Source organism: Polypterus senegalus, chromosome 16 (assembly GCF_016835505.1).
Source record: "Polypterus senegalus isolate Bchr_013 chromosome 16, ASM1683550v1, whole genome shotgun sequence".
In the NCBI taxonomy this organism is placed as follows: domain Eukaryota; kingdom Metazoa; phylum Chordata; class Cladistia; order Polypteriformes; family Polypteridae; genus Polypterus; species Polypterus senegalus.
Genome location: NC_053169.1, coordinates 104,319,463 through 104,378,560, shown reverse-complemented (window position 1 = coordinate 104,378,560; position 59,098 = coordinate 104,319,463). Strand labels below are relative to the sequence as shown.

Genomic DNA, 59,098 nt, shown 5'->3' with positions numbered 1-59,098 from the left:
GAGCAAAATCTTTGGGATATTTAAAATTCCGTCATTTTAGAAAATCAGAGTAAAGAAATTTAATTTGTTCTTTTATTTACTATTTAACTGTATATGGATATATTTTTATGGAGATGCAAACAGGCTGCGTTGCCAGTTTGAGTTGATTTATTCGTTTGAATATCTGAACTTGCTTGTACTATCTGCTCAAAGATATTTTGCCTACCAATAAAATCTTCTGACGGAAAATCAAGAGAACTTTGAACAACACGATAGTTCATAATATCCGAGCCACTGCACCAAGATGGTTTGTCCATGCCATTATTGCAACTGATACCAAAGAGCCGTAAAAGAGGCGTGACAGGTACAGTATATATATGTTTATATATATATATATGTATTAGGTATATGTGTGTGTGTATGGTACGCAGGTGTTATGCAGAATATATATATATATATATATATATATATATATATATATATATATATATATATATATATATATATGAGCACAAAAGAATATTTCAAATGTTTTCACTATTAAGATTTGTTTAATATATAATTGATGAACATATAGAAGAGGTCTATTAAAATTGAGCAGACGACAGATCGACACAAACTTATTGCAAAGAAGACTAAATGGGCATACTAATAACTGATACTTGTTGTAAGTCAGACCAGTAGATAATAACTTAAAAGAAGAATGTGAAGAACAAAAGCAAATGTTTAATGTATAAATGTTCAGGATACATGAATATTCATGTCTAAAAGTACAAGAAATGAATGAATCATTACAGTTAAATTGCTAGTGTTTTGTCTTTAATATTTAAAATTTTAGATATAATAAACAGTTTATTTTCAAATTATATTCTATAAAGTACGGAATGCGTTTATTGTTCATTAAAATATTGTAGATCCTCGCATTAGTGTTCCACCATGTTCAAATGTCTTTCCACTTTGATCTCAATAAAGCTATGTCGGAAGGTTTAACCGACACTGGCACCAGCGCGAAAGATTAAGAAGATCATCCGAATAATACAAGAACGAGCCAACAACCGCCGCACCGAAAAGGTGAGGTGGCTAAACGAGAGAACTGCACCATTTCACCGTCTCGTTATCTGTCAAAGGCAGATTGTTGCTATTTTGAGATATGAAGCAAGTCCTTTTGGAGAGCCCGGCATCTACATGATATGTACAAGGCGAATTGCGCTTTAAATCAGAAGACCGCATTTTTATATACCGTGCTATTTTCTAAAACGATATGACTTCACCACCAGCGTTTGTTACCATTGAAAACTTAATAGCCTCAAACACCAGAAAAGACGGAATTACCGATTTGCTCATTAAGATTGATTTGTGTAGTCCTGTGGCATGAAATGAAGCACCTTAGATTGTAGCAAACCAACAAGAGCTTCATCTTGCTTTGTTGGCTGCTAAGACTGGCAGATCACAATACTTCCAAGTTTCTTGATTATTAATAAATGGTAAAATTAGCAGATGTATTGAAAAAACTCTTCTGCAGTGATTACATGCACTCATTGTTTAGGTTATTGTACTTTCATCCCAATTTTTTTATATTCTTATGAGATTAAGTTATCATAGATTATCTGCATTCTCAACATAAAGTGACTGTTTAATTGCATTTGTTTCTGATTGATGCTGTACAGTACAACACTAATATTTGCACTTCTTTGTCACCTTTACTTGCAGCCTGGTTCTGATAGTGGGACAACAGCTGTTGTTGCAGTAATTCGTGGAAATCAGTTAATTGTTGCTAATGCTGGAGACTCGCGATGTGTGGTTTCAGAAAATGGGAAGGCAGTAGACATGTCTTATGATCACAAGCCAGAAGATGAAGTCGAGCTGGCAAGGATCAAGAATGCAGGGGGCAAAGTTACTTTGGATGGAAGAGTTAATGGGGGTCTAAATCTTTCCAGAGCTATTGGTAAGTCTATTTTCTACTAGATTCTCGAGGTCCATTGTCTTGTTTTACATTTCCTGTGTTTAGTTTACATTTTTGCATGAAATTTTATGTTGATGTATAGTTACAGTTTTAAACATATTATAAATCTTAAAGTCAAGACTGAAGAATGTTTTGGTCTCTGCAGTGTTCTGTAGGAACTGTGCCCTGTACAAGTATGCATTTGGCTCAATGTAATTAATCGGCACTACATCTGGAATTGTAATGTCGCCCATCCAGCTTCATTAATCATTACATACACTCAGACATATGTACAGAACCGCCATTTATCTCTGCTTTGTATGCTGTGATCACAAACAACTTATACTTAAATGAGCATTGTGCCTAGAGCACTACTCATTAATGTTATATATATTTAAATTTCAATGAATGGGAAAATGTCTAAAGTGCCTCAGAATATTTCAGCTTTTTGGATAAAAAGGCAACATGAACTATACATTTTGATTTATTACTGTTCTAATTTGTCACTTTTATCACAGAAATTCTTGCCCTTTGCTTCCTTTTTTTGTTTAGAAGATCAACTTGTGCTCTCATTAGGCTGACCAAAGCTGAAATAAGAGTTGTAGGACAGTTACAGAAATAAAACCCCAACAAGGGTTGTCTGCCTTGTGGATTGTGGAAAAAAATGGATATATTTGTGGCTTTTCAACGATGAGGCAGCATTAGGACACAATCACATCATCTTTGTCTATCAGTTCACGGTCATCGGTTTACATTTGGCATTTCTTGAGATCTGAGAGTTTACTTGGAATTTGATTGGAACTTTGGTCGATGAAGTAATTCAGGGATACAAAATGTCCAGCTTGTAGGGTCCACGTCTGTTCCAGACACTTGAAGTAAGGGTCCTCCTGTATCTGTTAGTAGTGTACTCCCCACTGTATTGTAGACAGGTAAGTTGTCAGTAATTATCAAATCAGAAATCAAGTAAGAAAAATCACTAGCTGCTCTAACTACAGTTTTGTTGCACGAGTGTAATATTTTTGAAAAAGTTGGTGCAAGTTTAATGTAACAACGTTAAGTAATTTATAAGTAAAATAAATATGTGGCGCAAATCCCAGATGTTGGCTGTGAGGGAATGAACTGTCAGTTCATCTGATTGTGATAAAGGTAGTAAAGCAACAGTTTCAAGTAAGGTGACCACATCTAAAATGCAATGACTGGCACATTGCTAAAGTGCACTTCTGAGCCTAAGGGGGATTCTAGCAAAAGAAAGCTGAATATCCTAAATAATTAACTATTTTTATCAGAGGCATGGTGTCCAAGAGCTGCACTTCTTATCGCTATATAGTGCCATCCACAAAATTGAATGATTTATACTGTCCCTTCAAGCATGTCATATGTGGAGCTGAGGTATTAAGCTAAGCTGCTGCCTGAAGTACAAATTTAACTGGAGCTGCAGTGAGGCTCCTTCAGCAAAAGGAAAGGAAAGACGGGATAGACCATCACAGACGTGTTTGTTTTGTTAGAGGTTAATTAACATGGAAGTTTTATCTGAATTGAGAACCAAACTACTTTTAACACACTGGCAGGGCAGCAAAAACGAATGTTGAATTGTCCAGGCTGTGACTCTGCATACATAAATAAGTTTATAAGCGGACAGTGAAGCATAGAATTAGTTACAATCACATCCTTGATATGCAGGCTATTCAGGACTAGAGCAGTGTTGGATCCAAGCAGATGCAGTAGCTTTCATGGTCTGCTTATTTAGTCCATTTCAAGCTTATGGCATTTATGAATCCAACATGCCTTTCATGAGTGTGCTTCCTACATCAACCTAAATCTTTCCTGCAAAAATTGCATTGCGCCGTGTACTCTCAGACAGTCGCCCAGCGCAAATCTCGATCCTTCAAATGACAATTTCAATTTGCTCCTTTGTAAATATGAAAATGTGTTTGTTCACTTTAAGACTGCCTTCCTCAGTTCACATTGTTATTCGAGGTCCCTTGCTTTAGTCCTTACGTTTGTACTTTCTATCTTTATGTAGGAGATCATTTTTATAAACGAAACAAGAATCTTCCTCCTGATGAGCAAATGATTTCAGCTTTGCCAGATGTGAAAGTATTAACATTAACTGACACACATGACTTTATGGTCATTGCTTGTGATGGAATCTGGTAAGTAATTGGTTTACAATTTGAAGTTTGTCTTGTACTGTTCACAATAGACCCAGTAAAGTGTCTTCAAAAGGGTGTTTTACTTGGATAATGAATGTATCATTTCTCAATTAAAATTTTATTTTATAAAAGAATGGGCAAGCTTGTTTCTGCTATACGGAGTCCAAGTTCACCGTTCAATTGTTGGGCTTGTTATTCAAGTGTTTGCAGGGCAAATTTTTAAATGAACCTTGCTTTGCAATTTATTGATTTTTTTTTTCCTAAATGAAGGCAAAACAGACTTGCTCAATAATTATTGACATGTCTTAGCTACATGATAAATCACAAATGCTTTAAATATAAATAAATATTTTTATATAAATTCAGATTAGGAATTCAGAACAGTATTTCCAGAAAAGTATGTTAATACTGGCTCTTTCTGAAAAAATTAAAAGCTGTTTGTATACCACTTTTAGGATGAATACTATTTAAGGCACATTACACGCACATTTTCACAACTGGAACACACTGAGTTATGTGACAAGGCAGAAATTCTATTTATGTAAAATTATTCCTGGAACCAGAAAGTTGAATATAATTGCATGCATATAAAATAATGAAATACATGATTAGTGCCAACCCGGGATTGGTTCCTGCCTTGTGCCCTGTTGGCTGGGATTGGCTCCAGCAGACCCCTGTGTTCAGATTCAGCGGGTTGGAAAATGGATGGATGATTAGGCCTTTTTCCACTGTGCACCAAGATGGTTGGTTGTATTGTGTTAATTGGAGTATCTTAGTCCATATAATTGGTTTAAATTAAATTTATGTACTGGAGGAACTGGAAATGATAGAATGGAGTGACTTACAGGATCCAAGCCTGCTCTATGAGCATGCAGTGTTTCAGAGGCCCAGCCTTCTGCAAGTTGTCCATGAATGTGTGTCAAGTGATGGCCTGTTGTAAATGATAGTACAACAATAATAATAATAATAATAATAATAATGCACTCATTTAATGAACCAGATTTTCAATGAACAAGCCCATCATGTGATCTTTTCTAGGAATGTTATGAGCAGTCAAGAAGTGGTGGATTTTATAAGTGAACGTCTTCTTAAAGAAAAAAAAAAAGAGACCAGTTTGTCTTCCATAGTGGAAGAGGTGAGCCCCTGTTTTCATTTTGCTTCTCAGAAGTTGTCGTCATTTTACAGATTATTTTGCTTTTCTTTAAGTTGATATTTATTCATGAAGTTTGTTTCTCTATTGAACACCCTGCTCTTGTTTTAGGTGGTTCACAGTAGGACTTGTCTGTTGCATTCAAAATGATAGGTTTGTTTAATTTTAAACAAAATTTAATAACTACTGTTATCCAGGGTGTAGTTGTGGATATTTTCTGCTATTGATCTCTCTTTCTCTCAGAGCTGTCTGCATTGAATAATTTACTGACTAAACATCCATTTGCATTTGATTTTTTCATCACAAAAGCATACGGTATGTTAATGTAGGCTGATCTGCTGTGATTTTAAAATGGTTACAGCAAAACCACCTCTCACTTCCTTTGAAAGCCAACTCTTGGTTTGTTCCCATTCCAGGAACTCTTGAAATGTATTTGTAGCGATCTGGAGTGTGAGAGGAATGGATAAGTCAAATACTTTGGCTAATACTGCATCTTCATTTTGCTAGCCTTTTTGTTTTATAGCATAAGAGTTTATAATTCAAATCTAGGCACTGATTTCCGATTTATTTCTTTTATTTTATATTTTAGATTTGAATTACAGAATAAAATGTCATTTTTTTTTCCCTCTTATATATATTTCATATCTTGATATGTATCCAGATTGTTCTATGACCTGCATTGCCTGAAAGAATGTAAATCAGCAGGACGTCACTGACATTTCATATCAGGCTTTGATTTCAGTCCCACCTTGTACGGCTTCTTCAAATCAGACTCTTGCAAATGCCTCCACTGTTTTTAATCTGCTGTGGGGAACATTTTTTTTTTGTATCAAATGTAAATACCTCTCTACATTATAGAAATTCCAAAAAGCTTTATCTGCATCCATACAATCTGTTCATTGCTCGTCAGGGTGTCCCTGTGTTCAGTAAATCCTGTTTGCATTTTTCCCAATTGCTCAGCCATTATAATAACAGACATGATAACTCCTTGAAGATGGTCAGTTTTCTGTTTCCTCTTTGTGTCTCTCAGCTAATTACTGAATGCACTGTCTCCTCTGGCTTTATTTAAAATGCAGAATATCTGACATTTCTTTGTTTCATTTTTTTAGTCAGCACACAGTTGTAAAATAAGTAAATGTGAGACTTGCATTAACACCACATACATTTAAAAGCTAAAAACTGAAGTGATTTTAGAGAGCTTATGGAAGGTTTCATTTATTACTGTTCAGACTAAATTTGATTAGCTGTCGCATTAAAATTCATTGCATTTTGTTCTTGGTTTGCTATTTTTAAAGTTGTGTTGCCAATATTTTATTGACTTCAATTTCAGAATAGTTTTTGTTTTGAAAAGTAATTTTGCTTGTGCCGCAGTTTTCATTGCTTTTCATAATTTGACTGTGCTCTCCAGATGATAATAAACTTGAAGTGCAACATATTCTGCAAGGAGACTTTCTTATCCTTTTTGTTACGCATTCTTGAGTTGCTTTATGGTCATTTCCAAAGTTTATTTTTTTCTTTATATGAACAAATGAAAATATTTTTCCTCTAAGCAGTTGCCATATCCCATAATGATTTGATGTCCTATTTGGTTTGCACTCCCCCTAACACATTGAAATCCAATCTCCACTAAACTGGTATTTGATTCAACAGTGCTAAGATGCCAGTTTGACACTTATTTACTCAAGACTTGTCTAATTTCTTCATAAGAGTTTGGTTTCTTTTGCTTTTTCTTCTTTATTGGCATTCTTTTTTGTTTTAGTGGATTTTTCTTGCAGTTCATATTAAGAAAAATCCACTGAATATCTGACAACAACGCTGCCATTCTATCCTTGTTCCTGCTTGTTTTTTAAATCTCTGGCCAGCGCTGCTGCATCGCAACACAACATTCTCAAACCCTGTAAATCTAATTCACGGATTTGGGGTCTCTCACGGTGGCACAAGGCAGAAACTAATTTGGGACTGGAGGGCCGTTCATCACAGGGTCCCATCACAATGCACATGTACAGTCATGCAGATGTGATTTCCAGTTCATCAAGCCTGCATGTCTTTTGACATGTGTGAGGAAACCCACACAGATATGAGGAGGACACGCACGCTGCCCAAAGACCACTTCTGCTACCGCCTGTTTTGGAGTAAGAAATCGAGATAGGAGTTTGATACTTTGGAGGTGACCCAGTTACTCCAATTATCAGTGAAGTAAATAAAGTCTTGGTGCCAATAATGTCTAAAGCATCCTTGCTATTTTCAGTATTTAAGTTGTTCTGCTAAGCCTTTATGTTTTGCTAGTCTATACATTTGACATTCATTTATACTTGGTAAACAATAGCATGTAAAACAGAAACATTACTTTGGTTTTCTCAATAATTAAAAAAATAAATTTGGGAAAAGGCATTGCAGCTTATAGTACCCTGTACTGGTCCTTCATGGTTAACTTTTTAATGACAGCACTTGCTTAGTCGAGATGCAGTAATGACATGCTGCTCACCTGGTAGGAGAAGATGCTGGAAATTCTTTCATGCCTGCTGCTGTTCCAGTTTATTCTTCCATCGTCTCGATTTATGATTGTCCACAAAGGCAATTATGGAGCTTTGGTCTGACTCTGATGCTCACCTGAGAACTCCAGCTACCCAAAGAATCATTTTTTCCAGGGAAAACCAAACTTCCATTGACAGGGGCCTTATTTGAGCAAAAATTAGTGCAGTAATTTAATTTGCAGAAGACACAACAATTAAAGGCCAAGCTGAGCAGGATTGTAAAAGTTGATTGAGGAAAGACAAACGAGACAAAACTTTCAAGTGCTCTAAAGTGGCCAAAATAAGCACTTGAGAAATAAGTGGGGTGTATATTGGAGAAAGTTATTGATTTTTGTTTTATATATGTTTAATATTTTGAATGCTTAAGTACTTGCTCGATTGAGCCATTATTGCACCCTGGAAACCTGAACAAGACTGCTCTTTGATTATTTGGATATGTTTCATGTGTGCCCAGCATGTGCCCATTTTAATAGAGTGAGTGGCAGCAGCTGTGCTAGGGGCTGCTCTGCTACGTTCACCAAACACTCCAGTGAACTGGGGCTTTGAGTCAGGACATCTTGTTTGGCTCCCCTTGTTCTCACAGTTATGTGCTGCAGAACTTGATTTGTGAAAGATCCTGCTAACTTGTCTTTGTTCAAGGCTTGTTGTGTTTGTTCTGAACACATTAGAGTGCAGCGCTCCATGCTGATCCTTGCGTCTTTCATACTTCTACTTTTTTTCCCCTGTATGTGCAAAGAATAACCCTTTAAGTAATGCACAATCATGAAGGCCATCTGCTCCATGACCCCTAATTAAGGTGTATCGTGAGTTTATGGACAGTCTACTAGGAATTGTCTCGTCAGGACAGGTGGTGGGCATTTCTTTAGGGACCGCAGACTTTCTGTTCTGCTAGTAATTATAGTTACTGAGAAGGCAGACAAAGGGAGCAGACATATTGTCCATTGGTACTGGAGATGAAGGCTGACTGCATAGGCTACATTGTACTCTGCTTTATTTTTATTTTTTAATTGAAGGGAATCTAGAAAACTGATACTAATGCTGGGATGAAATATGTCTTATTCTTATATGTCTAAAGATTGTTTTTATTTGCACGGCTTGGCTGTTGACAGAAAGCCCAGCGCGGCAGCTCTGTGGTCCACGTAGAACCCGCACAGATGTGCATCCTGGTCCACGTAGAACCCGCACAGATGCATTCTGGTCATGGCAACTTGTGTGAGACCGTCATTGACAGCCTGCCAAAGTGGTTAGTTGTCTGAGAAGGGCAGGCCGATGCTGCAGGGTCAAGCTCACCCTCTGCCAACCCTGGACTGCAACAGCTGAGTTTGAAAACCATAAACCTTTGCATCATCATGGAGTGTTCATTTGCAACATTAGTTTGATCTTCGAGCGCCACACTTTTCTTATTTTTGCACTGTGTCTCCTTACTTGTAAGGACCATTAACAACTGTATTTGAAAATCATTGTATTCTCTTTCCACAGCTGCTAGATCAGTGCTTGGCTCCAGACACGTCGGGTGACGGGACGGGCTGTGATAATATGACCTGCATTATTGTTAGGTTCTTGAAAAAGTCGAACTGTAGCCAAATTGACAGTAAGAGAAAATGGACAGTTGAAGAGGAGAATGGCAATGTGGACAGTAAGAAATTAAAAACGGAATAAGGTTAGAACTTTTGAATTATCCCTGCCGCTCAGTTTGAATCAAGGAGAACAAATTGTTCCTTTTTTATTTTTATGGACAAAATGTTTGTTTTTGGTACAATTATAGAAACCTCCCATGAACCTCTTGTTTGGTAGAACAATAAAAAAAAAACAATTTCTTGTATTTGCGTGTTCATTGCTCATTCTTTTTTAATTATTTTTTTCATACTTTCATTAATATTATTCAGATGTTTTTGCAGCTGCCATTTTGTAATTAAATTAACACTTTCTCTTTTTCTACCAACTGCCATAATTAAATGTACTTTTGGTTTTACTCATGAAGACCTGCTTTTAATGTAAAAACTGCTAAGTGTATTGTATTTCATTTAGTGTTACTTAATTTACTATTATGTGTTCGACCTTGCAATTTAGGATCTGGTGTTCTTATTCCAATAAATTTCAATGTGAAATAATTCTGGCCTATGATTCTGGTCAAAGCCAACAAGGCGCAGCTATTCCATCTGCCATCTGTCTGTTCATGTTTCGAATGGCAGCCGTCACCTCAGCTGAACTCGGACACTCTGACACTGCAGTGGAGACTTGGTGAGGCAGGTCATTGTGCCACACCATGGAGCACACGTTTTGTCCTTTTTTTTTTTAGTTTACATGAATAGCACAGTTTGCCTTGTGGCAGAATTCAAATGTTACTGCCCTCTGGTTCAGCTGCATGCAAGTAAGTCCTCTTGCTAATTTCTTTGCCAGGTGTTGCTCTTCTCAAAGTGGCTTCTGGCAGAATTGACTTTGGACAGGAGAGTGGAGTCTGGACAGCATAACAGACCTTAGCCAGGACCAGCATTGTAGGTGATGAGTTATTGTACAAGCAGGAGAAGAAGCAGCCAATAAAAACTGGTGTGTTATTTAAACAAGAAAAAGGTAATGCAGAGAATTAGATTCATGAAAACATAGCTGAGCCAGGAGCTTGTTTTATTGACATCATCGTTTCATCAACACCATTTCTGCTAAACTGCTGTTGAATTCATTTATGGATGTGGTAACAAGATGAAAGGGAAATTAGAGTCATGCGGCAGCAGAAAGCGAGAGAGAGAGAGAACAATTCACTTATGGAGGTATTGGACGCCATACAAATCCTTTTATTTGAACCCAGTAATATGCTGGGTGACATTGTGTGTGAATTTTGGGGCTCAGTGGTGCCCCCTTGTGGTTAAATCAGATTTACATGTGAGCCTCATTATAGGTTTGGGGCCCAGGGGCTCCCTTTCAAATAAATCGAGATTAGTAGCAAAGACTGCGTGCAGAGGCAGTTCTCTGTACCTACTTAGCTACAGTATATTATATGTGAATGACAAAGATGCATAGGAGACATAAACGGCACTACTTCTCAAACGTTGATGTAATCACTGTCGTTTTACTGTTCCCGAAAGCCCATGTAAGCTGGCAAGAGGCACCGGACATAAAAAGCTGAAGCCTTCGGGACACTTAGAACACACATATGAACTAAAAAATTGAGACCAGAATGGTAAGCAAATTGGTTTGCAACAAAAACCTATTGTCACGGAGCACCGGTGAATGAGTCGCAGACCACCACTGTGCTCATTCCAGGGCTCTACTGCAGCATCCAAAAAAACAAGCATCGGAGGGGAAACTGGCGGCTGTGAACCGGCATCCCATCCAGTGTCCGCTCTAGCTCCGCGAACTGGAATAAGAAGGGACATCTAATGGGTGGATCGAGAGGCATCTGTTACGACAATGTAGAAAGATATCAAAGAAAAGATTCAAAACACACTTTCAAAGAAGAGGGCCAAGAAACTTCACAACGAAGAAATCTCGCAACTCATCACCGGCCTTCGCCCTGACCCATCAAACACGTCAGTCGCAACAGCGACCCGGAAGTGTTCGTTTAAAGGTCACGAATGCCCGCGCCAAGCCCCCGGATGTATTACCTTTTAACAGCGAGCACGGATATTTTTTTTCCGGGGCCGAGTATGTCTGCATTGATTTTATACGGTGAAATCTTAGAAGAAAACGGGGCAGTGGCTTAACTCCATGGTTCAATGGACGGCAGTTTGAACGAGGAAAGCAGCCAGCAGGGAGATGAGATTTGGTGTCTGAAAAGGACCAGGCAAAAGACGGGATGGCTGCTTTTGCAGGACAATGCGGAGGTAAACGGCGGTAAACCTTCGTCGTGAACTAAGAGCTGACTGGAAGTCCTGAGCAGGTGTCGTTAGGGCATTTGAGCACTGGGAGCAAACCGTGCCGCTGAATTGAAATCGGCAACCGCTGTCACTTAACCGGAGTACCTCGAATGAAATTAGCCACTTGTGTGGCCGTAGCCGCGTTCACTCACTCGGGGAGATGATGAACGTGAGGCGAAGACTGCCGGTTTTGGACATTCGTAAATATCGCGCCGCCTCGTCACTGTGCCGTGGTTCGTGAAGCAAATGTAGAAATAAACTTGCAGGCAGCGACCGCGCCGCGGACTCCCGGCCCTCCGCCACTGAATGGCGGCTTCTTTTAAAACGCGGAGCTCCTGGCGACTCGCTCTGCCGCTGACATCGTGTCCCCTTTCATTAGCATCGTACGCTGATCCGCCTACTGTGACAGTGTATGACTTTGTTCGTCGCTGTCGGTCACTTTGTCAAAATCTAGACGTCGATTAAATTGTTACCTTGGCGACTAAGCGAGTTGTGTTTTATTTGTTTTGAACGGTTGAACTTTTTACTTTTATGTTGACTGTGTAACGGTGACACTAAGAACATACGTAAAACAGTCCTGCAATCTAAAGTCCTCCCTATTGGACATTTGAAGCTGCGCGTGCTCTTCAGATAAACAGGTGGTCTTCTGTAGATTGACCCTACTGCCCAGCAAAATTCCGTGGGGTGCTGATGGTCCATGGCACAGGTATGATTAATAACGATGGAGATCCACGCATTCATCACGAAGACATATTCTCCCATGTGACCTGCCACACTCTGTAGCTATGCACAACCCCACAGCTTTTTTGACAAAACTTTCACAAAACCTTCAGATGTTTCCATTCTCTGCCTCACTGATGGGGGGAAAAAGTGGCTTGGGATTAAGAGCAGAGTTTTCTGCAGCAAGTGACAGGCATCTCGCTGGCATCCCTCTGCTGCCCCACTGCCCATCTGCAGTTCAATAGAGCCCTGATTTTTTTTTTTTTTTTTGATCCAGAGGCAAGCACTTGAAGTTCAGATTAGATTATTTTAAGAGTGTGGGGTTAGACATAAACACCCACATAGAGCATACAGGACAGGAGGAATGGCATCGTTTCATCAATACATTTTACTTGGATCCTACTAGTGAGTGAACTGACCTGGAAAACCTCTCAATGGCATAAAAAAGTGGGCATGGTGAACTGACACAACCAGCTGCTTCTGCTTCACCTGAGAAAATGTTCTGTATTAGTGCTTCATTCAAATCTGTCACAGTCCAGGCTGGTCAAGTTTCAAATTAATACGTCACAGTGTTTTTTATTTTTAAGATGGAGCAAGGCTTGCTTTTAGAAATGCATTATTTTGGGAGTCAAACTAAACAAACCTTTTTAGGTGCATTGAAATACTAAAATCTGTTTTGGCTTGCGGTCTCCCAGTTTAAATGAAAGATTTCTGTATTAAAGGGTGCCTAATGATGGTTCCTGCCTTGCACTCATATTCCAGGGCCTGCGCCACCACCACCTACTCAAAGCACCATGATGCTCCAACATTGATGGACTGAAAGACAGAAGTCTACGTGACCATCAACATCAAGTCCTTCCATGAGAACCCTAAATACAAAGAGGACTGTTTGACTTATGTTAGGTAGATTGTCCAGAGGGGACTGGTCGGGCGGTCTCTTGGTCTGGAATCCCTACAGATTTTATTTTTTTCTCCAGCTGTCTGGAGTTTTTTTTTTGTTTTTTCTGTCCCACCTGGCCATTGGACCACCTTACTCTTATTCTATGTTAATTAATGTTGACTTATTTTTATTTTTTATTGTGTCTTCTATTTTTCTATTCTTCATTTTGTAAAGCACTTTGAGTTACATTTTTTTGTATGAAAATGTGCTATATAAGTAAATGTTGTTGTTGTGCATCCATAGATTGGATCAAGTGATTTTGAAAATGTTCTGTGAAGATCAATGAAAACAATGACAACCATACTGCCGACTGTCCTTTTTCTGGGAACTTCTAGGCATTCTACCAAATGCCAACAGGCTGTAAAACCATTTGGTCGTGACAGGAATTGGCTGTGCTCGTGTGGTCAATTGGATATGGAGTTGTGGTGGGACACACAAAGTGCTCGGCTTCACTACACTTGACCTTTGTTCAGGACACCTGAGAATTCTAACTGTGGTCCAACTGAAGAGCTGTTAAGGCTAATGACTGACATCAGTAGTTCTTCCAAATCACTAAAATGAATTTTGTCACAGTAAAAATTATTAACAAACAAAGGAAGTGTTCCATAATTCAAGAACTTTAGTTTGGTATGAGTGGTCTTATAAACCATTTCATTTGAGGCAATGCCTACGTGTCCAGTGCCCACCTTATCCCATTGAGTTTCTTAATTTGCAGGCATATTGATTGTTTTTTTCTATTTGTGTTCTGTAGGTGTCACTTGGTCGAGGACTTGATGTCACACACCGGCTAGTATCCCTCACCTGTCCATTCATGATTTCAAGAAATCACTGTATTCTCAAGCAGAATGAAGAAGGCCAGTGGACTGTGACCGACAAAAAGGTAAGCAAAACTCTCCAAACAGAAGCCTGTTATATTGATTTTGACACTTTTGCCCTAGTAGGAGCCACTGGCAAACACTACATGGTGGTGATCTTATAACTGCGCCTGGTAAAGGGTGGCACCATTGGTGGACCTAAAAACTGGGCAGAAGTGTAATCAAGAATTTCAGTAGAATATGACAAAAACAAGGGCCAGTTTAGTGTCCTTAGGTTTTCCAAAGGCTTTCTATTTATCTGAAATTAGTATTTGGCATTCATTCATAAAATATTTTCAACATGCTCATCCACATTTGTCTATGTACATTTCTTGTCCGGTTGTAGTCCTTAAGTGTACTTTCTAGAACGCAGTTAATTCACATCTCTAAAATTTGCACAGTGATATTTTCTGTGTGTTTGATTTGCACCTGGGGGAACACCTGATGTCACCTGACTCCACGTTTTCTAGGATATGTTAAAAAATGTAAAGTAGACAATAAAATGTCATTATTACAATTTCATATCCACTAAATGAAAGCATGGCAGTCTGGTCTTTCCAGAGGTGGCCCATTCTGCACATGTCTGTGTGAGATTTTTCACTGGGCACTCCACTTTTCTACCGTTTGCGCCCTCAATTTAATTTCACATATGTAGTCATTTTTGTTAGATCTTTTATTCAGGTTAGCTGTCTAAATCTAAGGGCCCCTTAGGATGGCTGTGGTGTCTTTTGATTTTTGTTTGGTTGCCAGATCATCTCACTCTTATTTTAACTTGCAGAGTCTTAATGGCGTCTGGCTGAACAGAAAGCGAATTGAGTCTGACGCTGCATGTATCCTTAAAGAAGGAGACATTGTTCAACTTGGAGTCCCCATTGACAACAGGGGTGCTGAATTTGAATACATTTTCACAAGGGAGAAGCTGCAGAATGTTTTGCCATTTTTGTTGAAAGTTTCAAAAGATGTGGTGGACCAGAGGATTCAGAGCAGCAAGAGAAAGTTCCACTCGTTAGATGAGGAACAAGTCAGATCAGTTTATTCAAAAGCCAAGATATCAAAATCCTCTACTGATGGCATGTATGAAAAGCAGCACAGTTTCTCTACAGTTTTGGCAACATCTAGTCTTGCATGTGACTCTGAGGTAGCCGCCGGACCCAGTGGACGTTGTGATGGAGTTGCTGGTCTTTCAGATGAACAAAGTACCGAGTTAAGCACTCAATGTCACGTAAACTTTGCAAAAGAGCCCCAGTGCACAGGGCAAAGTGCGGAGGAAAGGCTGCTTACGGAGCAGCAACAAGCTGAAAAACTGAAGACTCCAAGGGATGTAGAAAAGCAAAAGGTAAGTTTAGGTTGGCGGAATGTAAAAGTTGGTATTTCTTACAGTTGGAGTTTATTTTATTGTAAGGATGCCCCATTTGTACTGGCTGGAGGGCTAGTATGACTTGTTCAGTTTGATAAACTGGCACACTGTTTAGGGCAAATGCTGCTCCGCTGTAATCTGTCTCGGTGTGAGGATTCCACGTGTTCTCTCTGTGTCCCCTTTCACTGTGTAAACGATTTTTGTGGATTTTGATTAATGAAGCTACTAGTGTCACCATTGGCTCTGGATATGTGGGTTAGAAAGTAAAAGGATGAGCACTCCATTTGCTTGTTTGTTGTATTCTTCTGCATTTTTCCCTTTTTTCTCTTCACAAAATCAAAACATCCATGAAAAATCTCAAATTAGATATCTTGCCCTGATAAGTCACTGCTTTAACAACCAAGGTTTTGACATTAGTTTTAATCATAACTCCCTCAGTCATAAGGAGAGGTAACAGATATTTTTGAATAATCTTTAAAGATTATATTGGAATTATTATTACTATTTTTTTTATTTTTAGCAACATTGTGGAATGAGAAATGAAAGTAAGCACTTATACAAAGATGTTGATGAGATTATTCAGGCCAAGGAAAAAGAACTTCAAAAAACAAAGGTATGTATCAAAATATACAATAGGATGGCTGATCTTGCTCATCTGGTGTTACTGAGGGTGGACTTTCTTTCAGGCCCCCTTGGCCAGCCAAGCGTGAGAGGGGCAAGGTGACATTTCCATGTTTTCTGAAGTCCAGTCAAGTATCTTGTGTTCATTTTATATATTGCATCATAAGCTAATTTGTGACATATTCATTGAGGAGGGAACTGCAGGTGGGTCAGTTTCTGCTGAAAAGTGATTTGGAAAATGAGAGATGCTCCGTACAATTACATACAATGTTTGTAGTGATGGCTGAGGATGACTTTTATTGTCATGTTTTCAATGAAATTGTAGCCGAATACAATCAAAACATTCATGAAAAATCTCAAATTACTTGTGTGGCATCATTCAGATATCCAGTTGTATGCTCACAATGTCCCAAACGTATTTTCACTAAAATATTGTTAAATAATCCGTTTCGAGAAAATATTCTTATGAGCTGCTTTGTTTTAGAAAACTGAATGAGATTTTGTTGAATACCTATTATGTCATTGACCAGGAGACCTGCTCACTCACTGGAGATTGTGGGATCTAATGCCACTTCAACATTGTAGAGAGATGTGGACAGTTAGCGATTAAAAGGTAAAGAATACTTGTGACAGCGAGATCAGGTGGGCAGTCAGCTTTGTGTTTATGCAAATTGTGCAAATAAAGAACAGAAAGACAGTTCACTACGCAGTTTCACAAAACACATGATGGTGGGGAGAATGAAGTTCTAGTTTAACAACCAACAAATGAGGAGAAATGTTGTCTAGATGATGGTTTTGAATTAAATGTCCTTCTCTTTTGTGCACAAAAACATTTTCTGGAAGTCCTACTTTCGTGTGTATATATATATATATATATATATATATATATATATATACTGCAAAAAATTAAAGGAACACTTTTTAATCAGAGTATAGCATAAAGTCAATGAAACTTATGGGATATTAATCTGGTCAGTTAAGTAGCAGAGGGGTTGTTAATCAGTTTCAGCTGCTGTGGTGTTAATGAAATTAACAACAGATGCACTAGAGGGCAACAATGAGATGACCCCCAAAACAGGAATGGTTTAACAGGTGGAGGCCACTGACATTTTCCCTCCTCATCTTTTCTGACTGTTTCTTCACTAGTTTTGCATTTGGCTACAGTCAGTGTCACTACTGGTAGCATGAGGCGATACCTGGACCCTACAGAGGTTGCACAGGTAGTCCAACTTCTCCAGGATGGCACATCAATACGTGTCATTGCCAGAAGGTTTGCTGTGTCTCCCTGCACAGTCTCAAGGGCATGGAGGAGATTCTAGGAGACAAGCAGTTACTGTAGGAGAGCTGGAGAGGGCCATAGAAGGTCCATAACCCATCAGCAGGACCAGTATCTGCTCCTTTGGGCAAGGAGGAACAGGATGAGCACTGCCAGAGCCCTACAAAATGACCTCCAGCAGGCCACTGGTGTGAATGTCTCTGACCAAACAACCAGAAAGACTTCATGACCTCTAATGGGCCCTGAGCTCACTGCCCAGCAGCATGCAGCTCGATTGGCATTCGCCATAAAATACCAGAATTGGCAGATGCACCACTGGTGCCCTGTGCTTTTTACAGATTAGAGCAGGTTCACCCTGAGCACGTGACAGAAGTGAAAGGGTCTGGAGAAGCCATGGAGAACATTATGCTGCCTGTAACATCATTCAGCATGAGCAGTTTGGTGGTGGGTTAATGATTGTCTGGGGAGGCATATCCATGGAGGGTCACACAGACCGCTACAGGCTTGACAAAGGCACCTTGGCTGCCATTAGGTATCAGGATGAAATCCTTGGACCCATTGTCAGACCCTATGCTGGTACAGTGGCTCCTGGTGCACGACAATTCCTGGCCTCATGTGGTGAGAGTATGCAGGCAGTTCCTGGAGGATGAAGGAATTGATACCATTGACTGGCCACCACACTCTCCTGACCTAAATCCAATAGATAACCTCTGGGACATTATGTTTTGGTCCATCCAATGCCACCAGGTTGCACCTCAGACTGTCCAGGAGCTCAGTGATGCCCTGGTCCAGATCTGGGAGGAGATCCCCCACAACACCATCTGTCATCTCATTAGAAGCATGCACCGATGTTGTCAGGCATGTATACAAGAACACAGGGGCCATACAAAGTGCTGCGTACAATTTGGAGTTGCTGCAATTACATTTTGGCAAAATGGACTAGCCTGCCACATAATTTTTTCACTCTGATTTTTGGGGCGTCTTTGAATTCAGGGCTCTGTAGGTTGATCATTTTCATTTCCATCAAACGATGTGGCATCCTTTCGTTCCTAACACATTACCCAGTCTATATCAGTATAGATATCCAGGAAGATTTCTTTTTCCCATTGAGATCTGATGTGTTTTGAAAATGTTCCTTTAATTTTTTTGAGCAGTATATATATATATATATATATATATATATATATATATATATATATATATATATATAATTATAATTGCAGCTGGAGATCCACAAAGGGAGAAAATGAATTACGTATCATAAAGTGGTTTTTATTCCTGAGCTTTCAGCCCCTGCCAGGGGCCTTCATCAGAGGATAATGTTTAGACTTACAGAATCAAAGGCAATTTATTGAAACAATTATGTTTAAGTCAGTGTGAAGGGGGTAGGGCTTATTGGTTGTAAAGTTTTATTTATTATGAACATGTTGTTCTTAAGTTTGTATATGCTGGATTTATGTCCAAATGCCTGTTGATGGCGTTCTCATTTGATAGCCAAGATTCGGCCAGCTCTCTGGCACTTTTAGTACTGGCCTTATGTCTGTCTTGTACATTTTCCCAGTTAAATGTATGTCCTGTTGATTTAGTATGCGTATGGATTAGTGATCGTGAGTCCTTTCTTCTGATGGCGTTGCAATGGTCCTGTATACGTGTTGTGATTCTTTTTGATGTTTGTCCTATGTATACCGCTGGGCAAGAATCTGATCACACTGACTTGAATGTAATTTTTTGCTATATATTGCCTTTGATTCCTGTAAGTCTAAGCATTATCCTCTGATGAAGGCCCCTGGCAGGGGTTGAAAGCTCAGGAATAAAAACTGCTTTATTATACGTAATTCATTTTCTCCCTTTGTGGATTACTAATTCTCCAACTTCCCGTGTAGGTAGAAGGCTGAAATTTGGCAGGCTCGTTCCTTACAGCTTACTTACAAAAGTTGGTCAGGTTTCATTTCGAAATTCTACGCATAATGGTCATAACTGGAACCTATTGTTTTGTCCATATACTGTAATAGACTGCAGCTCGATGGCCGTGGGAGGCGGAGTTGTCTCGCATCATCACGCCTCCCACGTAATTGAGTGCCTGCCCGCCCATATAAGGTAAATATTTGCGGGTGAAGGACTGTGCTTAGCATATTCATAGGTAAAAATATCTGAATCACAAACTGATGTTAATTATATTTTGTCCATGAATACTTATTAAATAATTCCAAATAGTCTGTTCGCCTCTTTTCATAGCTTTTCCGATGGTTGTGCTGCTTCCAGGCATGTATTTTCATATTAAAGCATTTAACCAATCACATTTCAGCCATCATTTGTTTCCAGGCAGAGAGGGCTTCACAATTCATTGTGCAGGCACTCTAACACAAAATAAATGTCAATTAACCTGTTGCTTCAACCAATCAGATTTTGAGTTGGTGTCAGTGCGGCCCTCTAGCAGGCGTACGGCGACATCACCGTATTCAGACCCATTGATTGGATAGAAGCCGCAGGTTCGCCTTTCAGCATTAGCTTCGATGGCGATAGAAAGGGACTTTTTGATGGAACTGAGGCGCACGGATAATCCGTACGACATAGTGATTGAACTATTTTTGCGGAAAAAGTGGAGGGTGGATTTTGTTTACAAATAATCTGAATTTTTGGTGAGTAAAATGTTGCGATTTTCCTAAATAATATTGCAAGTTTATGAGTTATTATTGATGTTTTTTATGTGTGTCGGCTGTGGCTGCAGTAGAAAGGAACTTGTTCACCCCGGTTTGTCTATTCAATAAAGGCATTTATTGTGGCTACAGGAGTTATCCATCTGCGATGCAGCAGCTCTTTATAATGTATTTCTGCATATTAAGATGGTTTTTATAACCATAAATGAGTTTTTGAGGGGCGGGTTGATTCAGATGGAGCAGTACTGAAGGGCTAGGTGTGAGATGCATGGTCCGCCAATGGACCAGATGATACGTAAATTTAATGAACATTACAACCCGAAAATAAACAAAACTGTAGAGAGGCACATGATTAAATGAACGGTAAAAAAGTAAGAGCGAAGCAACGGTGACTTATTGAGGCAGGCAGCCGAGAGCACAAGAGCACGGGGCTCGATGTAGTGCGCGTTAAGTCGATCTAAAATGCATGCTCAGATTCGAAAAAATATATCTTTCTATTTGGATATAAGTAGGTTCTATTTAGTCGACAGAAATATCTTTGGTAGGAATGGAAGTTGAATTTAGTCTTTACATTTCTATGGTGAAGAAAAATGTATGCAATGATGACTAAATTTAACTTACATTTCTACCAAACATATTTCTGTGGACTAAATAAAAATTACTTTATATTCAAAATTTTACTGATTTATATAAAGGAGAGTTGAGATCCGAGAGACTGTGTTTGTGGAGAGATTGACAGTTAAGGCGGGTGGGGGAGTCACGTCATTATCTCCCCTCACATTCACGTCATTTCATTCTCTTCATTTTGCTCTGAGCTGAGCTCCGCAGCTAACGCTGTCTTGCGGAAGCAACTTTGTGACGCTGCCACCAAATACTCACAGAAAAATCCACAAGTTAATACACACACTGTCTCTAGAGTTTCTCCACACTCTGAATCCTCCAGGCATTACTGAGCATAATCTAATTTTGAGGGTTGGGACACCAATAATGTTACTGAAAACCTTACAGCCACCGAGACTTTGTAACGGCACAAGACTTCAGGTCACGTGTCTGCAAAAGAACCTAATTGAGGCAACTATTTTTACTGGCAGTTGCTCAGGGGAGAGAGTTTGTATTCCTCGCATCCCCGTTATACCCTCTGATCTCCCATGTCAATTCAAATGCCTCCAATTTCCACTAAGGCTCTGCTTCGCGATGAAAATGAATAAGTCTCGGGGACACACCCTACAAAAGGTTGCCATTGATTTGAGGCAAGATTGCTTTTCTCCTGGACAACTATATGTTGCATGCTCAAGAGTAAGCTCGCACAGCTTGGTCATATTACAACCGGAGTGCTGAACTGACAACGTGGTATACAAAGAGATCTTTAACAAATAATTCTTGGTATATTTTCCCTCAGTTTAAAAAGGTTTACTTTTCTTCTTAATAAAAATGTAAAAGCAGTACTTTGTCGCTGCGAAGCTCTGGATTTTGCTATATACTGTATATATATATATATATATATATATATATATATATATATATATATATAATGTATGTTAATATGTGTATATATGTATATGTGTGTATATATAACAAAGGCGCTATATAGGCGCCTGACCCGACAGAGATGGACACGGAGGCACGTATAAAAACACAAAAACTTTATTGTTCTTCACCCGTGGGTGCACGTCTTCCCCGTGACCCACAGGCAATACACAGTCCCACAAAACACCAGTCCAACACACCGCAACACCACCTTTCTTCCTTTACGACCACTCCTTCCCAGGCCTTGTCTCCTTCCTCCCAACTCTGGCTCTTCGAGTGGTGGTGGCTGGCACTTTTTATAACCCACCCGGAAGTGTTCTAGGTGCTTGACCACCTGGTCCTAATTGCATATTTGAGATATGACCGACAAGTTTATAATGTGACACGAGTAATGTGAATCCCCAGCTCCCAGACAATCTGGAACATTGTTTGCCTGGGTACAGCATTGGTATTCTGTTACTTCTGGTTTCCATTATATCAAAGTTTTTCTCTCCATTTTGTATGAAAACATCAGATTGAAAATTTTTCTTGGCCTCCACTACAAACTACAGGAGTGACATTTAAAAAAAAAAACAGTTTTTCTGTGGAGTTTTCCCGTAATGCCACTTAACTGTGAAACATTATTATTTGTGTGTGTGTGTGTGTGTGTAATCCAAGGTGTACCTGAGAACCTCTTTTGGGGATTGCGGTTTGCCACCGTTGGGAAGGTGAGCTTGATGCGGTGGGTCACATAAGTGATCAGCAGTGCTGTGACTTTTTTTTCCTGTCTGTCCACATTTCAAGAAGGGAGAAGCTCTTATATTTGCATTCATTCCATCATCTGCCATCTTCAAAAGGAAAATGTGGGTGTCAAGAATCTAAAGGTTAAGAAACGTGGCCTTAGAAGACATACATACAGTATTTGTTCCAATGATTGAATGGTGAGACGGGTGTCATTAACACAAATTTTTGTCTTTTTTTTTCTTGGTGACAGGTAGAGACAGAGAAGGCGATAGCACAGAAAGAGCAGTTTTTTACTTTAATGACTGATGTACTGGAGAGTGAACTACAGTGCGCCATCTGCTCCGAGCTGTTCATTGAGGTACGTTGTTTTTGTGGAAGACAAGTTTGTTCAAAACAAGTTAGGAAAAAGTTTTTTTTCTTTTTCTACATGATGCATTGTCCCCACTACAGTAACAAAACTGTCGTAATAAAGGAGGGCCAATTGGGAAGAAAATCTTAAAGGATGTCAGTGGCCAAAAAAGGGACCTGGCTAAACATCCATAGAGTCCTTTGTGGAGAGTCTAAGGGGTAATGTCTTTTGCTACCAGAGAATCCCATTTCTGAACATGTAGCAGTAAATGCTGACAGTGGTTTGGTCCAGCTGACATGTGGTTAAGTGTTTACAAGTGCATGCTGGGAACTGACAATCCAGAAAAGAGTGGTTGTCAAGTCAAGTCACAGACTGCCATAGTGGCTTTGCTGCAGCTGTTTTCTGCTACTGATTGAACTTCTTTTTGTTTGTACTTCCCTGCTTCTTTTGTTATGTAAATCATAAAATACTTTACTTTTTGACATTTTTCTGTGCAATCTATGGAGTGTGTAAGCATACATTTATTTTTGAAGTCACTGTTTTTTTTTTTTACAATTGTGCAATACATTATTCTGCTCCAGAAACTTGAATTGTTAGGTACATTTAAATTAAAGCCAACCAAAACCTAAACTTTTCTGAATATTCAAATATGTCCACTTCAGAGTATTAATTGCCCTGACTGTAGAAAGCATTGAGATCATAAACATAACAAAAGACTGGAGGTAACTCATTTTGACCCCAGCAAAACGCCTGGCATTGATGAAGTCTTTAGGTGAACTGCGGCGAGTGTGAAGGAGGCTTTAGAACCAGCTGGGAGCACAGTGGGTAGAGAACATCAAGAAGCGGGCATGAGACGATCCGCATACAATTCCTGTCGCAGTTCAGGCTTCACAATATGACATTTTCACAAAGAAATGTGCAGCAAGTCTAGTGTGGCTTACTATTAAATTAAAACACAGCAAAATGTATTGTGTATTTCTACACTCATTTGAATTTAGGTTTTTTGTAGATTTCTTCTTTTATAAAAAAAAAAAAAAAAACTCACCTTAAATATGAATATATTTGTATGTCAGTAACATAAGACATGTTTTAGGCGTTGACTTGGTATGTGTACAATACAGTGCCATATGTCATATTAGCAGTATTTTGTATTGCAAAATCGTATCCTGCCTATCAAGAAGTTAAATGTGTGACTTATGTTGTTTTGTAAGTTGTGGTCTTCAGCTGTTCAGTTTATTGGACAATAAGCAGATATCATCATAAATCATCAAATGCCCTTAAGCTAATTTGGGGTCATGCCTTGCAGAGCCTGTCTTGTCAACGTCCGACAAGGACAAACTGAACAGTCGCACACTCGCTCTTATGTGGCCAATTTAAAGTCACCCATTAACCAAGCATTGTGTTATTGGGGTGTGGGAGTGAAAGCAGAACCCGGGGAAGACAGTTAGGACATGCAAGTGTCACATCATCGCTAGGAGCGTTAACACTATTGGACATGCACGTTTCTGATATGTCTGCAATCTAAACATATAAATTAATGTGCTGGAACATTCTCAGGTTTGAAGTGCATGGATTTGTGAGTTTTATGGCTTTTGTTTCAGTTTCTACTGGTGTCCTAATTGACCATCTTTTTTGCATTTCCACCCATGCAATGTTCTCTCTTTTTGGGCCCGTTTACCAGTGTCTTTTATATAGCACTTTTCTAGAATAATCAACGTGTCGAAGGTGGGTTTAATCTCCGCACCCTTGAGGTTTGGCCTGCCATTTTGTGTTATTTGGTAGCAAGACATCACAGCATGTGAGCCTTCCTGCTTATACTTCTGTAAATGGCATGTGTTCTGTGTCTCCATTTTAAGAACAGTAGACAAGAAGCATGTGGAGAGATGACAGTAAGAGCGCAGGTCTGACTAACCTGTGGGCAGGTGAATTGTGGTCAGTTAACTCCCCAAACCCTGCACTAAATCATTTGTCTGTGCCTCCTTTTTATCTTCGTTGTGTAGTATTTACTGGATCTCAGTGGGACATTTTTTTGAGTACCTCTGTTTACCAGAGGGTACTTACGTTAACACCCTACGCACATGCTGAGGTACGTGGATATCAGAAAAAGGGAAGCCCAAATTGAGGTCACCCAGGGACTTTTTATCCTCTCCTTTGTCTCTTTGTGCGTTTTCATGGGGAAGAAAAATGAAATCTGGATATGTTCTTAACAGTGAAAATGGGTTTGGTTTGCTCCAGTAAAAATCAATGACTTTTGTCTCGGCACTGAGGAAAGAGTGTAATTCTACCAAGAAGAGGAAAGCAAAAGAGTTCTGCTTTGCTGAAAATGAGACAAAGGTACAAATTCATTCTCCAGTAACGGTGAAGGCAGACTTGAAACTGAGCAGAACTTCACACATTGCTATGTTTTTCACATTCTGCTGTGTAAGTCTGTTTTGAGCTGACGTTTGAGTTTTTACACAGACGTTGTTTTACTGCTCAATAGTTTTTGATTTTTAGTTGATTTCCTTTTGATGATTTCTGTGTCATTTCACTTGACGTGATTCTAACCAACTACATCTGCCACTGATCGTTTGCACTTTCAAATGCCGTAGTGAAACTGGCCATGGTGCGGTTAGACGCTGTGGGATCGATCGTTCATCATTTCATCACTGGTAGAGGTGAACTGAGTTGCCTCTAGTTAAGTGAATTCACACAAAACGCCAAATACCTACTGCTGTCATTTTCAGGTGAATTTGGCTCCTGGGAACCAATTTCCCCAAGGAAATTTGTTTGGAATGTTCAGTTTACATTGAAACATCTTCAACAGAGAATGTTATACAAATATTATACATTTCAAAAACTCCAGTTTTAAAGAACAAAACACAAAAGTGTTTTAAATTCTTTGTTAAAACAGAGAAACAGTCAGTTTGTCCTAAATCATTGATTGATTTACTTATTTTCAAAGAGGTTGTTCCAGCTTGGACCTCTGTGATGGCCGCTCCCACTCACACCTAAGCAGTTTTTTAGTGTTTTAGTGCTAGACTTGAGCGCTCTAGATCGCTTCTAAATCTGTGTGCCATCATTTTCAATGACATTATTCACATCCAAATGTGTTAGATAACTCCTGCGTGCCGCAGTTTTGAGTATTTATAGCCAAATGCGTGTCCCATTGAAAAAAATGGTAACTTGCTTAAAAAGCTTGTTTATATATTCAAAAAAGCATTTTTACAGGAAGTCATGAGTAAGGAATGAAGCAGCTCATCAAAAACAGAAACACATCTAGATGAAACAGCTGGCTTAAAACTAAGCAGACACTTGATTAAGCTCCTGTTACTGGATTACATGCAGAACACTCTTTTGTGATTTGGTTGTACAACGGAGTCTTAGAAAGGCTGGCGTATTGTTCACCAAATTAGCTTCCTGCAATTAATCACTGGCTGTGTGACCAGACAATTTAAATGTGCCCCTCAACATACGCAGGCTGAATGTATCCGAGTATAACGTCTGTTCACTTGTTGATTACCCAATATCCACTCTGCTCTAATCTCTTGCTTACTGGCTGTCAGACAAACAGATCACACTCTTACACAATAATGCTGACCATGGCAGGCAACTTTACTCTGCAACATAACGTGATTTTTTTTTGAGTGGTGGGAACAAGCTTCTGTAAATATCACTAAGACACGATCACACATCACTGTACTTGTGCGCTTATTGACCTCTGGGTGAAGTCCTGGAATTTTTCTTTATAGTGAATCCAAAATCACCCTCAAGATTCCTTTTGCCGAAGAACAGCACCACCTCTTCAGTACTGTGATCTCCAAGATTAAAAGCACTTAATCATAAAATTTATTCTGATTTTCAACAATTGCCTCGCAACCCACCAAATGGTGTCATTTCCCCTGCTAAATGCTTGCATAATATCTGAGACAATCCCCTAAATATTCTTGCAGAATGCCATAACAAAAGTTTGAAAAATGCCAAACTGGTAATGTATAACACTCGAGTGTGAGTAGGCCATACCTGCTGTGGCCAGAGGTTCGGTTGTAGGTCTGGCACTGAACGACAGCAGACCACCTCTTTTGAACGGTTTGCCAGTGCTGCATGAGGCTCACTGTGGTTTATGCTTTCTCTGCAGGCCGTAACGCTGAATTGTGCGCACAGCTTCTGCTTCAAGTGTATAAGTGACTGGAGAAAACGGAAAGATGAGTGTCCAATATGTCGTCAAGCAGTAGTGTCCCAGACAAGCTCCCTTGTGCTTGATAACTACATTGATCGAATTATTGAAAATTTAAGTCCAGAGATGAAGAAGAGACGGGAAAGCTTGATCAGTCAACGGAAAGCTGAAAGGTACATTTGTCTTGACAAAGAGCTTAACAACCTTGACAGGTTGACTCGGTAGAGTCCAAGTAATTCAGACCTGAAATGCTGTAGCCATGTACAGTATGCGTATAAGGCCTCAGAGCTTGGATTTAGTGAAGAGAGCAATGGAAGAATAAACTGAACAGAATTGACTTTTTTTCCCCCATATCTCTGTGTTTGGTTCACGTCCGCTACCATCTACCAATCCCAAAATTGTGTGTTAGGCTGACTAGTGACACTAAAAGGGTGGGGAGGGAATTTGGGACAGGTCCGATCGGATTGTTCCAGTAAGGTTTAGATGGCATTATGAATGAATGTGAAGCTGGTTAGTGGCGGGTTCTCTTTCTAGTGGTCAAGTGGAATGACTGATTTGTGGACAAGAAGGATTGCTTGCTTCTTAGGTGACCCTGGTCAAGCTAATTTGTAGTATTGTGTTTTTTTTTTTTTTTTAGGCAAACGTGACCTGGAAGCAAACCTGCCTGTTCTGTTATGCACTAAATGGACAGCTCTGCTTGGGATGGCATCATTGGATGGCTGGGTTTTAGTTGAAAGTGACTTTGGAAATAAATTGTGGATGTGAGTAATTAAATTAATAAAGGCGTGAAACAGTCAATGCATAGTTTAAGGAACTCAATTTCATGAAAATAGTCGGATATGGGGTGGCTGACGTCCAAGTTGAAATTAAAATTGCTTACAGAAGGCAAGTTGCATTCAGTCGAAGCAAAATTCTACTCTTGTGTACTAAACTCTCACTTTTAAATGGTTATAAAAAGGTTTGCTAGCTGTACCAATGGAGAGAAGTTAACTGATGAAGGGCTTTTAGAAAGATGTTTGTTACAGATGACCAACTGCGGTCTCATTTTGAGGACACTTGTTCAGAACAAGAAATAGGAATCCAGTCTGACCTCTGATGAAATGTCAAGGAATCATTTGAAGGAGGGAGGACATGAAGATGTTGAAGCTGGCATCAAAAGAAGTTTTCATAATTGCTAGCCATCCTGTTATTTCTGCGTGAGGCAATCGTGGAGTTTCAACTGCAAATGTGCTCAGCTGTCGTGACATAAACCTGATCCAAGGGCTGTGTGCATCCAGCATCTTTACAATTGGCTCTTTTGGTAAGATCGCCTATGACATATCAGCTGCTATGTGATGAAATGCGCTTTCCATGTATTTAATTGAAGGAGGTCATTGTGAACCATCCATCAGTGCATTTCCTGGGCCTGCCCAAAACACAGTTGTGTAGAAGGACATTCCCGTTTTCGAATAATCCCTTGGCCATCTTGGTGCTATGTTGGGGTTCCAGTCAGGCCAGTACTCCACATCCTCGGCAGTACTTTATCTTTCCAATGTCACATTAATAACATCACCCGGTCTGCTTACTTCCACTTACGTAATATTAATCGCATTCGTCCCTCCCTCACTCCTCATACTACTGCCATTCTTGTTCATAGTCTTGTTACTTCTCGGCTGGACTACTGCAATTCACTCCTCTTTGGTCTCCCTAATAAATCTCTTCACAAGCTTCAGTTAGTCCAGAATTCTGCAGCACGTATCATCACTGGAATCCCATCTTTTCACCATATTACTCCGGTCTTGCAGCAGCTTTATTGGCTCCCGATCAAGTTTCGTATTGATTTTAAGATTCTGCTACTAACTTTTAAGGCCATCCATAACCTCGCACCTCCATATCTGTCTGACCTTCTACATGTTGCCATTCCATCCCGTAACCTTAGATCCTCTTCCTCCACCCATCTGACCGTTCCTCCCGCCCGTCTAACCACCATGGGGAGCAGAGCTTTCAACCGTTCTGCTCCCAAGCACTGGAACTCATTACCTGCGGATCTCCAAAATATCAAATCATATTCATCTTTCAAATGTAAACTTAAAACACATTTGTTTAAAATGGCTTTTTCTTCTTCCTCCTAATTATAGTGGTTTTGTTTGGTTTTAATTTTTAGATTTTCTGATGTTTTAAGTTGTTTATAATTGTGTTTTGTATTTATTTATTTATTTATTTGTTTGTTTGTTTGGTGTCCTTGAGTTCTCTGAAAGGCGCCTTGTATAAATAAAATGTATTATTAGTACTCTTGAAGAACAGCACTTCACCTTTTCTTCAGCAACACCAACTGGGTGCTTATACCCCCAGAACAACATAAGAACAGAGCAGGACTGTGCCCTCGTGAAAACAGAAGGCAGCACCTGGGGGTTGTGGAGGATGTCCTGAAAGTAAGAAAGCTCAAAGGTAACGTGGGCCCGACAGACAGAAGGACGGACAGACTGATCACACACACTACTAGGTTTTGGTGTTTTTGTTACTACATCAGATAGCCATGCCATGATGCGTGTGCTATTTCAAGACGCTAATTTGTTTTTAAAATTCAAAAGACGTTGAAATTCTGCGAGCACTAATAAGTTTACTTTCGTTTTATAATGTTCTCTAATCCGCTTTTTAACTTTATGTAGGTTTTTACTTTTTTCTGTCCCCTTAACCTAATCTCCATTGAGTGTTCCACATGTGCCTGATGCTGCGGTTTGATGTTGTGAGCTCTTTATGCAGCGGGAGGTAAGTGCTCTACATGTGCCAGTCTCATTACGCCGTTTTTAGACCCTCATGGTTTGTGGGGCTCTTTTTACTGCTTGGTACTTTGTAATGTAAAATGAGATATCTGATGTGAAGCCACCTCATTCTGTCAAGGCTAAACTAACGTAAGGTGCAAAGGACTAAAAGCTCACTAGCCATTTGCCTGTGTCAAATATGTCAAGTCACGATTTGTAGATTTAATCAAACCAGCGTTTCTAGAATAGTTTAGGCCTGAATTATGTGATCCATGAGGCCAAAGATTCAGATAACTGACTACTCCTGCTTTTTGGGGAAGATTTAGATTTGCCTGTTCCATAAAGAGATTTGGCAACATTCAGCCCAGTGATTAGAGCAACCAATGCTCTGAAAGGAACCTGCCGATGAGCAGGAATAACACTTTGAGGTTTCGGTAATTAAGGAACCGAATATCAAAGTCCATAAATATCCTTTCAGAAATGTTAAGCCCAGCAGCACCATTTAAGAAGTAGAAAGGAAAAAAAAAAAGATGAAATGCTGACAATACTGTGCCCGTCCTAGACTAACAATCGACACAGAAGCACAATTCCTTTATATTCTGCCCAGAAAAACTTGAGCAGACAGCGCCGAGGCACTCCAGCTTATCCAGAGAGGTGCCTTCATGACGGTTACGGTTTTACATCGGAGACTTTCTGAGCAAGCAAGCTTCTGAAACCCGAGATGTTCAGAGTCGCCCCGAGTGGCTTTTAGCTGGCATCTATGTAAGTCAGGGTCATTTCTTCTCTTTTTTTTTGTAAGAGGAAGTTTTCTTCATAACATTGGAGATGTTGTACATAATTGACAAAATGATTGCAGAAGCAAAGTCTGCACCTACAAATACCTGCATGTGTGGGTTTCACTTCTTGCTTTTTTTGGCATATAAATTGCCAGACGATACAGGAGACGTCTCTTATAGTAACAGCTAGAATAACTCCATGTATGCTGTACACTTAATCTCATGGTTCTTGGATGTCTTTGCTATCATTGATTTTCCAAAAACAGAACAGTATGTGAGGGCATACTATGTTTCAAGTGTTGCAGTAATGGCAGCGGTACATTTTGCATGATGCAAAGTTTACACAGATTGACCGTTTTATGCCTTCACTCTGTTATTACTGTTCCTCCACGCCATTTCTTTCTGCAGAAGCTGTTGCTGTGTTGCTCTTTTCTCAGATATGGCCATAATCTCCATGCACTGGCACCAGCACCTCTTGCTCTGTTGGCGTGAAGGTGTTGTTCCTGCGGTGTCTCAGCCTTCCAAATTTTGCCACTACTGCAGGGGGGGAAATAAAGAAAGCACTCCAGCAAGCCAGAATTTCTTGTGAGATCCAGGATGGTCTAATCTCGCTTTCTGGAACAGCCACTGGGGACAAAGCCACAACAAAAGAAAGCCCACGCTTAAGTTTCAGTACATTTTAGTTTCCTATTAGGTAACCATATTTATTATAAAAGCAGATAAAACAAATAAATTAACAGAAAATGTTTTAACTCCAGTAGATTCCTTGGTTTTCCCACTTTGTCCAGAGGAGGAATGTGTTCTTGTTGCCAAAGCCTGCTAAACCTCCCTCAGGCTCAATTACCGAGTGGTCCCAAAGTTTTAGACTGCCGGCAAATCAAAGTCTCCTCCTCTGTCATCAGGCTGGGCCTCCCTATATGAACTTAAAGCATTTTGTCTTGTCGTGTGGTAACCGTGTTTTAAAGAGAACAGAGTCCACTCGAAACTGAGTGTACAGCAGTGGCATGTAGCCGTATACCTTAACAAAAAAATTAATGCACTTGTGCCGTTCGTGGAAGTGTGAATCGTCATGAGAGAGTGCCTGCGGACATCCCGGGCAGCGAAAGGTCCAACGAGAAGTCACCTTTGGGGAAGAAAAGAAAAACAATTAGTCGCTGACATAGCAGATAAAGAAACAGACTGTCTGAGGTTTTCATTCTCTGCTTGCTTCAGCAGTCAGTGGTGGTCCTTCAGGGGTCTGGCCTCAGTTTATCTAATTTATATTAAAGACATCGATGCTGGTATAGTTAACTAATGAAAAACTGGAAGAATGGCAGATACAGAGGCGGCAGCCAAAAAAAAACAAAACCCAATTTAGAAAGACTGGGAGAAGCTTGAGAACTGCGCAAACACTTGGAAAGTGGGGCGTGATAGAAAAGGGCAAAGTGTTACGTCACTAAAAGGAACATCAACTGGGAGACTGAAGCAACCTCTGAAAAGGACTTCGGGTTTATGTTGACACAATGTCTTCATTGTCTAAAAGAGGTGCAGAAGCAATTTAAAAAGGCAACTAAAATGTGAGGTGGTGTCATCACAATGAACAGAAATCAAGGGATGTTATGCTCAGACTTTACAATGCACAAGTGACACTGCATCTGGTGTATCGCCAATGGTTCTGCTCACTAGCGGGGCACCTCCATGTGCAGCGCAGGACTTGGAGAACAAAATGTCTTCAGCAGCGGAGACGGTGCAGGGGCCTCCTCCAGGTCTCCAAAATCCTCACAAGAATTGACTAGGTAGCTACACCAGAATTTGTTCAGCTTAAGGGCAACAGTAGTGGAAATGCATTGACGACTGCTCCAGAAATGTTTCTTGGCTTTGATCGACCAAGACATGGAGTGGGAGAAGAAGTCTTGAGAACCGTTAAGAAGGATCTGGATGAAGTATAGGGACGGCTTAGCTATTATGAGCCTGATGGACTGAATGGTCTCCTCTCTTTGGTCAGGTCTCTTATGTTCTTACGTGGCAAAACTCCTTTTAATTAAACACATTCCGATTTGATGAACTTTGACCTTTACCTTCCCTTGGCCACAAATGAGGCACCTAAAGAATATGCAAATTTCAAGAGGACAACATTCAGACAACGTCCTGCAGATTAATGACACTAACCCACCCTTGACAAGAGCTTGGATCCTAATTCAGGCCCAGTTTATCACAAGCTTCAAATTTAATAGACTCGCGATTTGGTTCAGTGCATTTATTAGATTGGCAAACAGCGACTGTTGATCTTACAGACGCGTCATTGAGCTTATTTAAGCAGAAACTCGGCCAATTGCTCTAGCACAGCACTTGTTATTTCGGTTGTCTGAAAAGGCACAAGCTTTGTGGGAGAACTGTTCATTGCCTACTGGAAACTAGGGGAAAGCGTGACCAGTACAAGAAAAAAAAAACAAAACGGCAGCACTTGGACGTAACACTTAATGGCTGTGGAGAAAATTGACCCTCGGGTGACAGGTAAAGGTAAGAAAGCTCAACTACACCAAGTGCCCACGAGGCCAATGAAAGGCTACAGTGAAACACGCCTGCATTCAAAAAGACTGAAACAAGAGCATGTGGAAGTAACGCCCAACGCTGGTGAAATAATTTGGACGCAAGGCGAAGAGACTGCAGCGAGAGGTAATAATGGACAAGAAAGAACTCAAAAGTGAGAAAGGGCGGGAACAAACAAAGCCCTTCATCACCCACGTGAGAGGTTACAATGCCACACGGAGACCAATCAGTGCTTCATTTTTTTAAATAAGCAATTCCATTTTGTGACTATGCAATGGTTCCATGCAAGTTGTGTGCACCCTGCCATAGGCTGGCATCTACAGAACCTTATGCCTGGTGCTGAAGCCCTGAGCAGGGTAAGCAGATTTCTAAAAATGGTCTTGCAGATACTCACAAATGCACAGATGATGCAATTTTATGCAAAGCTTTCACACTCAAGATGGCAAAGGGTCAAAATGCTCTGCAACACACTGGCAGAGTTATGCGATAGAACACAAGTCAAGTAACCTTTGTGGTTGTGCTCTTCGTTCTTATAGCACACCATAAATTGATGCCATTGGCAGTCGTTGTGTCATAAATAACACAATCAATGAAGCTTAAAAAGGCAGCAAAGCCATCCAAATAATCTTGCTAAATTATTTCCAAACAATGCATGTGCACAGAAGACTCACCTTGATTGGCGGTTTCCTGGTTATGTGAGAAACCAAAAAGTTCATAGCGATGTCTTCACAATTGATGTATTCGTCGACCATGTCACGTATAGCTTGAGGCATCACGTAAGAATACAAGTATGCATAGTACTAAAGAGGAGCAAGCAAAACAGCAAAAAGTCACTCGGGAGGCTCGGACTGCGGTGGAGAAGATCAACCTGAACGTGTGCCAGCGCCAGTCTGTTGACAAACCCAGTGAATGGCCCTCGGTGAAGGACTGGCTCTGTGCTCATGCAAGATTTTACACTTTTCTGTCCTTTGTTAAAGCTGCCCCCACCCTCGCCCACTGAAGCACTCCAGGTTCTTTTCAGATTTCTAAATTGTTGTTCTGGTTAGTTTAAACTGGCTTAGTGCTTAATTGTGTGAATGGGTTAGTAAAGTGAGTGGGCGTTGTGCATTTGTCTCGATTATCCCTCTCCATCTTCAGGCTGCAACTTACCTTGTGGAAAAAGGCCGCCCCTGTGAGCACCATTGACAGCTCGCATGAATAGTTTGAGTTGTATAGCCAAGATTGGTGGCTTGCATCCCATGCGTGATACCTTCCAGGAAACCCAACTATTCGGTCTCTGGCTTCCCTCCAAACTCTATGAAAACACAAAGGCAACCACCATGTCAGTCAGTCATTATCCAACCTGCTATATCCTAACACAGGGTCGTGGGGATCTGCTGGAGCCAATCCTAGCCAGCACAGGGCACAAGGCAGGAACAAATCCCGGGCAAGGCACCAGCCCACTTCAGAAAACACCATGGCGTTTACTGCGAAAATGAGAACAAGCATGATCCTGCTGCGCCACTAGCATCCGAGCACACTCGTGTCACTTAATGAAGTGTAAGAAAGACGCTATATAGCGCCCGACCCGACACTGATCAGACACAGGAGGCACGTATAAAATTAAATAAATTTTGATTTTTCTTCAGCTGTGAGACACGTCTTCCCCGTGTCTCACTAGCCCAACACAGTCCCAAGCACACAACAAACACTTTCTTCTTCTTCTCACTCCACCACTCCTCACCAAGCTTCATCCTCCTTCCACCCAACACTGGCCCCCGAGTGGTGGTCGCTGGCTCCCTTTATAGTTCACCCGGAAGTGCTGCAGGTGCTTGATCCCTGATTTCCTGCTTCACTTCCGGGTGTAACGGACTGGGCTCAGGATTCCCAAATACAGCGCCCCCTGGCGGTATCTGCTGGACCCAACTCCAATTCCCAGGATGCCCTGCGGGAACCCGATACATTGTTTTGCCCCAGGGAGGTGACCAACTAGCATTCAGGGGGAGGTATTGCAACGTCCATGGCTGTTCCCCCCCTGAATATAGTGTGTAGTGGCATCCCGGCTAGGTAAGGGCGCCAAGCCCCCGTCACAAAACATATCTGCCTCATGTGGTCGTATACATCTGGGAACTTTGCCTTACATGAGTTTTTGGGCTGAGATGGGGGCAACCTGGCCCTCAGTTACCTGGACACTAGACCACAAAATGTATTCAATAATACATCTCTTGCACTGAATATTTTGCCTAATGAATCTTTACTGCCATACATAATTTGTTACTTCTGATATACCAGTAGCAGCAACACAAAGACAACAGTTATGACATCAGCACAGCCACAACAAGTGCCACTCTACTGTTCCGAACACAAATGCATCACACTTTCAAGATTAACTGAACAAAGACTGAATAAGGGGTCCAAGAATCTGAGGACAAAAAAAAGTGAATCAAAAACTTGTCAAAGACTCTTGATGTGTCGCGTGGTTCTCGTTTGCAGCGAGCCAATGGTGGAGGTGGTTACCTGGGTCACTCTGGTCCTTGATTCTGTGACCTGCTCATTTCCTGATCCTAGGTGTGCTTCAGCCCTGAACACAGACCAGTTCCTAGCCTACACACCTTTCTGCTGTTCAAACAGCAGCAAAGCCAACAGGCTTCTAGGAAGTAAGGAGAATTCAATGCCCTCCTCATTAAATGGAATGAGCACCCATGTTTTCATCTACCTCAAAGAATTTAGAAGAATCCATGTAACTGACTGTGACACCACCTGTAGGTGGTAAACTTAAGTCTGTGGCATCAAGAGCTCAACAGCTGAGCCAGATAATCCATGTCCCTTGGATTCGTTCATCGTTGTGTGGAAATACAGCACTGTATTATATAAGGGTTGTGTTTCCAGAAGGAGAACAAACGCCACGCTCAGTGACACAAAGCAGACAGTGGATGGGGTGCATGAACTACACCCGTAGTTCATAATCACTTGCAGATTTTTCATTGCTGGTGCTAAACAAGGCTGGCACGAAAGCTACATCTCCTTAAATTGGAGGGGCACCCTGGCTCAGCAGCCATTATTTAAAGCCTTGAATTATCAATGGTACAAGTCTGAAGGGCAATAAAAGTAACAGGAAGGCAGCCCAAAAGAACGAGGATAACAGAAGAGATAAACCTTACCGAAATCCAAACATGATTTCATCGTGGCGGAGATGGGCATCATCATCAATTGACAAAATTGCTTCAGTCTCAATAGCATCCCAAGGAAGGAATCGATTGTTCAGACTGTTTTTTTCAGTTTGTACTACCTACACAAAAGTAAAAAAAAATATATATATATATATATCATAAGATGGTGGGTGTGTGCATGTCAAAAGATGGCCATTATTTTAAAACTTAATGTTTGATAGGATAGCAGGTACTGTAAACAGCAGAGACTTTCAAAGTTAAACAAAATGGCAACAGAAAGGCATTTCATCAAAAGGCTACTAGACCAGCGATGGACAACTTGCAAGAACACCAGTTTACAGTTTTAATAAATTTTAGCTCAAAAATAGAAAGTAAAATGGAAAAAGCAATGGACTGCAGAGAGACTCGCTCACACTACACAGCATCTCAAGAGCAGCAGGATAGCCACAATGGGCCTGCCAGCTGCTTTTAGTTCAATAACCACTTGAATCGATGGGTAAATGTGATTTGGGGTTGTTAACACAATTACTTTTGGTTTAATTGCCTGTGTGATTATATTTTAGCAATAAAGCTTTCTACATAAATAATGACTTGATAACTAAAGCCACAAGCACAAGAATCTTTCTAGGTAACTGATGAGAACATCAGACTGGAGCAGTTGAAGGAGCATAAAGTCTCACGCGCAAATTAAAAAAGGGAGCTTAAGGTGTCTCAAGAAGGTTCATGCGATTTGCTGCAGTGACAAGTCAGCAAGTACTAAGGAAGGCAAATTGAAAATTGTGGAATAGTCAGAAGAAAATTGCTTAGCTCACTAGTTACTTCTGGCATAAAAGGATGGTCATAAGATTATAAATTAACTGGCACAACTTTTATATAACTTAGACATCCCACTACTGTGCCTACTCGATTGCCTCAAATAATCCTTAAGATGGACATATAATGGCCAAGGACATTACTAAAACATTATAAAACAATTGCAGTGTCCCATGGGCTTCTTTCAGCTCTGCTTTTTATGCAACTTTCACTCCCATATTTAAACTAGCTGTATTCTTTCTTTAGCAGCATATTAAACAGGCTTCATATTTCCACCGTAGTTACAAGGGTGGAGTGTGCAGGTGGTAACATGGCTGCACCCTCAAAGAGCACAGTCCCTGGGAGAGTGCACCACGATTGGTGTCTCTATATACATTTCATTTTCAGTTACCACTCTTTGGACCCCGATTGGTCGGCGTGCCTTTTGTGTATACGATTTAAAACTGCTGTGTATGTCTTTTGTTTTTTTTTTCTCTGTATAATTCACTTCTTTAAGAAGGAAATCCCTCCGTTAGCAGCCAATCCCACCCATAAACGAGCTTGATGGACTGAAAGGCCTTCTCTCATTTGTCAAATTTCCGATGTTCTTTAATGACTTGGCCACAGATTGCCAGGAATCTTCTCTCACATTCTTAATAGTCGACACATTTGCTGTCCAAATTCTTACAAACTTGAGTGTTCCTTCTTGTACAGCTGCTGAAAAGACTGTCTGTACTTTCTCATACAATTTACAACACACATCTGAAGTGATCCAATTGGTGTCTTTTACAAGCTATCCCATAATACACTACACACTCCTTACCCATGAAGTGTAGATGTTTCACTCTCCTCTCATTAGACGGATGTTCTACAAGATTGTTTCCTTAGAGCTGCATACATATCAAGAGTGTGTGCGTAACCAAAGCCTGCTCAAATCCTCCATGAGTTAACAAGAAACACTCTTAGTGTAACCGAAGGACCTTCGATTTTAAGACTAGGTCAAATGAAGCGAAACGAAAGTTACTCTACGATGCCTCAATTTTACATGCCTGCTTCACTGAATACCCTCCCAGTCTGCTGTGTGTGAACGACTAATCCTGGGTAATCACCAGGGGCCTCATGTATAAACGGTGCGTATGCACAAAAATGTGGCACACAAACGTTTCCACACCCACATCGCGATGTATAAAACCTAAAACTTGGCGTAAAGCCACACACATTTCCACGGTAGCTCATACCCTGTTGCACACAACCTCTGCGCTCGGTTTTGCAGACTGGCTGCTACTGTTACGGTGTGGTTACCCTTTCTTTTTCAGATCCACATTCCTGACGCGGCTTTATAAATACACTGAAATTAACAGCATATTGTTTATTAGTTTAATTCATCTGATTGTAATTAACCTTTAACAATATAATGATCCATGGAATAGCCATAGTATTCCAAAGACCATAACTGCTTTTAGCGTTGTTACGCTCACTGCACCTCCTCCTTCTTTCAGCTGCTCCCGTTAGGGGTTGCCACAGCAGATCATCTTTTTCCATATTACTCTCACTGCACCACTCGGAGTATTAATATCAATGTATTCGAGTGTGAATCACAGCTGTACAGCAGCTGATCGGAAGGAGAATACAGCATATAGTATACAGCATCAAGCACACGCTGTCTATTTGAACTGCTCTCACATCACAAACACTTCAGAGCCTTTCCTGTGCGGACCTTGCGGTTCAAAAACAGTTTCATCCCAAGAACTCTAAACACATTCCGTCAGTCATCAAGTGCTCCTTGTAGAACTGTTAGGACTTAAGTAAAGTCACCTCACTGTAAACTTGCACTACAGTTATAATATTGCCCAACCTGAGCCACTTTATAAAGCGCATATTTACATATGATGACGATATCACTTTTAAGATGAAATGCAGCAAAATATGTTTATTATATTATACAGATAAAACTTGAACTTCATTTAAATAATCTATATCGTTAATAATTAAACATGTGAGGACGCGGTGCCGCGGTGCTAGCGAGCCGCTGGCGCTCCCATCACGGACTGTTCCTGCCTCGTGCTGTATTCTTGCTGGTGCGGACGCGACACTGGAAAGATAGATGGATAGAATAAACATGTACTACGAAGATATTTCAATGTTCTTTAAAAGTTTTGAAGAAATCTGCGTTCTAAGCTTACAGATGGCGTAACGTCCATTACAGAGCTGATTGTGGGGCGATTGGGTATTTGGAGAAAGAAAAGTAAGGACAGGAATTGGACGTTAGTACATTTGAAAGAGACAGGACTGCTGCAATAAATTATTTCATCGAAGGTCGTGCATGGCACAGCAAGCATCATGCGTGAGACATGAACAATCACTGAGCCATCGTGTTCCCATGGTTAATAACGTGCTTTAACTCCTATCATCATGAAAATGATATCACGTATACATCTCAGTATTTAAATTATTCAGAGAGCTGTAATATCACAAATGTAATGGATTCTGTGCCCTGCCCGTTTAAGAAGCATGTAGTGATTTCCACACAAAGGACATAGAAGATCAAATACAAAACAAAGCATTTAATGTGCGTCTTTAGTTACAATGGGATTTGAGAAACTAGTAAATTAAATGATTTAAAGATGAAGTTTATGATGTTCTACTTTAAATGACAAAATAAACTGTGTGATTAAAGTGGAAATGTCGAGATTGAAGTTGACATTTCATGCTTTTTTCACACCGTGTGCCTTTTTTTTTTGTCTGTACCCTAATAAGCTTTCATATGACACTCCGACGGTGGGCTACGACTCGCCTTTTCACGGCGACTTTGATATCTGACAACTTCTTTTTTATTTCAGGCACTGTGCGACTTTGTGAACTTGAGCTTTCGAGTTTCTCCAACACGCTATGTCACTGGATCAACTTCCTTTTGTTGTTTATGCCACTGTCTAAACCAACAAATTGTACATTTTCCTTGCCTCCACTTGGTATTCGCTGAAATTCCATTTTCCCCTCGTGCTTTTGCCATTTCACAGAACACTGAGCTTAAGGGCCATTTATACTGATCTGCGTATTCAAAGAGGTGTAAATCTGGGAGGAGTTGGGGTGAAGCAGCAGGCATTTGTGTCAATTTTCATGCTGACCGGGATTTATGTAGTGGAAGAACGTGGAAGCTGGCGTTCGCACAGATTTATACATCTGGATTTTTTGGTGTGTAAGCACATTTCCACTTACGTCATGTTATAGTGCGAATTCTACACACGGCGTTCTGCATGAGGCCCCAGGTCATTTTGAACAAGCAAATCTTGGAACAGCCATGAGAATAAGAACTGGCAGATGAAGTGGTCAAAACAATGACTGCCTCAGTGAATGTCACAGTAAATTGATCACAGGGGTTCAAGCAAAGACAAAACGACCGGACAACAAGGTTACGTAGTCTAGACTATAAAACGGGGAAATAAACAGATTGTGAAACAAGGGAGCAAACAAGAAATACAAGAGCTATCGAGCTCAAATAAAAAAAATAAAAAAAAAAAAACACACCCACGTGGCACAAGTCGACTCCTAGCGATTGTCTCTTTACAGATTCTGCGTTCCCACCGAAGTGACAGAAGACACGGTCACTCTAAGGATATGATCCTCACACTTAAGGTTGTCCGTCTTGGCCCTCAAATTAGGGTACTCCTTTAGTGGAGTAACAAAAGTGTGGCAACTTGTAAGTCTGTGTGTGGCAGAAAACTTTGATATAAAAATGAATCTCAATACTTTAAATGTTACTTTTATAAAGTTAGGTTGCAAGTTACAGTACAGACACAGTCTAACAATGCAATTCACCCTCTGGAAGAAGATCCTGGAAATCAAAAGGGCTCTGCGTGTTTGTATATTGTAGCTTGTACTCAAAAAGAGAACATCCTTCTGTAATAATTAGCAACAGGTAGTCCTGCAGAACATTTCAAATTGAGCCTCTGCTAATAATTAAGTAATTAATTCTGTCCTTAAGGCAGGAGCCCAACAAAAGTAAAATGGAATTTCTGATGCGAGCTAAGAGTGCAGGACGCAGTTTAATGAAGTATTCCTAGTTCTTTTGTGATTTTAGGATGTCAAACTGTAAACCCCTTGGGTGAATGGATATCAGTGAAAGAGGTGGCCATGACAAATAAAACACTATCAAATCAACCCTACTTAGCATTTAAAGGACAAATTACTTTTTTAAACCTTATCAAGAGAAGTGTTTTGTTCGCCACTCAAGAGTACAGCAAGTCTCTGTCTGACTTTCTTCTCCCATTTCCAACCACTTACCACAACAGGAACTCCAATATCAGGCCACAACAAGTCTTCAGATGGTGGTTTTGGGGAATTCCACACAACTACCACCTTATTAAGATATGGAAGTCCATTAAGACGCTCCAGCGAATTCATCAGCACTTCTTCCCTTTCATAAGTCAGTATCACCACCGTAAATTGCTCCCGTGGCACATTACCCCCAAGAGCAGCTTGAAATTCTTTTCCAGAACCACCTGCACCTCCTCCAATGGGCCGGAATCCTGTTCCTGATCCAAGGAACTTGGCTTCAGAGGGCAGTACGGGGTCTAATGGAGTATATGGAAAAAGATGAAAAGGACCTGGAGGGTGATTCCAAGCTCGGTAAATATCTGCCGCTGTAAAAGTGAAATTGCGAAGATAACGAGGGGAAGAATAAGGTGGCTCTGTCTCTACTGGACCAAGGTCCAAGTCTCCGTTATCTGCAATGTTGGGGTCTGTTCCAGCAGCCTTGCCAGATTTATGGGGGATTTCTTGGGCCAACTCTTCAGAAATGGGTGCAGCAGGAATCTGGATGCGTGTTCGAAAAGCAGCCAAAATAGTTCCGAAAACAGACTCCGTTGTTGAGAAGTAGGTTTCCCAAAGAAAACGTCCCTGACGCCGCATTGCTAACACATCATTGTCAGAAATGCTACGTAAAAGAAAATGTACTTCTGTGATACGTGGCTTTGGGATAATAATGGCCGCCTCACTCCAACTAATGAAGTCATGATATGGTAGACGAACTTGGTCACCAAGAATCACAGGAATGGCTCCTGCCTCTAGAGATTCAAAAAGTCTCATGCTACTGCTTGTGGAGGCCACCAAGCGGCTGTCACCAGGACCTATCAATAAAGCAAAAGTGGAAGCCTTTAAAAGTTCAAGCCGTTCTTCACGCTCCCCACATAAAGCCCATTCTGTAGAAATGCTTTGCCTTGGATGGTTTTTACATGTGAATTCCACAAGAACTTGATCAAGATGACTGTCTTGAACAGATTTTAGAGTCCCAATGATTCGATCATCATAATCAGCTGGTGGGTCTCCTTCCATTTCCTCTTCAAAAGACCGTGGCGGAGCTTCCTGTAAACTGTTCTTGAGGGATTCTACCTTCTCTCCTTGGAAGGTGAACAGGTATTTCCTTTTTACTGGCACCTGTGATGGCAACTCAAGAAAGTTGGGTTCAGACAGTGCATGGACCAATGGCGAGATGACAAGATCAAACCCAAGTCGATATTGTTTCTCAAAAAACGTGGACTGTGCCATAACTGCTCTCCCTGTGCTAACATTATAGAGGTAATTCTGTGTCATAGATTTACGGGACAGGTGAACCAACAAATGATTGTGTCCATCAGATCTCCAATAAGGTAGAGAGTGAAGCTGCTTCTCCAAGTCTTCAGGAGATCTGCTTAAGGAATTCTCCTGTACTTCTCCGACTAGAACAATGTAAATGCAAGCAATGGATGGATCATCGGTGACATAGATGCTACTTTTTGCAGATGCCAAAAAAGACTGTTTGACTAGTGTATCAATAGCAGCACCCCAGGAATAGCTATCCGGGTCATAAATATAGACTGGGAACCCTGAAGTCAATGAACAACGGGAGTAGTCAAAGCAAGAATGCAATTTGCACGAGTGAGGCGACTTTGGCATAGGAAGTCCCACATCATCTTTATCGGGAAGCAACCGTACAGGCAAAGAGAGTTTTGGCTGGTTTTGTGCAATGAGCTCCTTGTAAGAGTGCTCTGTCTGGCTAATGACATTTTTGAGCTGCAGCAGGTCTTGTTTGGCACTGTCAATGCTCTTTTTGCAAGCTTCAATCTTAAGGTTAAGCCGAGCAATCTCCCCATTGAGTTCCTGGCGTTTCGCCTCCAACTGAAGAAGTTCTTCACTTACAGACTCACGGATTCTGCAAAGATCCTGCACATGTTTCACTTCACAGAGTTCACTGCCAGGCCGAGGGCCAAATATTCGTTTGCCGACGTCCTCCGTTTCATCAATTGTAGTAAGATAATAGTGGGCAATCAACGGGAAGAAGACAAGAATAATAAACAAAGTAAAACTCAACCAAGTCAAGCGGATACGGTTAGACCAGCGTAGCACCCATTGCTGCCCGCTACTCCCAGAGCCATTCCCAGCACGAAGCATGGTATTCTTAGTCATCTACTATTTGTGTGTGTATACGTGCAAACATATACATACACGCAGCCATATGCAAAGACCTGCATAAACAGAATTAAGTAGGGTAAGTCGCCATGGTGGAAAACTCTTCTTTGGAATGTAAAAAAACTGAACACAAAGCACAACTTTACTGCTTGAAGTCAGACTTCAACGTACTTCGGGGGTTTTGTATACAATCAGAGGTGCTCCAGTGGTTCAAACCAAATGGCTTATCATTCTTACAGCTTCATTACTCAGTTTTGAAAATTCTTAAAGAAAAACTTCATTTCTTTTAACAAAATTAAACAGTAGCCAAAGATTAGATTTTCCATCACAATATCAATGAAATGTCCACATTTGGAATTTATTTTCTGGATGCATGTTTCCAGAAAAGTGATGCTGGAACGGGGATAGGCAGATGTGCTCTTTTTAGGAGTTTTCAAAGTCGGGACATCTGAAAGAAAAAGTAAGAACCGAATTAGCATAATGGACCCACAATAATGAAGATGCCACTGAACAAGCTCACAAAATGTTGGATCAAAAGAAGATGAGCTTTCTGAATGTTAAGAACCAAGTCTGTGATTAATGCATCCATGACAGGAACAAAAATTGGCAAAGCAAAAAAATCTCACTGCGGTAACTGCTCACATTTTCTACATTTACAGTGGTGTGAAAAACTATTTGCCCCCTTCCTGATTTCTTATTCTTTTGCATGTTTGTCACACAAAATGTTTCTGATCATCAAACACCATTAGTCAAATACAACACAAGTCAACACAAAATGCAGTTTTTAAATGATGGGTTTTATTATTTAGGGAGAAAAAAAATCCAAACCTACATGGCCCTGTGTGTAAAAGTAATTACCCCCTTGTTCAAAAATCACCTACCTGTGGTGTATCACACCCGAGTTCAATTTCCTGATTACTGCCACACCTGTTTCAATCAAGAAATCACTTCAATAGGAGCTGCCTGACACAGAGAAGTAGACCAAAAGCACCTCAAAAGCTAGACATCATGCCAAGATCCAAAGAAATTCAGGAACAAATGAGAACAGAAGTCATTGAGATCTATCAGTCTGGTAAAGGTTATAAAGCCATTTCTAAAGCTTTGGGACTCCAGCGAACCACAGTGAGAGCCATTATCCACAAATGGCAAAAACATGGAACAGTGGTGAACCTTCCCAGGAGTGGCCGGCCGACCAAAATTACCCCAAGAGCGCAGACGACTCATCCGAGAGGTCACAAAGACCCCAGGACAACGTCTAAAGAACTGCAGGCCTCACTTGCCTCAATTAAGGTCAGTGTTCACGACTCCACCATAAGAAAGAGACTGGGAAAAAACGGCCTGCATGGCAGATTTCCAAGACGCAAACCACTGTTAAGCAAAAAGAACATTAGGGCTCGTCTCAATTTTGCTAAGAAACATCTCAATGATTGCCAAGACTTTTGGGAAAATACCTTGTGGACTGATGAGACAAAAGTTGAACTTTTGAAAGGCAAATGTCCCGTTACATCTGGCGTAAAAGGAACACAGCATTTCAGAAAAGAACATCATACCAACAGTAAAATATGGTGGTGGTAGTGTGATGGTCTGGGGTTGTTTTGCTGCTTCAGGACCTGGAAGGCTTGCTGTGATAGATGGAACCATGAATTCTACTGTCTACCAAAAAATCCTGAAGGAGAATGTCCGGCCATCTGTTCGTCAACTCAAGCTGAAGCGATCTTGGGTGCTGCAACAGGACAATGACCCAAAACACACCAGCAAATCCACCTCTGAATGGCTGAAGAAAAACAAAATGAAGACTTTGGAGTGGCTTGACCTGAATCCAATTGAGATGCTATGGCATGACCTTAAAAAGGCGCTTCATGCTAGAAAACCCTCAAATAAAGCTGAATTACAACAATTCTGCAAAGATGAGTGGGCCAAAATTCCTCCAGAGCGCTGTAAAAGATTCATTGCAAGTTATCGCAAACGCTTGATTGCAGTTATTGCTGCTAAGGGTGGCCCAACCAGTTATTAGGTTCAGGGGGCAATTAACTTTTCACACAGGGCCATGTAGGTTTGGATTTTTTCTCCTAAATAATAAAACCATCATTTAAAAACTGCATTTTGTGTTTACTTGTGCTATATTTGACTAATGGTTAAATGTGTTTGATGATCAGAAACATTTTGTGTGACAAACATGCAAAAGAATAAGAAATCAGGAAGGGGCAAATAGTTTTTCACACCACTGTATCATCTCTTATTCACGTCACAAGGTTTTGCAGCACCTTGAGTCATATTTATACTTCACACAGAGATGGCCTTAGCATGGTGACAAAGGTGTGAAAACAAAGTATTCCAAGCATTTAGCATTCAAGGGTTCTGCCTGTCGCTTCAGGGACACATGTACAAACTGCAATCACTGGACAAAGGAGCACACATTCCAAAGCATCTTAGCACTGCTCAGTGTTTTAAACCTTAACTTTCTTTCTGGAATTCCAGCTGCACTATAGGTAGCCACGAAGTTCAAAAACATTCGAGGGGTTACTATGGTCTGTGAATTCAATACACTTTACATCAATTTAAGTAAGCTACTTCTACTTGTTATTTTATACGAGTTGCTTTTTGGTTTCATCAGTATGCATCATCAGCCTGTAAAAAGTTTTTGGTAGGAACCAAAAAAAAAAAAAACCCAAACCTCATTATTAAAACACCAGTTAGTTTATTGTACCAAAAAAAAAATTTTATTAAAAAGCCCAGCACTGAGAACTCCACAACAGACGTAGAGGACCACCAAAGCCACGGACCTACTCAAGTGTGAAGCATGGCCCTCCATAGCCCACCAATTGCTCCTCAGCTGACTGCCACATTCATTTCTGTTGACTCTTCATGGGGTCTTCCAGCAGAAACGGACTGTGGATCTGCACACTGAATGATTCCTCAGTTTCAGGACTGCTTTTTATTGAGGGTCTCCTTGCCAACACTGTGGCATTGATGTGGTACTGCAAGTGGACAAGCCTTTCTACAGTGCATTCCCTAGCATTATACCCAGTCAATCCACATGCTAAGGTTTAAGGATAAACTTCTTGTGCTGTTCTTTGAGTAGTACAAAGGTAGCAGACATGAAATTTCAAAAGGTCTTGTGTATTTTGATTTTGATAGACTGTACTACATTCCCAGAATAAGAGATATGCAAATTCAACTAAAGCAACCACTGCTTCCTCATGGCCAGACACTGACACTAAAATGAAAGCATCCTACATGGTTATACAAGACAAGGCACTGGCACTCCTCTACACAAAACTGATGAAGGACACCACAACTGAGACTTATTCTGTTTCACAATTCTGACATACATATCTTTCTGAATCACTCAGTCAATGAGCGATTCTATTATTTTATAGGATTTATTGACTGACACAATACAAAGAAGCCAAGTGACTTCATTTGGTTTTTTGAGTTAACTGAGACAATCTCCCAAAATCCATCCATCCATCCTCCAACCCGCTATATCCTAACTATAGGGTCATGGGGGTCTGCTGGAGCCAATCCCAGCCAACACAGGGTGCAAGGCAGGAAAAAACAAACCCCGGGCAGGGCGCCAGCCCACCACATATCTCTCAAAATGCACACAAGAAATTCACATGAACTACAACTCAAACTTCCCACAAATGTGAGCACACTATTCCTTGCAGCACTTGCACTTTCTCAATTAAATCTTTCTTCCTACCTAGCTGGTAATAAAGTGTACAGTGTATTACTGTGGCTTACCAAATAGCCTTCAAAGTAGCATTCTGCTTTACCGAGTTCAAAATACAAGCCACAATTTCATCACTGCACCACCACCAACAATGGCAAGAGGAGATATCTGAAAAGGACAGACAGCTTCATCTACTATATAATAAAACGCTACTGTCTGTGTTTGTCTGCGTCTCCGGTACCTTTGGGCAATTGGATCAGGCCGTTTGGCTTCAATCGATTAGCGTTAGGGACAACAATACCTTAGGAATGCAAAACATAATTCCTGACTTTGACCCTTTTTTTTTTTTTTTTTAAATATAAAATAAAGTTAAAATTGGGCATTTCAACATCAAAGCAAACAACTTACCAAGTGACGCTAGGTCACTAAATGCTATCAAGGCACAACAAAGTCACCTGCAAAGAGGGGAAGGTTTTAGAAGAATATGCAAGATGCTTTCACAGTTTGTAACTGGGGTCATTGGTGTGTAAAACTCCTCAAAATAACACGAGTTGGAGAAGGCGGCTTCACAGGGAAACAAAACAAACAATCGAGAGAAGAAGCACCAGACGAGAGACTGAGACACAAGGATACCAAGGAAAGGTTAAGTAGGAACACAGAGTACATGTATGGCAAGATTATGGATGCATCAATCAATCGACCGCCCACTGATCGAAATCAGAGGATTTTTCACTTTAAAAAACACACACACCTCAAACTGTGATCAGTAAAAGGGACGATCACAAAAAAATATTTTCAGCCCCTGGTTTTCTAAGCATTAAAGTAATTTAGTTGCAGTGCTCCAAAAATCCAGCTTAGGTCCAGTAGATTACCACCTACAAGGAGAATGAGGCTGGACTTGGCCATACTCCAAGATAAGGCCTCTTCTAAGCAGTCTGAACACAGTTTTTGTAAGGAACTTGCAGACTTGGATGTGACGTGGGATACCTTTATGTAACAAGACCCTGAAGGTTGCTGAGAATTGTGTTGATGTTGCCGGTGTTCTCAGAAGGAGGGATTTCATCTTGCAGGACACCTGGGATAACATTGAGAGGAGTCATAGCACATGGCTTGATGGCAACTCTGGTCCGTACTGGGAACTGACAAGAGATGTCTGTGAGGGCTCGGAGTGATAAGTAGACATTTGCTGGAGAAATCTGTGAACAAATGACACACCATCTATGGTCTAGTGACCCATGCCCTGCTTACAGAGGAACTGAAGTATTACGTACATCCAAATCTGCTCCTTGGAGAGTCACAGTCAGGGTGGGTGACAAAACAGTCCTTATGGATGATGCTACACTTGTGACTCACTAAGAGAAGGCTAACCCTCCAATTAGCAGTGAACCACCCAATCTCACTGAAATGGCACAGGTAGTGAACCAGCTGAGGACAAGGAAGGCTGCAGGGATCTGTAGTACCCTGGATGAACTTCTCCAGGCTAGTGGTAAGGCTGTCCTCCTGGCATTACAAGAAATCTTTGCTTCCATTTGGGAGATGGGCATCATCCCAACCGATTGGGAAATGGGACGGGTCATCCTTATCTGTAAAGAGAAGGGTGATCACTTGGATTGCGGCAGGTACAGGGGGATAACCCCGCTCTTGTTGCCAGGTAAGCTCCTCACTGGTGTCATCCTTGATAGGATCCATGTTCACTTGCTCACCTGCAAGCAACCAAAGCAATCGGGTTTTAAAGTGTTTCACTCAGTTGAGACTTTGCAAGCTTGTACATTGGTACTGTGAATGCTATGCAGAGTGAAGGCAGAACCTCTGCGTTCTTCCCAGTTGAGTCAGGGGTTCAACAGGGTGTGTTCTGGCTGCCACTCTGTTCAATACTGGGTGTTGGGTGGGGTCATTGGGTCCAGTGGCTGTGAGGCATCTGACGGTGAAGAAAGATTCACTGATCTTTACTGTGCCAACAATGCTGTGATCTTCGCAGAGTCAATGGAGGCTCTGATAGGTGCTCTCTAGAGACTGAACAAGGGTTGCAAGTTTATGAGCTTGTGAGTGCCCTAATAAAACCCAAGATCCAGGCCTTTAATGACATCTTGGGCACAGCCATCAGCAGTGTGTCTGTCAGTAGACAGAATGTCAACCCCATTGAGAGGTTTACTTACCACGGGAACAACATTAATGTTTCTGGTGATTTTTCCTATAAAGCGAGTAGATGGATTGTGAGAGAGTAATGGGGGTGTTGGCCACGAGATCTTTGGAAAGGGGTGTGTGGCTCTCCCAACGTCTTTGCGAAAGGATGAAGGTCCAAGTCTTTAGAGTCCTGGTGCTTCCCATTTTGCTATTTTTTTTCTTAAAAGACTAAACTCATGCATAACCAGACACATAGAAACCTTTATGTCCTATAATAAAGTGTATTTCTATAATTATTATAGACCAAGTGTTTTTTTTAAAAAAAAAAAAAACAGTTATTAGCAAAACGAAATTATGTAGGCTTATGGCTCAGTGACCATAAAATGCTAAAATAAAACTTATTACTTAATGTATGTATTTTAAATATGTGCAAAAATACTTATCCATAAAACAAAAATGGCATAAAAGAAATTACTTTTCATAGTTACGTGATGTCACCGTGTTATCGTTTTCCTGTAATATAGTAGTCTTCATCTCTTTAGCAACAAATATATGTATTATGGAAAACAGCCTGGACACAGACAGGCAGACACCGATAGTTTACACCCAGGCACACGTTTATTGATTTTTACAACTATTTACAGATGCCACGCACAACCCAGTGCCCCTCGAGGCCTCTTTGTCCAATGCCTTTCCTTCGCCGCCTCTCCCCCGAGCTACGTCCACTTCCACCCGACTTCAGCTATCAAATGAAGGGAGGTGGCCCCTTTTATATTCTCCCAGATGTGCTCCAGGTGCATCCCGATGAGCTTCTGCCAGCACTCCCTGGTGTGGCAGAAATGCCGGCTGTGCACCGGGAAGCACTCTGGGTGTCCCTGGTCTTTGTCCCCCCAGCACTTCCGGGTGTAGAGGACGTGCCGAGGACCAGGGCTCTTCAGGCATCTGGGTACCCCCTGGCGGCGACCACAGGCCCCTGTAGGGTTGAGCTTCCATGCTCCTTTCCCGTGGTCCCCATAGCCACCAGGGCGGTCGCCCCCTCATGGTCTGGAGGAGGCGTAATCCCTCCTTTGGTCCTTCGGGCGTTCAGACCGGGTACCGCCCCCAGCCTCTTGCCACAGTATATATATATAATTACACAATCAATTGATATTGGCAAAGAAATGCTACTGCTTAAATGTAAATGTACATACACTTATAGGTTTTAATTATTTTAAATCATTACCTGCACTACAGCTTTTTGCTGTTAAATACATTTTACTATATTTATACGGGTGTGTTTCCATTTCCCCCTTCAGTGTATCATGTAGACGTTCATAATTCTTGAGGAGTAATTATACACTATGGATTTTAATTATGCAATACTTGTTTCTTACCAAAAATTGATGCTGTATGACACACAGCAACAAATATTAAACACAGAACATATCTGCAGCAATTTCAAATTCATCTTTATCTTTTCTTATTCCAATTAAAATCCTAAGCTTCTGCATTTTAAACAAGCTTGCTGTCCAAACTCAATTGGTGTCCATTTTAATTTAAAGTACAAAATAAAGGTCCAAATTCCTTACAGAAGCTTTTCTTGCCTTTTGTCTATTTGCACAGGACAACTTCTCAGTGTACTTTTTTCAGTTTATTACTCCATTTTCATTAATATAAAGGCTAATATACCAATAGCCTCTCATTCACTGTAAAAACCACCATCTACTCGCCACCACTGGTTTACAATTCAGGAAGTTTGTTGCAAAAGAAAGAAAGAAAAAAAAAAAACACTATGGAGAATGGAAGCAAATGACTAACGCTTAGAAAAGCAGGGGCTGAAAATATTGGTTTTGGTGATCAGCCTTTTTACCGATCACCAATAGTCTTTGTGTGTGTGTGAAAATCAGCTATTCGATTGGAGCGACCCTAGTTGACACCTTAGAATGGGCTCAGATGTTATTCTGCAGCTACATTTGCAGAGTTCAGGCCCAATAACATGGCAATGTTACTCATGTATATGCATGTGGCTCATATTAATGACATGGCTTACAGACATAAGACAAGGTTCTTATGCACATGACTCAAATTACTAGAAGCACTAAAGTCCACTTCTTTGAATGTAGCAAATCTCTTTTCTGCATAAATTGTCAACTGGAGTGGTGGAAGGCAAAGATAAGCTTTTATTTAAGAAATAATCTAACAGTCTCTGACCCAATTCTGGCAGCATTGGTTGCAATGTACAAAAACAGCAGCTCCACACCAGCTATCCATTTCTTTATCTATTAGCCCACCATTCCCGAGTAAAGGAGTAAACCTGCATCTGTGAGCCATGATATTTAAGACAGTGAACGGAACCCTGCCGTCATATCAGTGGATGACCTGACCAGTCCAACGCATACGGATACAGAAGCAGAAGTCGGCCACGATCACTGCCAAGCCAGCACTCACTGACACAGGATTAAAACACACTTGAAAAAGAGAAGGAATGACAGCAATTTACAACTAACATCAAGAAGGAATGTCACTTGGGGGCACGTGAATTCACACCCAATACAATCCTTTTGCAGTTGACAATTACGAGCTCATGTGAAAGGTCTCCTTAATGGTCTGCAGAAATAAACAAGAAGCCCACCAGTCTGACTGCTGAGTTGGGCACCAAAGAGCTCTGCCAGGACCACAGCTGGTAAAGTTCATCCATAACTGGATAAGGGGAGTGTAATTCATCTTATTTAGGGGGTGCTGTGTGTAAGCACTTAGGGTGGGAATTCCAGGGTACCCCAACATACAATAACATTGACATTTTTTATTCTTTGCAGTAGAGTATATTATGGCACACTGCAATTTAAACGATTTTACTTTATTTTCACCAAAGTGACGCATTACGGAGGACTGGCTGTCTGGAGTTTATATAAAGCCCTTGGCCCTTTAAATGAATTCCTGCCACATTTCAAACTTTGTGCCTAAAAGTTGGCTTGGGTCCTACACATTGTGAAACAAACCACACAGAAATGCACCGTGAATGGGTCAGACCACCCTACCTAACAAATAATAAAATTTGTGTGTAGCCCAAAAAAGGAGGGCTGCAATGGGCTGTTTTTTGACAGATCATCCCTCCCTGTCTTGATACTCTAAGAAGACAACTTGGCATACTTGGCATTAGGGTAGTGGCAATGACACCAGGTCCTGCTTTATGAGCAAAAAACCCACAGTCGGCCAGTCACAAATTCAAGGGCAGTAGGCAACATCAGGCCCGACACGGTCATCCAGAAGAGGCAGCAGACATCCACAGACAGCTACTCTAAGTGGGGTCCTGGCAAAGGGAGTACTCACACTAGCAACTGGTTCTGTCCATGTGACCCACTCAAAGTCTAGTTTGTTTGACTAATGTGTTCACTCCATGCCAGGCCAATAATACTGGGCCTAAGCCTGCTTGAAAGAGGTGGGCACGGGCAAGGTTCAGAGGATTCAGGAACAGTGTAATCGCTAAACGAGCCAGGGCATGGAATACAGACATGACGTCAATGATGTGACAAGTTAGTTAACAAACATGTCTCATTTCATTTGATACCCCAATATGTCACAGTCTTAAGACTCAGACTAGTGTTTCTTGCTTAAAACCAGCAAACACTACATGCATTTCTTTTCTTCTTTACATTTATATAGCATCTACTTTCCAGGGTTTTGTCCAGCAATTAAATGTTTGGTACCACCTGGATCACGCTAGTTAACTGAACTGGCCCAACATGCCTGTGTCAAGCACAATCAAACTAGTAAATGTTTGTGGGCTACACAATCCAAACTTTGGGTGCTAGAACCTGCTACAGCTTACATGGTGTAAGGAAGGTGCCAGTATTTGACAGAACCAAGTGTGCCTCAAAAGGTGCACTCAGCCACAACATACCAGTCCAGAGGTGCCAGTCAGCAACCTAATGTGCCCATCTGTGTCAAGTGTGAGAGCACCCAATGAAACCACAGAGGCTACAGGAAAAACATGCAAACTTCATGCAGACAACAAGTGTCTTTTGGCTTCCGACGCTTGTCACAACAAGCAGTCATGCACGCTACAAACAATTTGAACGTCCTGACTGATCTCCAATGTGAATTCTCCAGATTGACATCAACATGCTTAGAGATCTGCTGTACTCAGAGGTTGGACTCAAACACAATTAGGAGGTTTCACATTCCGACATTCACCTTTGAAGCTCTAAAACCAACCGCCAACCCTCTAATTACTAGAGAAACACTCTTGGCATTTCGACAGGTTTGAGGAAGAAATTATGGGGGCGAGAGTTCCCAGCAACAGCTTGCACTGCCATTACTGTCAGGATTTGAAATAAATGCCTCGAGTTAAAAGCGCCACCTCAATTTCGCCACCCACTTCGTGTACACGTTAAATAAAGCCTGGCAAAAGATGGCAACATCTGGACCTCCACTGCCAGCTGCAAAAACAAGCAAACAGTCTGGCGGATATCGAATCGCATCGCATCGCTGGATCCGCCGTCTCGGTGTGGAGGGGACAGGCTCGGCATAAAACCCACCACCCCCGCCCAGCGCCCACACGGCACGCCCGCGGCCCTTCTTAAAATGGGCCACACGCGCCTTGCAGCCCCCCGACTTGCCAGTGTCGCCTACAGACACGCACACTGCAACGACACAGGCGGGACTGAAGCGGGCGCGAGCGAATAAATCACGGCGGAGCCTCCCGTGCTGACAGGCCCGCGTCCGAACCTCCTCAAATGACACGCACGGGCACAAATCGCTAAGGAGATGCGACGTTGACGCGCAAAGCCCCCTAGAAATCTCTGGCAGCGCCGCTCTCGAGGACGTTTCGCTGTTATTTTCGGCGTCTGTCCCACTCGTCACAGAACGATGAGCTGCATTCCCCTAACTGGACTTTTATGCAACGAAGCCTCGGATGAACGACGCGCCCACCGCACGCACACTTACCGGTCAGCGGCAGTTCGTCGTTTGCTATGAATTCCTCACTTCGCTTACACATCACCACTACGCTCAACCTCGGCAACCGTTTAAATGAGACGAAAGGCTGCCTGTTCTCTCCATGGCTGTGTTAGGGAGCAACTGTGAATAAAAAGGCCACTGTCGCGGTGCATTGTGGGAAGCCGGCAAGCGCGCACCAGCGAGCGCCCCCTGTTGCAAGTGAACGTCACCAATCGAAGCAGCCGCTCTTTGTAGCTGACATTCCTCGTTGATTCAGGGCGACACCGGCGGGCCTCGTAAGGGGGTTTCGGTGTTTTTAACAACGTGTCCGCCATGCATGTCAGAGGGTGGGTGGACTCCTATGGGTGACCGTGCTTGCGCGATGTCCCCCGCGTACTTTTTAGACAGCGCGGCTTTTAGATTATTTCTGACTGCCTGTAACACATTCAGCTAGGGAACAGACGACCGACTTTTCATGACTGTGTCAGCTGTGCTGAGAGAATGGTCGTGCTGCAAAACCTCCTACCCTCGAGGCGTGGTCGGAGTCAGGAGGAGGGCGTGGTCGAGCTCATAAGGGTGTGTCAGTTAACGCCAAGTGACAGGAGGGGGCGGTGGGGCTTCCAAAAAGGGCGTTACTTTGTGTAAATAAGGCTACTTTACATAAAACGAGGAGTCTCAATATGCGAAATCTGAATTTTTGTTTTGGGTGGTTGTTGGTGAAAGTCAGAATGAAACGTATTGTTTTTCATTTAAAATTAACAATTAAGACTACATTTTTAAAAGCCACAAAAATGTGCTGCTGATTTTTTCTTGAGCAGTGTCGAGTCTGAAGGAACAGGGTAATGGTGCCTGTCAATAAATAAAGTAATCGCGTCCACTAAGGGCCTAGCAAATAACCGAAATGAGGTCTGCCATTTGAAATTGGACCCGAAGGACAGGTGAGTTTGTGGCATAGAATGAACGTCACATTACACAAATTCTAGACTCAGGGTTTATTAGATTTGCCGACTAAGTTGTTGATCTCATCACCAGACCATGTCAATTTACACGAATGGGGATTACTGCTAACCTTCTAGCACTGTTATGTAGACCCCTTTTTCTGACGGACAGTAGTGTACTGCCTGACATACTTGGTGCTGTACTAAAGGTTAACAGCTGTGGCAAGTTTAGCCACACTCTCTCTCCTTTTCTTGTTTTTTCCCATTCCATTGTGAAACTTAAAACTCCAGACATCAGACAGACAAGCTTTTCTTCTGATTGTGAGGTCAAAAACACCTGCTTTCCTTAATTTAAGTCGTTGCATGATATGAACTGTTGTTCTGGGTGAGTATTCATTGATTGCCAGCTCTCATGCACACAGTCACCTCAACAACTAAGAGCAAAATCAAATCTGTTGGTTTTGTTGGGGCAGCTTGTGGACTAGCTGGACTGAGAGGCTGGGTATGTCAGACTACACGACCGATGGTTCACAGGAGTGCGCTGCGACTCTTCCTGACTCTTTAAAATTATGTTAAATAAGTCTATAAATTGGAAGTGACTGGAAAAGTCAGGTAATGTGACATAGCCTTCAAATGATGTGTTAAGTGAGTTTTGTGATATGGGAAGCTGATGTCACATTACACAAGATGTAGTCAGAGCGGATGTTAGCCTTGACAACTGCAATTGCTGAGCTTGTCACGGGAGCATGTCACATTACATGATTCTAAATTGGTGGACATGTCAAGTTACATAACTACGCAGCGACTTTCCAGCACAGTTTCACATTTCCCAATTACCATGAGTGTGCCCCTTTTTTGTGACCGCCAATAACACGCTGCCTTCCAGAGCTGGTACCCCCATAAGGTTTACAGGTATTGTAAGCTCAGCCACAGTCCCTAGCTTTTGTTTTTCTTCATTTTATTCCATTCTGTAATGACATGTAAAACACAAAACATCAGACAGATGAGCCTCTCTTCTGTTTGTGAGGTCCAGAACTGTTGCAGTCCTTATTCCTGGTAGCTGTAATCAATGCACAGTATTTTCAACTCTCACACTCCTACAACTTAAGACAAAATCAGACCTGTTTGGGGGTTATGAGACAAAAATATTGTACTTGGTCATTTATTTATTAAGGAAAATGATCGAATATTACATATTTGTGAGTGGCAGAAGTATGTGAACCTTTGCTCTCAGTATCTAGTGTGACCCCCCAATAACTGCAACTAAACATTTCCGGTAACTTTTGCTCATTCCTGCACACCGGCTTGGTGGAATTTGAGCCCATTCCTCCAAACAGAACAGCTTCAACTCTGGGATGTTGGTGGGTTTCCTCACATGAACTGCTCGCTTCAGGTCCTTCCACAACATTTCGATTGGATTAAGGTCAGGACTTTGACTTGGCCATTCCAGGACATTAACTTTATTCTTCTTGAACCATTCTTTGGTAGAACGACTTGTGTGCTTAGGGTCGTTGTCTTGCTGCATGACCCACCTTCTCTTGAGATTCAGTTCATGGACAGATGTCCTGACATTTTCCTTTAGAATTCTCTGATATCATTCAAAATTCATTGTTCCATCAATGAAGGCAAGCCGCCCTGGCCCAGATGCAGCCAAACAGGCCCACACCATGATCCTACCACCACCATGTTTCACAGATGGGATGAGGTTCTTATGCTGGAATGCAGTGGTTTCCTTTCTCCAAACATAACGCTTTACATTTAAACCAAAAAGTTCTATTTGGTCTCACCCGTCCACAAAACATTCTTCCAATAGCCTTCTGGTTTGTTCACGCGATCTTTAGCAAACTGCAGATGAACAGCAATTTTTTTTTGGAGAGCAGTGGCCTTCTTCTTGCAACTCTGACATGCACACCATTGTTGTTCAGTGTTCTCCTGATGGTGGACTCATGAACATGAAGATTAGCCAATGTGAGAGAGGCCTTCAGTTGCTTAGAAGTTACCCTGCAGTCCTTTGTGACCTAGTCGACTATTCTACGTGTGCCTTGCTCTTGGAGTGATCTTTGTTGGCCGACCACTCCTGAGGAGGGTAGCAATGGTCTTGAATTTCCTCCATTTGTACCCAATCTGTCTGACTGTGGATTGGTGAAGTCCAAACTCTTTAGAGATGGTTTTGTAACCTTTTCCAGCCTGACGAGCATCAACAACTCTTTTTGTGAGGTCCTCAGAAATCTCCTCTGTCCGTGTCATGATACACTTCCACAGACGTGTGTTGTGAAGAGCAGACTTTGATAAATCTCTGGTCTTTAAATAACGCAGGGTGCCCACTCACACCTGATTGGCATCCCATTGAGTGAAAGCACTGGACTCGAATTTCACCTTCAAACTGACTGATAATCCTAGAGGTTCACATACTTTTGCCACTCACAAATATGTAATATTCGATCATTTTCCTCAATAACTAAATGACCAAGTATAATATTTTTGTCTCATTTGTTTAACTGGTTTCTCTTTATCTACTTTTAGGACTTGAGTGAAAATCTGATGATGTTTTACGTCATATTTATACAGAAATATAGAAAATTCTAAGGGATTCACAAACTTTCAAGCACCGCTGTATTTGCCTGTTTCAGACGTCTTTTTTGTACCATGCGTAGCGGCACATTTTTCTCCAGCTGTTTGGAGTTTTTTTTTTTTGTTTGTTTTTCTGTCCTCCCTGGCCATCAGACCTTACTCTTATTCTATGTTAATTAGTGTTGCCTAATTTTATTTTCTTATATATTTTGTCTTTTTTTTCTTCATCATGTAAAGCACTTTGAGCTCATCATTTGTATGAAAATGTGCTCTAGAAATAATTGTTGTTGTTGTTGACTGTGTGGTAGCATTAAGGTGTAGAAACCATTTGGATGGTTGGCGTCTGCATGTCCTCCCCATATTCTTTCCTACAGCTACTTTGGTTCTCCTCCCACATCCTCAGGTCGATGAGTGACTCTGCCTTGGCCCTGTGGTTGTCTGCTACCCATGTCAAAGTTGGTTCCTGCCTTGCACCCAACGCTTCCCTTGACCAGAAATTGGAGTAAATGGGTTTGGAAAACTGATAAATGGTTTTATTATATGACTAACAAAGTGTCTCAGAACACTTACAATTTGTGAAAACGTGGCTCAATCAATCAAGAATGGAAACTTTCACAGAGGAAGTCTGTCTCAATGTGAATTTGCTGACCCGGGCTGCCCAGCATGTCTGCGTTTAAAATCAAGTATTACTACTTCAGATGGAAGGCCATTAAAATGACTGGAGTGGAATATGGATGGGTTTCTGGGTACATGAATAAGATAAATACAAATGACTTGATTTTCACATCTAACATGGGGGACATTACATCACCTCAGGCTGGGTCAGAGCCCACAAGCTGTAGTTCACAAACATGAATTCAATCTCTCTGGCACTCCTGCAGTGTCTAAATGGCTTTGAAATGGCAGAGCAAATCAGTACGGTGGCATGTGATGAGCTCTGCTTGTTCAGAGGTGACCACTTGTACTCTGCGGCCCGACACAGCTCCTCGCTCAGAAGTCACCAGTTTTATTTATAGTGATTGACAATGTTTTCAGCTCCAGCCCTTTGAATTGTTTCGCATTTCTCACTTCTTTGTTTTGGTCTGGGGAGCGGGGGGTCATCTGAAGCTAATAGGATCAAGTGATGGGACAGGTGCACTGAGGGTCTGTTACGTCATATCTCTGGCTCTCTCTCTCTCTTTCTATCGCTCACATGGTCACTCTGTCTCACAATGTGTGGACCATAGCAGTAGAGTGTTGTACTGTGTTAGCCATAGATTGATACAGGAGAAAGTAGGGTGAAATGACATCTTTTATTGGCTAACTAAATAGATTACAAATGCCAGCTTTCAAGGCAGCTAAGGCCCCTTCTTGCCTGATGAAATGTGTGGACCAGTAATCCTGATGGTCGGTTTATTCCTCCAGGTAATGTAAAGTATGCGAAACTGACTGTAGTTTCCTTTTCCTTGAACTACCATTAAAGAAATGAACAAATGCTCTCCCTGAGGTGAGGATCTGATGATAGTGGGGGGCCCCTGACTACAGCCCAAGATAGCCTGGATGTTAATACTAATATTACCTGTCTTGGAAAATTTGAACAGTCAGTCTTGTTCTACCATTGAGACCAAGCAGACAATAGAATATTACTTTAGGTCCAGGGTGGTGTCTCATGA

The 59,098-nt window shown here is 41.3% G+C and overlaps 3 protein-coding genes across 3 annotated transcripts in view; 2 read left to right on the top strand and 1 right to left on the bottom strand.

Annotated features, from left to right (window-relative positions):
* ppm1g (protein phosphatase, Mg2+/Mn2+ dependent, 1G) overlaps positions 1-9,580 on the top strand; it is a 33,239-nt gene extending 23,659 nt beyond the window's left edge. The window contains exons 9-12 of the mRNA XM_039738281.1: positions 1,690-1,924; positions 3,945-4,074; positions 5,113-5,209; positions 9,238-9,580. Of these exons, the coding sequence (XP_039594215.1) occupies positions 1,690-1,924; positions 3,945-4,074; positions 5,113-5,209; positions 9,238-9,417 (642 nt within the window). The 3' untranslated portion in view covers positions 9,418-9,580. The remainder of the gene's footprint in view (positions 1-1,689; positions 1,925-3,944; positions 4,075-5,112; positions 5,210-9,237) is intronic.
* A 1,661-nt stretch (positions 9,581-11,241) lies between these two features.
* Positions 11,242-27,587, top strand: rnf8 (ring finger protein 8, E3 ubiquitin protein ligase). The gene is made up of 7 exons (XM_039738411.1): positions 11,242-11,576; positions 14,021-14,149; positions 14,902-15,459; positions 16,001-16,093; positions 22,535-22,642; positions 26,751-26,962; positions 27,427-27,587. The coding sequence occupies exons 1-7, from the start codon at positions 11,469-11,471 to the stop codon at positions 27,434-27,436; spliced, it is 1,218 nt and encodes a 405-aa protein (XP_039594345.1). The 5' UTR covers positions 11,242-11,468; the 3' UTR covers positions 27,437-27,587.
* A 3,386-nt stretch (positions 27,588-30,973) lies between these two features.
* extl3 (exostosin-like glycosyltransferase 3) lies at positions 30,974-54,390 on the bottom strand. The gene is made up of 6 exons (XM_039737776.1): positions 53,947-54,390; positions 41,058-43,668; positions 35,976-36,103; positions 33,985-34,129; positions 33,507-33,635; positions 30,974-31,429 (listed from the first exon to the last, which is right to left on the bottom strand). The coding sequence occupies exons 2-6, from the start codon at positions 43,215-43,217 to the stop codon at positions 31,220-31,222; spliced, it is 2,772 nt and encodes a 923-aa protein (XP_039593710.1). The 5' UTR covers positions 43,218-43,668; positions 53,947-54,390; the 3' UTR covers positions 30,974-31,219.
* Positions 54,391-59,098: the final 4,708 nt, after the last annotated feature.

Bases quoted from the DNA above. Each gene is read 5' to 3' on its own strand.
- rnf8 (XM_039738411.1), top strand. From the start codon at position 11,469: ATGGACGGCAGTTTGAACGAGGAAAGCAGCCAGCAGGGAGATGAGATT. The intron at 14,150-14,901 runs GTAAGCAAAACT...TTTAACTTGCAG, and splicing joins GGACTGTGACCGACAAAAAG to AGTCTTAATGGCGTCTGGCT. The intron at 15,460-16,000 runs GTAAGTTTAGGT...TTTTATTTTTAG, and splicing joins GGGATGTAGAAAAGCAAAAG to CAACATTGTGGAATGAGAAA.
- extl3 (XM_039737776.1), bottom strand. From the start codon at position 43,217: ATGACTAAGAATACCATGCTTCGTGCTGGGAATGGCTCTGGGAGTAGC. The intron at 34,130-35,975 runs GTAAGGTTTATC...GTGTTTTCATAG, and splicing joins GAAATCATGTTTGGATTTCG to AGTTTGGAGGGAAGCCAGAG. The intron at 31,430-33,506 runs GTGAGTCTTCTG...TCTTCCCCAAAG, and splicing joins CCAGGAAACCGCCAATCAAG to GTGACTTCTCGTTGGACCTT.